Genomic DNA, 72089 nt, shown 5'->3' with positions numbered 1-72089 from the left:
ATGCGGAAGCATATAAAATAATTCCCAAACAATAAAACAATGGGATAGAAAAGTAGGACTCCAAATTTTCACTTTAAAAGCAACCACACTTATATACCTTGCAAACCGTAGTGCAAATATATACAAGTCGGACTATTAAATCAGGTTTTAGACAGCCAGTTCACAAAATGAAGCCTACAAAAAGGAATCGACTTCCATCAAAAGGGGATTGTCCTATGAATAACTAGTCATACAGGATCATCGATACTTCAGGCTTCACCTTCTACACTTCAGGCCTCTAGTCCTTCCTCAATACCATCTATGGACCTGAAAATGCTTATACAATAACCAGTGAGACAATGTCTCAATAAGTTCTACCCCCTAAGACCTAATTAGGAAGCCAATATGCCTTAAGGGCTGCCTAAGCATAACACAGGTTAGAAGACTTACATTGGCCTTTGTTCCTTCCTGCACGTCAGTACAAATCAAATATACACAAATCACATCCATTCACTCAACCAAATCGAACTATCAATCAATCGACCAAGTTGATTACATGTCATTATGACCATGTCTCGGTCACCTTAATCAATACTATCTATAATGTCCTATCAATCAGAACTGCTCGCCCAAAGCTAAAAGAATAGATAGTATAGCTTGCCCAAAGCTGATGATATAGTATACTGTATATATGCTCGCCCAAAGCTGATAGATTAGGGCCCTCAGGCCATCATAGTATACTATGGATGCGTTTGCGAAGACTTTTATGAAAAGTTTTTGGGAAAATGCAAAAACCTTTGAGTTAAAGGTGTTTTTCAAAATGCAAATTGTGTGTTGGTAAATTTTATTGTAAAAGTCCATTGTAAGTATCTTTGAATAAAATGGTGTTTGGGAAAATTATATTTGCAAAGCCATTTGTTATTCAAAAAAAAAAAAAAAAGTTGGCTGACCATAATAGCTAGTCACCGGCGAGGAGCAGGCGATCCAGCGAAGTGGAGGAGGTCGCGCGCCGTGACTTAGGCGACTTGCAGTCACCTCTACGACGAGGTCATGGGTCGCCAGAGGTCGCGACGAGGTGGAGAAGGTCGCGCGCCACGACTTAGGCGACCTTCGCGACCCAAATCTGGGTCGCAGCAAGGTCGTAGGTCGCTGGAGGTCACGATGATAGCTTGCTGTGACCCAAGCGACCTCTGTGACCGCCGCAACCCAAGCGATTTCGGCAAGGTGGAGGAGGTCGCGCGCCGCGACCCAAGCGATTTCGGTGAGGTGGAGGAGGTCGTGCGCCGTGATTCAAGTGACCTCCGCGAACCAAATCTAGGTCGCAACGACGTCTTGGGTCGCCGGAGGTCGCAGCGAGTGTGACCGTCGCGACCTAGAACCCAGATTTGGGTCGCGGCGAGGCGGCGGAGGTCGCGCGCTTGGGTCGTGGGGGTGGTAGAGGTTGATTGGGTCGCGGCGCGCGACCTCCACCACCTCGCCACGCGACCTAGATCTAGGTCATGCGCGACTACTCGGCAATGGTCGTCGGGTGCCGCGACCACGCCGACCCCTCTTTCCCGTTGCCGACCCATCATAGCACCTTGCCAGCCTCTCTAACAAAGAAAAAGATGAACAGTGCCTGGCCATTCCCGAAATACTGAAAGCCCAAAGCAGCCCCTAGGCTGTCTTGGGCTTTCAGCCTTTGGAATGCCAGCATTCCTTCAAAGGGAGTTTCATTGGGTGTTCCCAAACACTCAATATTTGGGTAAATGGACTTTGGACCCCTAAAGGGCTTTCCAAAGTGGTTCCCAAACGGAGCTTATATATGCTCGCCTAAAATTGATAATATGTGTTCACCTAAAGTTGATAATATGGTATACTATTTATATGTTCACCCAAAGCTGATAATTTAGGGCCCCTTGGCCAAGATAGTATACCGCTCCCACAATATCACCAATTCATTATTTTTATCAACTTGATAAAATATGGTGTGTGGGTATAAGGTCGATTTTAGCCAAAATATCATAATTTTACCTTTTAAACATCTCACCAATTTCAACAGCCCATTACATATTTTTGACACTATAAACCGATGCCCGGTAATTTTCCCAATAATTACCAAAATTAATTAATTTAGGAATAAAATCCTAAAATCCTAATTAATTCAATTCAGCAAAATTTAACGCTCAAATAAATAAACAGATCACATCATCACAATCAGTATAAAATTCCGATCGTTGGCTATCCCAGCCTAATTTTTGGAAATAATTAATTAATTAATTAATTAGTGAAATTATTAAATAAATGCAATAAATCCAATTTAGGCCCGTAATGCCTAATTAGATGCCGACACAGACCTAGAAAATTTTCGAGGTTCGTTCAATAAATAATAACACGAGTCTACTTCCGAATATCACTAACCATTTGCCTAATATGCAATAATAAGTCACTAATTTAATTGCTCTACTCTAATCTATCCACCTAATCACACTTAATTAAATCTAAATAACCCATAAGCATCATTAACCGACTAATAGAGGATTAGTGAGCTAAACTCACCCGTTTAACAAACGGTTCGGTGCAAAATGACGGGAATGTCGCGGGGTCGACTTTCCTCAAGGTGGGCCAAGCAACCGAGGCTCAAGACCACCTCAAAACGGCCCTAGAAGTTGCTGGAAACCCACAACTTCTGCTCTCTGTTTGGTGTTGAAATAGAGAGGAACATGCTAGATTAGCATATGAATTGATCGGGAAAATAGTGAAAAGGCTAAACCGGGCCTTGGCGGGGGTTTACCGGTGGAGGAACGGCAAAGCACAGCTCCGGCTGAGCTCGACCAGGGGTTGGGATGCATGAGTAGAAGGTTGGGACACGGTTGGAGGCGGGTGGCACTCGCGGGCAGAGGTGCGCGGAAAAGGCGACGACATACGGTGGCGATGGCGTGGCTGCTTTCGGCGGCTTCTGGCTTGTTGGTGTCACATGGCAGCTTGGATGAGGAGGAGGATGGCTTGGACAACAGCTTGTGGAGGAAGAGAGGGAGAGTTGGGTCCACAAGCCTTCATTTTCCACATCCTTGTCTCCTTTGACCATTCATGGCCATGCAACCTTCCTTGGCTCTCCTTAGGCCACCAATGCTCACTCTTGGACATTTGAAATGGTCCAAAATCATAGGCCAAAGGGGAAGTTACGAATTTGCAACGTTTCCTCATCAATTGGACTTAGTTTCATTCTTGAATCAACACCGATTAGCTTTAATAAATTCAATCAACCCCACATTGGTCAACTTGGCATTTTTTTCCTCACCCATAAATCCATCTTGCATCTCAATTTTGCAATAAAAAACGATCCCACCATTTTTCTAACAAAAACAGTCCTATGTTGACTTTTTCCCAAAAAGTCTCGGGTTGCAGAAAATTCTTCTAAGATTGAGTTGACGTTCTCAGAATTTATTGTGACATGACAAAATCTTCAACTTCTGAAATCGGACTCAAATTCGCGGTTAATTTCTATTCGGCGCTTTTTTAGCGTGACCTAGGCTATCGGGTAGTTTTCAGAGATTTTTATTGCAAATAACCCGTGCTCGATTTTCTTTGAGCCATAATGAACCCACTCAACACATTGGTGACTCTCAATTGTCGTGAAAATCTCAAGGATTCAAATACAAACACAGGGTACCAAAACGACTAAAGAATCAATCTAGGACCGGTCGAAGAGAATTTTCCAATTTAGTTGTGTCACCCACGATTAGCCACACATCTCAGTCGAATAGACGTATCTCTAATCTCAAATCGATTTTAATTGTGCCGTAATGGCCTTTAAGGATGAGCATAGTTAAGAAGCCGATTCTTGGTCGAATTCTCAAGTCTATTGCCTTAAAATTCCTTAATAGCTTCCCTGAATAGTCTAGTTATATTGATCAGCTTTGAGAATAGCCCTATAGGCGCATCAATGAAATGCCCGATTTATTCAGTGGAAAACGAGACTAAAAATTTGAGATGTCATAATGGCCTTCCCAAATTTGGGTGAGGGCCATGACCCTTGCCACAGTGACCGATGAGCACTGTCAACCCTTGCTGGACACAATAAAAAAAGAGGAGAAGCAAAGGGAAGACTTGGCGGTGAAAAAAATGTAGAAGTGGATAAGAAAATAAAAGGGAAGAAGAATAAATGGTACACGAGTAAAATACACTGAGTATTTGCATTTGAGAAATGTAGTATGGAGCATGAAGACGCATATTGAATTTGTCAGTGACAATTTCTTTATGTTGCATTTTGGCCAGACTTTGTTTATGAAACATAATGCTTAGTCCTTATCTAATCTTCAAGGCAATAAATAGGAAAGAAAAGAAAGAAAAATGATTGTCTTTGGATGAAAATGCTCTTTACTGATTAGAAGATTTGGTCAGCCGACGAGATTAGATCTTTTTTTAAACTATTATGGTCACTTCATTTTCTTATTTGACACAAAATCTATTTTGAACCTCTTTTGAGAAAGTAAGATACTTCAAACCCTTATTTAGAATTTTCCTGGTAAATGAATGAAGATTCATTAACCAAAGGGTGTTGATGGTTGGGTGGAACATGTAGGAAGTGGGTAGAAGTCTGCGATCGATTAATCACACCTTAAAAGAGGAAAGCCAACCTTTCTCTCCTCTTGGAGCATAAGGATCTGGTGTTCACTATGTAGTCATGGCCATATAGTTTGTTCATCAACCTGTATTGTTAATTTGCGCTATACCTTGCTTGTTCGTATTCCTCACGCTGTATCTGGTTTCTCGTTGCTCGAAGCAGTTTAATGCCATTGCTAATCCCCGCTCTTAAAACAAAGTTTTCTTATTCTATTACCAAATTTTGGAATGATGCAATCGCTCCAATGTTCAGTCACAGAAATTCAGCAGAAACCAACAGTACGAGCATTGTAGCGACCTCCTGCATTTAAGCTCTACGCACATTGGAACTACAACTCTGCTGAAATTCCAACGACATTGTTATTTTGGCTCCAACTGCAAGAATCACGGATGGGTCGCGTGGACTATAAATCCTAATGGAAGCAGAATGGTCGGGCAGCAAACTTCGATTGCTTACAAGGAAGCAAATGGGTCACAATGGCTGACTTTCAAGGCGGTTTTCATGCAAATTAGCCGGGGAAGGCGAGATTACGTACAAGATCTCCAAGGCAGAAGCCGAGTATAAAAGTAAGATGTTCAAAATGTTCAAGACGGTCAGGCTTCCGGAGGAGGTGAAGGTGTTGAATTAGGTTTGCAATCAAATCCTTATATTAACTCCATCCAACTTAACAAATGGAAATTGCTAACAAGTTTTAGAATTTGATTATAATTTTTGAAAGTTTTAGAATTTAATTATATTTTCATGTGTACTTATCCAATATCCCTTTATTTTCTAACCAAGATCGGCATTTGCAATGGAATGCCTATCTACCAGGGGCGTAATGCAGAAAATAGCTCTTAAAAAGAAAGCAATTCTAAAAATTACTCTAAATCATATCAGGACTAGTTAAGTAATTTTTATATTATTGGCAAGAAAAGCAAGAATTTCCAAAATTGATAAACTTTTTTTTATCTTCCTTTATATAAGGATTTTATCTTTCCGTTTATAATGGCCGCAGCACATGAAAATTATTTTATTGTATTTATTCTAACTAATGTCTGTCTATAAACCATTAAAATAACAATTAAGTGCATCTTGTCCAATTCTTCATACACCACGTTGGTAATGTGCGGCTGCCATATACGTAGGTAACGACTATTTAATCCGTCTAAACATGACGAAAGGACAAACATTACAACAACCGAACATATTTTGACCCAGTTGTTAAAAAAAGGTTTAGAAACGATCATTTACAAATCGAAAAAGCTCAGGAATACCAATGCCATAACCACGTTTTCTTGAGGAAGTGAGCTTTAGTATATGACTTTCATAGATTAATCTTAACATATTAATTTTATCCTAAGGGTGTGTTTGTTTAATGGAAAATGATTAATTTAAAAAATATTTTCCTGAGAATAATCGCTAATATAATTTCAAATAATTAGTTATACGAAATGTTTTCATTGTCGATGACAATTTATGTCCAAATATTTTCGTTCTTTTAAATTTAAAAATGATATAAGCAATCTTTTTTAAGAAAATAATTTTCAAATAATTTATTTTTTACAAAATAAATAGTCTAAAATTAAGTTGATTTTTTTTTATGCCACAATATAATCAAGCTGATATATTCACCATCGACCTTGACTTCCTCTCGTCCTTTCTTTTCATTTCCTTTTCTAAAATTGCTCTTGCATGACCGGGTCATCTCACACCGAAAACAACTCGGAGTAGTTGAAGTGAGAAACAGGTTTAACACTAGCCTCGGACGACCCAATAGAATAGCTCCTGTACGTGCTCGAAGTACGTGAACTCATTCCATCTCAACCATCAAATAATGTTGGCTTTTTGTGGGATCTAAATGATCTGATAATAGGGATGACGTGGACTCCCATGCACCCGATACCCGCAATTCTTGCTCGCAAGTCGCAACCAATTTACTGGTCCTTCATGTGGAATGGACATTTTGGTCCAAAGAGAGGCACGTCAAAGACTCCCATGGTAAAATGAGGAGAGACTTTGGATCCGTTCGTTTCGCAAAAAATATCATGTTTCCGAAAAACATTTTCCTAAAAGTCATTTTCCGAAAAAATGATTATATTTTCCGGGTTCGGCCGAAATCTAAACTTCAAGTGGAAAATATCTTCCATCGTTTGTTAGCTAATTTAATTGTTTAAGAAAAATTATCAAAAATTGAATTTTAATATTTTTAATTGACCAACAAATTAGTTTTATTTTTTATATTTTTAAAAATGAATTTTTAATTATTTGTATTTTTAAAAAAATCAAAATTTTTATCATTCCTTTCTTTTTCTTTTTCTTTTTCCTTTTTCTTTTCCTTCCTCCTTCATCCTCCTTCCTCCCGGCTCCTTCCTCCGCCACCGCCTCCTTCCTCCTCCTTCTTCCTCCTCCTTCCTCCGCCGCTGCATGCCTGACGATGGCTAGCTGCTTGGCGGCCGACCAAGACCCAGTCGCTAGATCCAGCGAGCTCGAGGCTCGGCTGATCTCGCCCGAGCTCGCTAGAGTTTCTTCAAGCTCTGGCAAGCCGCGAGCTCGCCGGATCTGGCGGCGGAACTCGGGCTCGCCTAGATCGGGAGCTCGAGCCCCGGCCAACTCACCGGATCTGGCGAGGCTCGAGCTCGAGCAAGCTCGGCTTCGCCAGATCGGGCTAGGCGGAGCCTCGTCGGCTTGGGGCGAGGCTCGAGCTGGCTCGCAGCCGGTCTCTAGCCACCAAGGAAGAAGATGAAATGGAAAAAAAGAAAAGAAAAATTTAAAACTCAATTTAAAAAAAAAAAAAGCATAAATGTGTTGGTGAAAAGAAATAAGGTGGAAGAAGTTATGGAAAATAGAGGAAAACATTTTCCACAATCTTAGGAGGAAATTTTCCATTGACTGGAAAACATTTTCTTTGACCATCTATTTTCCGCCATCCAAACACCGAAAATTTCGGAAAATATTTTTTCAGAAGTTGTTTTTCGCGAAACGAATGGATCCTTTGTGAGCTCAGTGGCAAGACTTTTGAACCACAATAGACGGCATAACTTAGAAGTCAGGGCAGAGACAAGACTTTTGAACCCCAATACACGGCATGACTTTGACTCCATGTGGTCGACATTGTTATATATAGCACTCTCGTGCCTTCTATGTATAATCGTAAATTCAAAAAGTACATCGTACGACCACACGTCAGTTGGTGAAAGAACGATGCTTCCCAAGGCCTCTCTCGTCTTCATTCTTTTCCTAGTCCTTTCACCTAGTACGATTATCTCTTCAAGAGGCGTCAACGCCCGCCCGATGAGCAACGGTGAGTACTGTCATTATACATGCACACAAAACATGGGTTGATTGGATAACGATTAAGAACAATCGGCTTTGAGAGAAGCGATTAATGGGGATAGAAAACAAATCAATTTCGCATTTTGCAAATGATGTTCTTTTTTAGTTCGAAGTTTGAAGATAGTAATGTCTCAATTGGAGACTAACCAACTAACTGCTCGTTTTCAGAAGGAAGCAATATCGGAAAGATGGCGGTAAGCAAGATTTCTGTTTGTGGAAGTCATCCTCGGCCTGCTCCAATACATCTGCCATGCCGACCGCCACACAGTTGATTCTCAGTTATAAGTTTTTCTGTTCGATTGCTCCTAAAGAATGTTGGTGTTACTAAGAAATGAATAATCCCCTTTCTGTACTCTCCATGGTTAATTAGGGTTTTCCACGTACTTTGTTCATGGAGCTCCTTTGATTTTTTTTTTTAATACCTTGCAAATGAAAGAATGTAAAAAGATTGTTTATCGAATTGATATACCTATGCCTTTTTTGCCGAATCTCAATATCTTTATTTCATGTTCCTGATCACCACCTGCCAAAATTTATCTATATATGTATAAAAACGCAATATTCACAACAATTTGTATATTCTTATTGGGCTTGCACTGATAAGAATAATATATTTTGAAACTACTTAGAAGTTTTCCAAAGAAAGTGGGACATCTCAAATTTGATCTAATTTAGCGTGACCTCTTGTAATTCTCTTGAAAGTAGATAAGGTAATGAAAAAGTATTAACAAACTCACAAACTCCTAGTATAGGTGTATGAACCCATTACCACCGTCCTACTGATGTCTTAGAAGAGAAGTTTAAATAAATGCTCAAGACACAAGCTGGTTAGAGATTCGCTCATGACTTAATTCTAATTTATGATCTCATAAAAACAATATGAATCCTTTATCACTGAGTTACCACGCTCAATGGTTTCAATTTGTTCAATTCATTGCATCACTTAAGAAGCACAATGTCTAGGATAAACAACTCCAACTTGACCTCCCTTGAACAAGAAAACTAAATCTGATGTAAGAGTAAGCCTATGAGAAGCTTGTTAGTGATTTCGAAATGCATAGATGCCCAACCAATCGGCGCACGAATTCCCTTTTCAACAAACAAGCCCCAAATGAACCTCTCAGTGTCGCCAGAGTTAATCCTTATCCATATTAGGAAATTGCCACATTCAATGGGATTTTTTTTTGGGGGGTGAGATAATGGCATGGATGGTTTTTCAACTTTTTAAATTTGTGCGGTGTAGTCCTTGAGACTTCTTTTATGCAACTGAGTCATTGAACTTCGTATTTGTTTGTTCATGCTCGTCCTTCCATTATATACTTGGACGGAAAGGCTGAGGTGACATCCAGATTTGCATTACATAAGAGTTATCGTTTTAGATAAGACATTCGGACTCAGAGAGGATTGGGCAGATGTACTCAGGCAGGTTCGAATTGACATGTAGCTTATCTCCGTCATCGTAGGCGGGTGGCTGAATTCCATGGCCCCGCGCGCCGTTTCTGCCATCCTCCTCGTCATGTCCGCCATCATCGATTGTTGCATTTTTTTTTATTTTTTTTCAATTTTTTTTTCTGTTCAGAAGAATTAGCAAAAATCATAAACCTATTACACTTTTATTAATCTAATTATAAACTTTTTAATTTTACTAATTGAGTCCTAAATCTTTTCATATTTTTCCAGTTGAGTCTATCCAGTCAATTTAGCTAAAAATCACTGATATGGACATTGATTGTTATACATGGTACGGTCGATGCTAACATTAACATTTTTATTACTCTTTTTTTATATTTTATATTTTCTCTTTTCCCTCTTTACTTATTTTTATTGTGGTCGGTAAGGGTCATCGAGCCCTCACCAGCCACAGGCGAGGTCATCATAGCCACGAGCAAGGCTAGCCTCACCCAAAGCTAGGCAAGGTGGCCTTGCCCTTGGCCACCAAGCTGGGTGTATATATATAAGAAAAAGAGAAAATAAAATAAAAATCCAAAAAATTCAAAAAAATTTCTACGTTAGTACTTGGCCATGTCACGTAGAATAATCGGTATTCATGTAAATGATTTCTAATCAAAATTAGTTAGATGAACTCAATTACCAAAACGTAAAAAGATTTAGAACTCAATTGGCAAAATTAAAAAAAAAAAAAAATTATGACTCAATTGATAAAAGTGTAATAAGTTTAAGAATTTTTTGGTAATTTTTCCAAAAGTTAACTTCCTGTTTCTTTTGACTTTCTAAATTTGTAAAAGTCATATTGACAATATGTTGTTGCCGCTTAAGCACTTAATGGTCATTTGACTCCACATCAACACTTCAATCCAAATATCTGGCCGAAGAACAGCAATTGAACATGTCCAAGGGCTCAATTGGAAAAAAAAAAAATGCATGGACGACATCGCACAAATAAAAAATGCTAGGACACCAATGCCATAATCACCTTTTCTTTAAATGTATGAGGGAGCAAGCTTAAATATAGGACCTCCGTAAATTAATCTTAATATATGAAGGTTAACCTATAATTAAGTTGATTTTTTCTATCTAAGCCACAATAAAATTAAGTTGATTTATTTACCGGCTACCTTGACTTCCAACTTTTCATTTTCTTTTCTGAATTTGTTCTTGCAAGACCAAGTCAGCTCACACCAATAACATCGAATTGGTAAGAGCACTCGATCTCCAAAAATTTATATGCTCTCAGAGTATGTTAGGCCCTTTTTTTAATCATTAAATAGTGTGGGCCTTAAGCGAGATCAAAATGATTTGACGTTTAGCATGAATTTGGCTAACATACATCAAATACATGGGATTGTCACTCACAATCAACCTACCGTGTCTGTCACGATGTAATGCACCCTTTAGTCACATAGAGACAGAGAGAGAGAGACAGAGAGAGAGACAGAGAGAGACTTTATATGAACAATGCACTATCTTTCGAAATGATGCCCATCCATGTTTTCAAAGTCAGGTTGGTAGAGAGAGAGAGACTTTATATGACCAATGCACTATCTTTCGAAATGATGCCCATCCATGTTTTCAAAGTCAGGTCGGCGGGGGTGACGTCTGAACCACAATGCACGGCTGATCGTCAACTCCACTGGGTTGACATTGTTACAACTCCACTGGGTTGACATTGTTATATATATAGCACTCTCACTGATTTTATGTATGTACACACGGTAATCGTAGAATCATACATTCCAAGATAGAGAATGATGCTTCACAAGGCCTATCTCGTCTTCCTTCTTTTCCTAGCCCTTTCATCTCACGTGATCATCTCTTCAAAGGTTGCTGCCGCTGCCCGTCCGGTGAGCAACGGTAAGCACTTCAACCTCTATAGATGCATGCGTGAATGAGAAAATGCAATTCACGGGCTGGACAGATAAACAGCCGACATGATGATTAAGATCTGTCTGCTTTCGGGGTACAAAAGAGATCGGTTTCACTGATTTTGAAAGTTATGTTCTTTTATATATCAAAGTTTGAAGACGATAATGTCTGAGTTGGAGACTAAATAGACGCACGTTTTCAGGGGGAAGCAGATCCCCGGTGATGGCGGTGAGCAAGATTCGTGTTGATGGAAGTACATCCCAGCATGCCCCTTCAGGATATACTCCACCGTGAGCTTTCAAATGATCCACGACTATTAAATTTTCTATTCGATTGCTCCTAATTTCCGTTGGTGTTTTATGGAGACAAAGCAAATGTAATTCACTTTCGATCCTATCCATGGTTAAGTAGGGTTTTCCACATACTTCTGTTGATGGAGCTCAAATGAATTCCTTGAATACACTGTCAATGGCAAAAGATTTTAGTTTGGTTTGTTTATTGAATGGATATCGCTATGCCTTATCGCCACATCTCCGAAAAGTACTCCTAATAAAAAGCACAACCTAGTAGTTAAAAAGGCATATTTTACCATGACTTTCTGAATAACTTCCAATGAAAATCAATCAGCTACCGGGAGCCTCAATGTATATATTTCTCGCTCCCAAGTGCTGCATTATCCACCATACAAGCCAATCACCGCTTGCCTAATATTATCTATTTGAGTGAAACTATGATATTCGCTACATTTTGTATATATTTATTTGGCTTGAGCTAACAAAAACAGCATGTTCCAAAAGTATCTACAAAATTTTTCAGAGAAACCGCAAGATCTTGAACTGAATTTTAATTTAGCGTGACTTATTAAAGTCCGAGGACACTAAAGTAAAAATCTTGAAAAATCCACTAATCAATGGTACCGATTGTAGTACAAAAGTATTCGCTCATTAGTCTCCTGGAAAGGGTTATCAGTATATCCAAAAACCTTTTTGGGATAAAATATTTTGATATTTTATTTCATCGTAACTTTGATGTTTTATCGAGAGCACAATGGGTTCCAAATATACATATTCTTGTCAGGTCCAATCATGGGTTGAGGTTAAACTAGAAGACAGAATTTAAATTGATTAAGCTAATTCTATTTAATCCCTTAAGTATGAGGGAAAAGTACCAACAAAGTGTTAAAACTTGGTACTAATTTAGTAATAAACATTTCAATTGGATCAATTTAATCTTAAAACCTTTTTATATTAGTATCAATTAAATTCATTCGACCAATTTAAAATGGAAATTTCTCGTGGAGACACCAACCGTCCTACATGATATAGCTAGTACCATAGTTCTTGCCCATGGCTGACAAGGGCCACCGAGCCTCATCCGATGGCTGATGGCCCCCTACCAACCCTTAATAGTAAAAAAAAAAAAAAAAAAAGAAGAAAAAAGGAAAAGGAAAATATAAAATCAATGAAAAATTATAAAAATAATGACTACTTCAGCATTGACCGTACCACAAAAGATGGTCGGCATTCAAGTTAGTAGTTTTTCGGTCTAAATTGGACAAATCGACTCAACTGAGACCTATACGAAAGGTTTAAAGCTAAATTAATACAATTGAAAATTTTAAAACTGAATTTGTATCAATACATTAAGTTTAGGATTTTTTTGGTATTTTTTCGCTAAAAATGGATAACTAATTGTCATCAGCAAGACACGAGCTTAGTTCGCTGCGTATATGAAGTGGGCGACAGCTCATGCCAACAAAACACGAGCTTCGCAAAACTGGTGGAAGAGAGGCTGGTCAAGTCATAATCTCACATAATGAAACGAGGGACTTTATATGTACAATGCACTGCTTTCAAAGTGGGTTGGCGGGGAAACGTATGGACCCAATACATGGCTCATCTTCAACTCCATGTGGTCAACATTGCTATATATACCACTCATGCCTTCTATATCTGTATAAATTGTACAACCGCACAACAGTAAAGACAACGCGCGATGCTTCCCAAGGCCTCTTTCGTCTTCCTTCTTTTCCTAGTCCTTTCATTTGACACGATCGTCTCTTCAAGAGTTGCCGATGCCCACTTGTTGAGCAACAGTGAGCTCTATCTCTATGCATGCATGCAAAACGAGAAACCACAAAAGGTGGGTTGACTAGATAAACTGCCAACGTGACGATTAAGAACAATCAGTTTTGAGTGCGGCGATTGTAGGGGATACAAAAGGAATCGATTCCACATTTTGCAAATGATATTCTTTTCTAATTCGAACTTTGAAGATAATAATATCTAAAACTAACTAACTAAAAGCACGTTTTCAGGAGGAAGCAATATCGAAAAGATGGTGGGGAGCAAGATCTCTGTCAGTGGAAGTCAATCTAAGCCGGACGGTAAACATTACCCTTAGCATAGCCTTTCGAAACTATTTGGAAAGAATGACACTAGAAGTGTCATAAGTTGTGTACGGCACTCACTTTAGTGCCAAAAGTTTTCGTTGAATCACTTAAATGCCAATTTTTTTGAAAAATGATCTTTTTAGTGGCAATTTTGATATGTTTGGCCGGAAATCTAATGTAGCCTTTTAACAATAGCTAACATGACTTGCCGGAGATTTGAATCAGCATAAAAAGCACAAAACAACGTTGTTTAAGTAGTTTCATATATCGGTACAATCCAAAACAACGGCATTCGCAAGGAAAACGAGGCAAAATTTTGTGCTAATCGACATTGTTTGCAATAGAAGTCCTAAAACTTGTTACAAAAATGCAATTGAGTCTTAAAACTTGCAAAAAGTGCAATCAAATCCTAAAACTTATCAAATTAGTTTAATTAAGTCCTAAAGTTAACACCGTCAAACTTATTAATAGAAAATGCTGACATGGTGCGGACGTGGCATTTTAAATAAATTTTCATTTTTCACATGGCTTTTTTAATTATTTTTAATTCAAAATTAGATTTAAAAATTAAAAAAGAAAATCAAAATTTTATTTTAAAAAACTTTAAAAAAAACAAACAAAATGGCACCTCCTCCGCCATCATCGCCCATTGCTGGAGGGGCCGGCAACGGTCGCCGACCTTGGGCAGAGGTCGTCGGCCATCACCCGACCAAGGCAAGGGCGCCCAAATCTGGGCACGCCGGCCCTCATAGGGGTCCGGTGTGACGGCCCAAGCGCGGGGGTGCGTCTCCAATCCCACATCACTTAAGGGGGAGTCCTGGGGCTAGTTTATAATGTTTAGGTCCCTCTAATCTGTGTGACGGGTTTCATGTACGCTTTCGCTGCACTGAAAACAAACCCATGAGGAGGAGGTTGCTGCGTGCATGCCTCCAAAGTGAACAATATTGGGTTGGGGGAAGGTGGCCGTGGGCCGAGGCCTTTACCCCAGATGACGCGTTTTAAAGCCATAAGAACTCAGTGTCCAAAGTTGACAATATTATATAGTGAGGCCTGGGTCGTTACAAATGGTATCAGAGTCAACTCGCGACCACATGTGGGGCCACAGCAAGGACGCTGTGCTCCCAAGGGGGGGGGAAGAGTGTGACGGCCCAAGCGCAAGGGCACATCTCCTATCCCACGATCGCATGTGGGGCCAAGGACGCTGTGCTCCCAAGGGGGAGAGAGAGTGTGACGGCCCAAGCGCGAGGACGCGTCTCCTATCACACATCACTTAGGAGGGAGTCCTAGAGCTAGTTTATAAGGCTTAGGTCTCTCTAATCTATGTAACGCATTTCACGTACACTTCCGCTGCGCTGAAAACAAACCAGTGAGGAGGAGGTTGCCGCATGCATGTCTCCAAAGCGGACAATATTGGGTGGGGGAAGGTGGCCATGGGCCGAGGCCTTTACCCCAGACGATGCATTTTAAAGCCATGAGGACTTAGTGTCCAAAGCAGACAATATTACACAATAGGGCCCGGGTCATTATAGCCGACGTGCCCAGATCTAGGCGCCCTCACCTGTGCCTAGCGAGGGTCGTCGGCCCTTGCTTGGGGCTAGCAAGGCCTCGCCCTGGTCGGGCGATGGCCAGCGACCTCCGCCTAGTGATGGGCAACGGCAAAGGCAGCCGGCAACAGAGGAGCTGCCATTTTCTCTCTTTTTTTAATAGTTTTTAAAAAATAAATTTTAGTTTTTAAATCTAATTTTAAAAAAATGAATAAAAATAATTTTAAGAAGCCACGTGGAAAATAAAACATAATTTAAAATGCCACATCCGCGCCACGTCAGTATTTTCGATTAGTAAGTTTGACGGTGTTAATTTTAGGATTCAATTAAACTAATTTGACAAGTTTTAGAACTTAATTGCACTTTTTGCAAGTTTTAGGACTCAATTGCATTTTCGTAATAAGTTTTAGTCCCTAGCAAAAACTCTACCATGTATCATTAGAAAGTTAGGATCCATGGAGCTGGTTGACGATTTTCAAGAGAATTGCTGAATTTTGACTTTGATTTGTCACCAAGAATTAACTGTGAATCTCGTTAATTCACTTTCAAATTAGCGCGTCAAATCTTTTGGTTCCTTATTAGCTTTTACTTCTTGTGCGAACGTGTCCAAATTCACTCATCTCCATTCACAATTCCACGGCTGGCTTGATTCTTTCCCTTAATTTCCCGTCCAATCCCATCAATTTCCTCTCACAATTTCATGGCCAGCTCATTAATTTCCTTTTGTAAATTCCGGCGACCCACATTTTCCACAAATGCTTTGATTTCCTCCATTTTGTCTGTCTTGTTTCTGAATTGCCGCACTTTCTCTTGCCTTCAGCAGTGAGCTCATAATTCATCCCACGAATTCCTCCATTAGCTGGGCGAAATATATTGGTAAGAAGATTTCTGTGATTGGTTGGTTTCCTCCCGGTGAAAATTGCGACCCCAAGTGTCCAATTGATTTCCTTCCGAATTTCCTATCCTCACGTGTACAATTTATCTGTTCCCTTCCTCATATGATGGGCGAGGTTCATGGTCCCTCATTAGGCTGAATATATTTTAAGGATTTTTGCTATAACATCGACAGAAGGTATTCCCCTTGCTGAGCATGATAATGTTAACTCAGATGAAAATTATTGGATGTGGACATGAATAAATGCGATGTAAAATTATGCAATGCCAATTTTACTTAGGGTTTGGATCAATCCCTAAAATTTTAATGCAAATAAATGATTATATATTGAGCTAAAATTTAGGTGTCAACAATCTCTAACACCATGTGATCAATATATAATCATATATTCAAAGAGTACGACATACAACCACGCATTGATTAGATAAAGATTGATGCTTCCCAAGGCGCCTCTCATCTTCCTTCTTTTCCTAGTCCTTCTTTCTCACATGACCATCTCTTCAAAAGTCACTGCTCGCCCGCCCGGCCAACGAGTGACCGCGATGGGACCTCGATGATCTCCGTGGATGCATGCAAATGAGAAAAACATAAATAATGGGTTGGCCAAATAAACCGCCCACCGTAACGATTAAGAACAATCACTCTCAAGGAAATGCACGTTTTTAGGAGGAAGCAGTTCCGGAGAGATGGGGGTGGGCAAGATTAAAGCTTACGGGAGTACACCCTGGCGTGACCTTACATGATATAAAGAAATAAACAATTCACCCTCTATTCTCTCCATGGTTAATTAGGTTTTTTCATCGAAAAAATTATCAAAAAAATCATAAAATTATTACATTTGTATCAATTGAATCCTAAACCTTTAAATTTAACATGTTTGATATTAAACATTTTGACAATTTATCAATTCTGATCAATTTTGGGTGGAAATCACTAATGTGGACACTGCCCATCCTAGATGGCATGATTAGCACCGATATAGATAATTTTTTTCTTTTATTTCTTTTCTCTTTAAAAAAAAAAAAAAAAATTGTGCCAGAAAGGCTAGCCTTCATGACCCCACCAATTGATGGTAAGGGCTCGAAGGCCTTCGCTAGATCTAGGGGTGGGCTGCCTCACCCGCGGCCAACAAGGCCACCCAGGGCCTTTGCACCCAGCAAGGCCTCGCTAGACATACCCTCGCTGGCCCCAAAGAAAAAGAGAGCAAAGAAAATAGAAAACAATCCAAAAAATTTTAAAAATTACAAAAATTATCTACATTAGCTATTTTTAGCCAAAAATTAGCTGAAAAGACTCAATTGACGAATTACCAAAAAGTTTATGACTAAATTGACTAAATTGAAAAGTTTATGAGTAAATTGACATAAATGTAATAGATTTAAAAAAAATTGGTAATTTTTCTGTTTTCCACGTACTTCTTGCCATGGAGCTCAAATAATTTCCTTGAATACATAGCCAATGGCAAAAGAATTTAGATCAATTGTATGTTGAATTGATATCCCTATGCCTTTTAAATCGAACCTCCGAGACGTACTTCTAATAAAAAGCTCAACCTATTATATGAAAAGGCATAATATATCATGACTTTCTAAATAGGTTACCAATGAAGATGGCTTAGCTATTACCGACCTCAATCTATATATTTCATGCTCCCAAAGTGCAACATCATCCAGCATGCAAGCCACTCCCCGCGTGCTGAGTCTTCTTTAAATGAGTGAAAAAAAGATATTCACAAAATTAGGCTGAAGATCACTAAAAATAAATGACAAAAGTTGTATACAACGCTCATTTTAGTCACAAATGTTTTTCGTTGGATCAATTAAGTGTTAAATCGGAAAAACAACAATCAATTAAGTACCAACGGTGAAAAATTCCAGCGAAAATAATAAGTGGCTTTTATAATTATAAATTTTATATGACTTGGCATTTTATTTAAAATATTCAATCCACCTAGCATTTTCACATGAATTCTTGGCACTAAAGTGATTAATTCTTAACAATGACTGCCATTGAAATGAAAATTTAAACAAAATTTGACACTTGAACAATCATTATATTACAACTTTTAGATGACATCATTTAGGGGTTATAAGCTGATAGGATATGCCAGTGAGTTATGTAGAACTAAGAAATTAATAAAATATGATCACATCAGATTCTGACAACCTAATCAGAGGTGGCACTTAAGTGATCTGAAAAAAAAAATAGCACTAAAATGAGTGTCGTATATAACTTTTGACACTTTTATTGTCATTCTCCCTACAAAATTATGTCTATTCTGATTTGGCTTGAGCTGATAGGAACGATAGGTTTTAAAAGTACCGAAAATTCAGATGACAAGAAATTAAAAATCTTGAAAAGTCCAATATCCCATGGTACTAATGGTAATACCAAATAAAAAGCATTTTTTTATATGTAAATGCCACAAAAAAAACTTCAAAACTATACTACTTAGAAGTTTTCCGGGGACACTAATACTAATTTAGTGTGACCTCAAACTTTATTTTGAAACTACTTAGAAGTTTTCCAAAGCTGGTTAAGTGGGACATCTCAAATTTGATCTAATTTAGTGTGACCTCTTGTAATTCTCTTGAAAGCAGATAAAGATAGTGAAAAAATCTTTATCCATATTAGCAAAATTACATTCAATGGGATTTTTTTTTCTTGGGAACCCACAAACTCATGAACTTCGTATAGGTGGACGGAAAGGTTGAGATGAACCCATTACCATTGTCCTCAGAGAGGATTGGGCGATGTCATGTAGCTTATCTCCGTCATCGTAGGCGGGTGGCTGAATTCAAATGATGTCCGCCATCATCGATTGTTGCATTTTTAATTTGTTTTCAATTTTTTCTGTTCAGAAGAATTAGCAAAAATTATCAAAAAAACCCTAAACCTATTACACTTTTGTTAATTTAGTTATAAATTTTTAATTTTACCAATATTAACATTGACTATCATATGTGATACGATCGACGCGACATTGACATTTTTATTACTTTTTTATATTTTATGTTTTTCTCTTTTCCCTCTTTACTTATTTTTACTGTGGTCAGCAAGGGTCGTCAAACCCTCACCAGCCATAGGCGAGGTCATCACAGCCACGAGCAAGCTAGCCTCACCCAAAGCTAGGCAAGGTGGCCTTGCCCCCGCCACCAAGCTGGGCACAATAAAAAAATATAATAATAATAATAATAATAATAATAATAATAATAATAAGGAAAATTCAAAATAAAAATTTCAAAATAAAAATTTTAAAAATCCAAAGAAATATTTATGTTAGTACTAGCAAAGTCACGTAGAATAATTGGTACAATGATTTCCAATCAAAATTATTTATATAAACTCAATTACTAAAAAAAAAAAAAAAAAGATTTAGAACTCAATTGACAAAACTAAATAAGTTTATGACTCAATAGATAAAAGTGCAATAATTTTAAGACTTTTTTTGGTAATTTTCCTGAAAAGTTAACTTCATGTTTCTTTTAACTTTCTAAATTTGTAAAGTCATATTGACAATATGTTGTTGCCGCCTAAGCACTTAATGGTCATTTGACACCACATCATCACTTCAATCCAAACATCTGGCCGAAGACAGCAATTGAACATGTCAAGGGCTCAATTGGGAAAAGAAATACATGGACAACATCGCACAAATAAAAATGCTAGGACACCAATGCCATAATCACCTTTTCTTTAAATGTATGAGGGAGCAAACTTAAATATAGGACCTCCGTAAATTAATCTTAATATATGAAGGTTAACCTATAATTAAGTTGATTTTTTTTCTATTTATGCCACAATAAAAATAAGTTGATTTATTTACCGGCTACCTTGACTTCCAACTTTTCATTTTCTTTTCTGAATTTGTTCTTGCAAGACCAAGTCAGCTCACACCAATAACATCTAATTGGTTAGAGCACTCGATGGAAAAAATTTATATGCTCTCAGGGTATGTTAGGCCCTTTTTTTAATTATTAATAGTGTGGGCCTTATGAAGTTGGCTCACATATATCAAATACATGTGATTGTCGCTCACAATCAATCTACCGTGTCCGTCACGACGGAATGCACCCTTTAGTCAGAGAGAGAGAGAGAGAGAGAGAGAGAGAGAGAGAGACTTATATGAACGATGCACTATCTTCCGAAATGATGCCCATCCATGTTTTCAAAGTCAGGTTGGCAGAGAGAGAGAAAGACTTTATATGACCAATACACTATCTTTCGAAATGATGCCCATCCATGTTTTCAAAGTCAGGTTGGCAGAGAGAGAGGAAGACTTTATATGACCAATACACTATCTTTCGAAATGATGCCCATCCATGTTTTCAAAGTCAGGTTGGCGGGGTAACGTCTGAACCACAATGCACGGCTGATCTGGATTTCTTGTCGATTCAGTCCAGATTTAAATAATATATATTTTTAATTTTTTTTGAAATTTTTTTGAATTCTTTTTCTGTTCTTTTCCTTTTTTTTTTTTTCTTTTGGCTTTTTCCTTGGCCTTTTCCGTGGCCGCCACCGGTCATAGGCACGCCACTGGCCACCGGCCACAGCCCGGCCGGGCGACTGTCCTCGCCTGCCACAGGTGAGGCCTAGCTAGGCAAGGAGGAGCACTGGCGAGGGGAGCCCTTGCCCAAGCCCGCCTTTTGCGAGGGAGCCCTGCCCAAGCCCGGCTGCAAGGGTTGCTCAAGGCCGACCCTCCCCCAGTCGTTGATGGAGCCTAAATAGACGCATGTTTTCAGGAGGAAGCAGATCCGGGGTGATGGCGGTGAGCAAGATTGGTCTTGTAAAAAGGAGACCCCCGACTGACGATTCAGGATGTACTCCACAGTGAGCTTTCAAATGATCCACGACTATTAAATTTTCTGTTCGATTGCTCCTAATTTTCGTTGGTGTGTTATGGAGACAATGCCAATGTAATTCACTTTCGATCCTCTCCATGGTCCCACATTTTCCTGTTGATGAGCCTCAAATGATTTCCTTGAATACACTGCCAATAGCAAAAGAATTTAGATCAATTGTTTGTTGAATCGATATCGCTATGCCTTTTCGCCACGTCTCCAAAAGTACTCCTAATGAAAAGCTCAACGTAGTAGTTAAAAAGGCATCATATATCATGACTTTCTGTATTAACTGCCGGTGAAGATCCATAAGCTAATGCGAGCCTCAATATTTCTATTTCCCGCTCCCCAAGTGCTGCACTATCCACCATGCAAGCCAGCCACCGCATGCCGAGTCTTATCCATTTGAGTGAAAGTATGGTATTCGCAACAATTTGTATATTTTTATTTGGCTTGAGCTGAGAGGAACAGCATGTTGCGAAAGGACCTAAAAGTTTTCTTAGAGAAACCGTAAGATCTCGAATTTGTTTTCTATTTAGCGTGACTTCTTAAAGTCCGAGGACACGAAAGTAAAAATCTTGAAAAATCCACTAATCAACGGCGCTGATTGTAATGCAAAAGTATTGGTTGATTAATCTCCTGGAAAGGGGCCTTAGTATATCCAAAAACCTGTCTGAATTAAATATTTTGATATTTTATTTCATCGTAACTTTGATGTTTTATCAAGAGCACAATCCGATCATAGGTTGAGGTTAAACTGGAAGATAGAATTTGAATTGATCAAGCTAATTCTACTCGATCCCTTAAGTATCAGGGAAAAGTACCAGAATAGTGTTAAATTTGGTACCAATTCAGTTCTAAAGATTTTAATTAGACCAATTTAATCATAAACTATTTTCATATCGGTACTAATTGAGTCCCGACAATTTAGATTTGAAATTACTAACATGGACACGGACTGTTTTATGTGGCACGGTTAGTGCCACAATCCTTGCCCAAAGTCAAAAAAACAAAAGAAGCAAACGAGAAGAAAAAAAATGGGAAACGAAAAGTGAAAATCAATGAAAAATTCAAAAAAAAAAAAAAAATTAAGAAATTATAAAAATAAGGTCCACTTCAGCATCGACCGTACCATGAAATATTGTTGACATCCAAATCAACAGTTTTTGACCTAAATTGGACTAATGGACTCAATTGGTACTAACGTGAAAATGTTTAAACTAAATTAAATACAATTGATAAGTTTAGAATAGAATTTGTATCGATATATTAAGTTTAGGGCTTTTTTGATAGTTTTCTAAGGGTGATCAATTCCTAGTTCAATCCGGTTCAATTTCGATTCAGTCCAATGGAACTGCTTTTTTCCCCGCCACTTTTTCTCATTACTTTTTTCCCATTACTTGGAATCGGACCAAGATAATGTTTAGTTCATATTTAATTAATTTTTTTGAAGAAACAATAAAATAAAAAATATATTTAGTTGATCCAGTTTGGTCGATCCGGTTCCCCTTTGGAACCGGGAACTGACCGCTCTAACACTGATTTCACTTTTAGAAATTGGGAACCGGATTGAAAATCACAGAAATAGGACCAAATTGGCTAATCCGGTCCGATCTGGTCCAGGCGGTTCCTAGTTCGGACGGTCCATTTGCACGCCTATAGTTTTCCCCAAATAGACAACTAATTGTCATCAACAATACACGAGCTTAGTGCGTTGTACAAATGAAGCGGGCGACAACTCATGCCAACAAAACACGACCTTCGCAGAAACGGTGGAAGAGAGGCTCTAGTCAAAATCTTACATAATGAAACGAGGGACTTCATATGTACAGTGCACTGCTTTCAAAGTGGGTTGGCGGGGAAACGTATGGACCCAATACATGGCTCATCCTCAACTCAATGTGGTCGACATTGTTATATACAGCACTATCGTTCCTTCTATATCTGTATACATTGTGCAACCACCCAACAGTTAAGAGAACGCATGATGCTTCCCAAGGCCTCTCTCGTCTTCCTTCTTTTCCTGGGCCTATCATTTGATACGATCATCTCTTCAAGAGACGCCGATGCCCACTTGATGATCAACGGTGAGCGCTATCTCTATACGTGCATGCAAAATGAGAAGACGCAAAAGGTGGGTTGACCAGATAAACCACCAACATAGCGATTAAGAACAATCACTTTTGAGAGAAGCGATTATAGGGGATACAAAAGGAATCGATTTCACATTTTCTAAGTGATGGTTCTTTAGATTTCGAAGTTTGAAGATAATAATGTCTAAATTGGAGACTAACTAACTAAATGCACGTTTTCAGGAGCAAGCAATATCGAAAAGATGACGGCGAGCAAGATTTCTGTTCAAGGAAGTCTATCTAGGCCGGGCGGTAAACATACTCCTTCTGGTCCATAGGGAATCTTTCAAGTTATTCTCGATCATTAATTTCTCTGTTCGGTTGCTCTAATATTTGTTGGTGCTATTAAGAAGCGCTAAAACTACCAAAAAAAAAAAAATCCAAATTATGCCTATTGTGACATAAATACCTCGAATTTTTTTTTTTTTTTACATTACTAAAAATCTTAAACTTACTCATTGTGACACAAATACCCAAAAAAATTTGTCATAAAAACTTCAAACTTATACTCGTGTGACAAATATACCTAAAATGAAACTAAAATAGAGTTTATATATGTCACACATATATAAGTTTGGGATTTTTCGTGACACAAAAAATAATAATAATAAGAGTATTTGTAGTTTATGGTTTTTTGTGACGTAAAAAAAAAAATTGGGGTATTTGTATCATAGTGGGTATAGTTTGGAGTTTTTTTTTTATAATATTTGCCCTATTAAGAAATGAATAATTCACTTTCAATTCTCTCCATGGTTAATTAGGGTTCTCAGCATACTTTTGTTCATCAAGCTCAAATGATTTCTTTGACTACCCTGCAAATGGAAAGAATGTAATATGGTTGTTTATCGAATTGATATCCCTATGCTTCTTCGCTGATCTGAATATCTTCATTTCATGCTCCCGATCACAGCATGCCAAGTCTTATCTATTTAAGTAAAAATTTGATAATCCCAACATCTTGTATATTTTTATTTGGCTTAAATTGATAGGGACGTGTACAGGTACTTTGAAAGTACCTAAAAAAATTTCCAGAGAAAGCGTGAGATCACAAATTTGACCAAATTTAGTGTGACCTATTGTAATTCTCCTAAAATCAAATAACAAGAAAGTGAAAATCACCGATATAAACCCCCAACCCATGGTATAGGTGTATGAACCCATTACCGCAGTCTTACTAGCATCTTAGAAGCAAAGAAGTTTCTCTGTTTAAATAATAAATGCCCAAAGCACAAGCTAACCGGTGATTCTCCCACAACATAACTTGAATTTGTAACCTCATGAAAAACGATATGGCTCTTTTATTACTGGACTAACCCCACTCGATTATTCAAATTTGCTAGATGTATCTCAACATAGTCTAGGATAAACAACTCCAACTTAATCGCCAATCAACAAGAAAACTAAATCCGATGTAAGAGTAGACCTATGAGAAGCTTGTCAGCGATTTCGAAATGCATAGATGCCCAGCCAGTTGGCGCACAAATTCCCTCTTCAGCAAACACGCCACAAACGGGCCTATCACTGTCATGAGTAAATCCTTATTTATGTTCAGCAAATTGTCAATCTTTAAGTTTTTCTTTGAGTTAATGGTATTGGAGGGTTCTTGAACTTTTTTCACTTTGTGCAGTGTTGTCCCAAGACGTTTTTAAGGCAATCGGCTCATTGAACTTCATATTTGTTTGTTCATGCTAGTCTTTCTAGAAAATACTCGGGTGAAAATGCTGAGATAACGTCCATGTCTTCGTTACATAAGTGCTATTGCTTCAAATAGTTGCCCGTATGGAATAAAAAACTAGAAAAATGAAGACCTAGAAACATAAAGAGGAAACTTAACGGCTATGCCATATCAGCACTTCCGTCTACGCGACGAAAGGATTAAAATTGTAACAACCGGTGAAAAAAAATTATGATTGATACTACACAGATTGGAAAAGTTCAAATTACCAATGCCATAATCACATTTACTTGAGGAAGCGAGCTTTAACATATGGCTTTTGTAAATTAATCTTAATATATCAATTCTATCCTAAAATTAACTCGTTTCATTTATTTATGCCACAATTAAATCAAGTTGATTTATCTGTCATTGACCTTGACTTCCTTCCTGTCCTTTCTTTTCTTTGTTCTTTCTAAACCGGTTCTTGCAAGACCGGATCAGTTCCCCCAGAAACAACTCAGATTGGTTAAAGTGAAAAGCAAGTTTAACACGAGGCTCAGAGAACCCGATCCGAAAACTTTTGTACGCATCCGGAGTAATTCCATCTCAGCCATTGAACAGTATGGGTCTTGCATAGATCCAAATGATAAGATAATTGAAATGAAGGGGGTTCGCAGTGACCCGGTTCTTGCAATTCTTGCTCGCGACCAATCGACCGGTTGGCGGCGTGAAGTGCACCCTTTAGCCCAACCAATAAAGCGATTCTTTCAGAAAAAGAGATGCTCATCCGTGTTTCAAAGTCGGTCCGCAGCGAAACTTTTGAACCGCAATACCCGGCAAATCCCAAACTCCATGTGGTCCGACATTTGTTTTGTAAAATATATAGCACTCTCATTCCTTCCATGTATAATGATATATTCAAAGAGTACAACGCATGATCACACGTTGGTTAGATAAAGATTGATGCTTCCCAAGGCGCCTCTCGGCTTCCTTCTTTTCTTAGTGCTCCTTTCTCGCATGATCATCTCTTCGAAAGTCACCAGCCGCCCGCCGGCAGATGAGTAACGGCTGGTAAGCACCTCAATGATCTCCGTGGATGCATGCAAAATGAGAAAAACACAAATCATGGGTTGGCCAAATAAACGACCGACCGTAACGATTAAGAGCAGTCACTTTCGAGGAAATGCACGTTTTTAGGAGGAAGCAGTTCTCGAGAGATGGTGGTGAGCAAGATTAAAGCTTATGGGAGCACACCCTGGCGTGACCTTACATGCTATAAAGAAATAAAGAATTCATCGTCTATTCTCTCCATGGTTAATTAGGGTTTTTCATTGAAAAAATTACCAAAAAAGTCATAAACCTATTGAACTTGTGTCAATTAAGTTTTAAACTTTTCATTTTGACATGTTTAATATTGAACATTTTGACAATTTGCCAAGTCAAATCAATTTTGGGTAAAAATCGCTGACATGGACACTAACTGTCTTACATGGCACGGCCAGCACTGATGTGGACAATTTTTTTTATAATTTTTTTATATTTTTTATTTCTCTTTTCTCTGTTTTTTTTTTTTTTTTTTTCCATTATGCCGGCAAGGCCAGCCTACACAACCCTACCAGTTGATGGTAAGGGCGTGAAGGCCCTCACTAGATGTAGGGAGGGCCGCCTCCCCCATGGCCAACAAGGCCACCTAGGGCCTCTACAGTCAGTGAGGCCCTTGCTAGCCATATCCTCACCAGCCCCAAAGAAAAAGAAAGCAAAGAAAATAAAAAACGATCCAAAAAAAATTATAAATTATAAAAATTGTCTATGCCAGCGATTTACAAAAAAAAAAAAAAAATCAGCCAAAATGACTAAATTAGGCATCTTGCCAAAACGTTTATGACTAAATTGACTAAATTGAAAAGTTTGAGAATAAATTAAAATAAATGTAAATGATTTAAGATTTTATTTTTTTTTGTAATTTTCCCATTTTCTGCATACTTCTTGTCATGGAGCTCAAATAATTTATTTGAATACATTGCCAATGGCAAAAGAATTTAGATCAATGGTATGTTAAATTGATATCCTATGCCTTTTCGCAGAACCTCCGAGACGTACTCCTAATAAAAAGCTCAACCTATTAAATGAAAAGGCAAAATTTATCATGACTTTCTGAATAGATTAACCGTGAAGACGGGTAAGCTATCACCGACCTCAATCTATATATATTTCATGCTCCTAAAGTACAAAATTATCCAGCATGCAAGCCAATCCCCGCATGCCAAGTCTTCTTTATATGATTGCAAATACAATATTCACAAAATTAGGTAAAAGAATACCAAAAGTGTCAAAAATTGTGTACGACGCTCACTTTAGTGCCAAATGATATTTGCTGGATCACTTAAATGCCAAATCGGAGAAAAAGCAATCATTCAATTACCAATGGTGAGAAATTCTAGCAAAAAATAATATGTGGCTTTTATAATTATAAATTTTATATGACTTGGCATTTTATTTAAAATATCCAGTTCACGTGACATCTTCACATGGCGTACTTGGCACTAAAGTGATTGCTTTTTAACAATGACCGACATATAAATGATCAATTTAAATAAAATTTGGCACTCAAACATCAATATTTACAACTTTTAGACAACGTCCTATAGGGTTTATATGCTGACTAGACACGTCGGTGAGCCACTAGAACTAAGAAATTAATAAAATATGGTCACGTCAAATTTCCGGCAACCCAATTAGAGTTGGCACTTAAGTAATGTGAAAAAAAAAAAAAAAAAAAACTTTTGACACTAAAGTGAGTGCTATATAAAACTTTTGGTACTTTTAGTGTCCTTCTTCCCACAAAATTATGTCTATTCTGATTTGGATTGAGCCGATAGGAACGACCTGTTATGAAAGTACCTAAAATTCAGATGAAAAGAAATTAGTAATCTTGACGAATCCAATATACCATGGTATTGATGGTAATACCAAAGAAAAAGCATTAGTTATTTGTAAATACCACAAAAAATTAAAAATTATTCACAATGGGACACTAAATCCCCTAAACTTTACTTTGTGTTGTCAAAAATCCTAATACAAATACTCCCAACTTTTGTTGGTGTCACGAAAAAAAAATCCAAACTTTCACATATGTGACATATATATTTTCTATTCCAGTTCTATTCGAGGTATATTTGTCATACTGGTATAAATTTGGGGTTTTTATAACATGACAAAAAAGTTTGGAGTTTTTTCATCATAATGGGCAAGTTTAGGGTTTTTTGTGATACAACATGTTACAACGAACATAATTTTAAGTTTTCCGTTGGTATTAACATTTACTAATTTGTTGCTTAGTCTCTTGGAAAGGTGTATTATCATACCCAAAGATGTCTCTAGATAAAGACTTTTTATCTTTAATTTCATCGGAACGCTCCAAACAGGGACATCATTTTCGGGTCCCATCGTGGGTTGAGGTTACTCGTTTTTCTCGTTTCGATGAAAACTACAACCGTACACCTTAAAAAATAAATTTTGACACACATAATTTCGAGAAAAAGGGGCGAACAAAATGTTGGATGTCGAGATTTTCGCCCCCGAGCGTTCATTGGCGTCGTTTCTCGAATTCCGGTCATAAAACCAATTATAAACAGCAACAACAATCGGGAAATAACAACATTACGTTTTGATACTAATGACAGAAACGAATTCCTAAAAACGAACAGATACTCAAAAGATCAAATACCAAAAATAAACATGGAAATGGGCTCAAGGATACATGTAACACCGATCAAAAGTCACATCACCAAGACAGACATACCTTATTTGTCAAGAATTAAGTACTTGTTGCAGTCTCGAGAGAAATGGATCGAAGCCTTTGAGTTCCATTCTTGAGAGAGAATTCACTGTCGTTAAAAGACCAGAAGAACGTACGTATTGTTTTATGTTTTCAACATTCCTCTTTTTTTGTTTTTATACAGTAGTTTATTTTACTTAAAATATAACTATCCTCTATCTTATGGGCCTTTTTTTCTCACAAGTCGGGTTTGGCCTAACATGGGCGAACAGGCCTGGCTTGGCCCAACAAGTTTTATAGAAACCCATCACATGGGTTGATCGGATAAATTGCCAACGTAACGATTAAGAAAAATCACTTTTGAGAGAAGTGATGATAAGGGATACAAAAGAAACCGATTTTGCATTATACAAGTGATGTTCTTTATGTATTCGAAGTTTGAAGATAATAATGTCTGAATGGGAGACTAACTAAATAGCAAATGCACAATTTCAGGAGGAAGCAACAAAGATAGCGGTGAGCCAAATTTTTGTTCGTGGAGGTCGATCTAAGTTGGATAGTAAACATCACCCTCATCGTAGCATTTCGAAGCTCCCTCCTTAGAGGCCGTACCTGCCGTGGGAATCTTTCAAGTTATTCTCGATTATTAGTTTTTCTGTGCGGTTGTGCTATTACGAAATGAATAATTCGCTTTCTATACTCTCCAGGTTAATTAGGATTTCCCACGAACTTTTGTTTATGGAGCTCAAATGATTTCTTTGAAAACCCTGCGAATGGAAGGAATGTAAATTGATTGTTTATCAAATTGATATCCCTATGCCTTTTTGACGAATCTGAATATCTTTATTTCAGGCTCCAGATCACAGCATGCCAAGTCTTATCTATTTAAGTAAAAATGTGATATTCACAGCAATTTGTATATTCTTATGTGGCTTAAACTGACAGGAACGATATATTTTGAAAGTATTTAAATGTTTTTCGAAGAAAGCGGAGATCTCCAATTTACTCTAATTTACCGTTAACTATTGTAGTTCTCCTGAAATCAAATAAGATAGTGAAAAAAAAACTAACAAACCCACTAACTCATGGTATAGGTGCATGAACCCATTACCACAGTCCTACTGATGTCTTAGAAGGGAAGAAGTTTAAATAACTAATGCCCATGACACAAGTCTTGGGCCTCCCACCCCAAAAGTTAGCTCAAGAGGTGAGGCTTTCCTTACAATTGTAAGTTAATCACCAGCCCCTTCCATAACTGATGTAAGATAAATCTCAACAATCTTCCCCTCACACATGAGGCTTAGGTCGAAAGCCACAACAATGCTCTCCAAGTGACTGTTGAGTTCAAACTTGTTGGTAACCTGAGTTTTAATATCAGTGTTGGGTAGTCTTAGGCCTCTCTCACCACAAAAGGTAGCTAAAGAGGTGAGGCTCTCCCTCACACTTATAAACTGACCACCTAGGTTTATCTCACATCGATTGTGGAAGGGGTAGGTGGTCAATTTATAAATATGAGGGAAAGCCTCACCTTTTGAGCTAACTTTTGAGATGAGAGAGGCTCCCAACACAAGACACAAGTTAGCTAGAAATCTGCTCGTCACATAACTCAAATTTGTGATCTTGTGAAAAATAATGACTCCTTTATCAGTGGGTTACCACGCTCAATGGTTCCAATTTGTTCGATTCATCGCATCTCTTAAGAAGCACATTGTCTAGGATAAACAACTCCAAATTGACCTTCCCTAAACAAGAAAACTAAATCCGATGTAAGAGTAGACCTTTGAGAAGCTTGTCAGCAATTTCAAAATGCAAAAATGCCCAACCAGTCGGCGTACGTTTTCAACAAACATGCTGCTAATGGACCTCTCACTGTCACTAGTGTTAATCCTTATCTATATTAGCGAATTGTCACATTCAATGAATTTCTTTTCGGGGATAATGGCATGCAGGTTTCTTGAACTTTTCATTTTGTGCATTGTAGTCCTTAGACCTTTTTTATGCAACGGGATCATTGCTTTGTATTTGTTTGTTCGTGCTCGTGCTCGTCCTTCCATTATATACTTTGATGGAAATGCTGAGATGACATCCAGATTTGCGTTACATAAGTGTTATCGCTTTAGATAGTTGCCATCGCCTCAAATCACCCCGAAATGAATATCCTCGGTCTGAGGATTGGACAGAGATAGGCAGGTTCGAATTGACCTAGCTTATCTTCGTCCTTGTAGGTGGGTGGGTGGCTGAACCTCGTGGCCCTCTGCGCCATTTCTGCCATCCTCCTCGCCACGTCCGCCATCATCGATTGTTGAAGGTTCTTTGTTATATTGTGTTTTCAATTCTTTTCTGTTCAGTAATATTAACTTCATGTATCTTTTAATTTGCTAAAGTGGTAAAAGCCACATTGCCAATATGTAGCTGCCACGTAAGCACTCAACAGCCATTTGACAGGTGAATATTCCTGTATTACCTCTTGTTTGTCCAGAGGACAGAAGAGGAACTAATTCAGAAATAACATTTTCATCCAAGCATGTGACTAAAGGACAACAATCGAACATGTTTAAGGACCTGATTGTAAATAAATATATATATATGTATATAATTGCACAAATAAAAAATGCATGGAACACCAATGCCATAATCACTCTTTCTTTCAATGTACGAGGAAGCGAGCTTTAATATAGGACTTTTGTAAAGTAATCTTAATATATCAATGTTATCCTTAAATTAAGTTGATTCTTTAATTTATACCACGATAAAATTAAGTTGATTTAAAATTAAGTTGATTTATTCACCGTCTACCTTTTTTTTTTTTTAACAAACCGTCTACCTTGACTTCCACCTCATCCTTTATTTTCATTGTTCTTTTATGAGTTCGTTCTTGCAAGACCAAGTCAGCTCACAACAATAACAACGCGGGTCGATCAAAACACCCAATCAAAAAAAAAAAAAAAAAAATGTACGCACTTGGAGTATATGAGCCCTTTTCTTCTTAGTCATTGAATAGCGTGGGCATCAAACGAGATCCAAATGATTTAACGGTTAGTGTGAAATTGGTTCACATACGTGGAATACACGCAGTTGTCGCTCACAATCAACCCACCGGGTCCGTCGCGGTGTAATGGACCCTCTAGTCTAAAGAGAGGGAGAGACTTTTATGCGTACGATGCCCTCTTTTCGACGTCAGGTTGGGGGCGACACGTCTGAACCACAATACACGGCTGATCGTCAACTCCATTGCGTCGACATTGTTATATATAGCAGTCTCATTGATTCCCTGCATCTACACGCGGTTATCGTAGAACCATACATTCCAAGAGAGAGAATAATGTTTGGCAAGGCCCATCTCGTCTTCCTTCTTTTCCTAGCCCTTTCATCTGACGTGATCATCTCTTCGAAGGTCGCCGTCGCTGCCCGCCTGGTGAGCAACGGTAAGCACTTCAACCTCTATAGATGCATGCACAAACGAGAAAATGCGAATCGCGGGCTGGAGGGATAAACAGCCGATGTGATGATTAAGAATGGTCTGCTTTCGGGGTACAAAAGAGATCGGTTTCACATTTTGAAAGTTATATTCCTTTAGAATTGAAAGTTTGGAGACGATAATGTCTGAGTTGGAGACTAAATAGACGCTTGTTTTCAGGAGGAAGCAGATCCGGGGTGATGGCGGTGAGCAAGATTGGTGTTGGCGATAGGATGATCCCGACTGCCGGTATACAAAATGCTCCACCGTCACCTTCCAAATGATCCACGACTATCAAATTTTCTGAACGATTGCTCCTAAATTTCGTTGGTGTTTTATGGAGACAATACAAATGTAATTCACTTTCGATCCTATCCATGGTTAAGTAGGGTTTTCCACATACTTCTGTTGACGGAACTCAAATGATTTCCTTGAATACACTGCCAATGGCAAAAGATTTTAGTTTGGTTTGTTTATTGAATGGATATCGCTATGCCTTTCAGCCACATCTCCGAAAAGTACTCCTAACAAAAAGCACAACCTAGTAGTTAAAAAGGCATAATTTACCATGACCTTCTGAATAACTTCCAGTGAGAATCAATAAGCTACCGGGAGCCTCAATGTATATATTTCTCGCTCCCAAGTGCTCCATTATCCACAATGCAAGCCAATCACCGCTTGCTGAATATTATCTATTTGAGTGAAAGTATGATATTCACTACATTTTGTATATATTTATTTGGCTTGAGCTGACAAAAACAGCATGCTCCAAAAGTATCTACAAAAATTTTCAAAGAAACCGCAAGATCTTGAACTGAATTTTAATTTAGCGTGACTTATTAAAGTCCGAGGACACTAAAGTAAAAATCTTGAAAAATCCACTAATCAATGGTACCGATTGTAATACAAAAGTATCCGCTCATTAGTCTCCTGGAAAGGGTTATCAGTATATCCAAAAACCTTTTTGGGATAAAATATTTGATCTTTTATTTCATCGTAACTTTGATGTTTTATCGAGAGCACAATGGGTTCCAAATATACATATTCTTGTCAGGTCCAATCATGGGTTGGGGTTAAACTAGAAGACAGAATTTAAATTGATTAAGCTAATTCTACTTAATCCCTTAAGTATGAGGGAAAAGTACCAAAAAAGTGTTAAAATTTGGTACTAATTTAGTAATAAATATTTCAATTGGATCAATTTAATCTTAAAACATTTTTATATTAGTATCAATTAAATTTATTCGACCAATTTAGAATGGAAATTTCTCGTGGGGACACCAACCGTCCTACATGACATGGCTAGTACCATAGTTCTTGCCCATGGCTGACAAGGGCCACTGAGCCTCATCTGATGGCTGATGGCCCCCTACCAACCCTCAATAGCAAAAAAAAAAAAAAAAAAAAGAGAAGAAAAACGGAAAATGAAAATATAAAACCGATTAAAAATTATAAAAATAATGACTACTTCAACATTGACCTTACCACGAAAGATGGTCGGCATCCAAGTCAGTAGTTTTTCGGTCTAAATTGGACGAATCGACTCAACCGAGACCTATACGAAAGGTTTAAAGCTAAATTAATACAATTGAAAAATTTAAAACCGAAGTTGTATCAATACATTAAGTTTATATTCTTACCTTTCAAAAAAAAAAATACATTAAGTTTAGGATTTTGTTTGGGCATTTTTTCCCTAAAAATGGACAACTAATTGTCATCAGCAAGACACGAGCTTAGTTCGCTGTGTATATGAAGTGGGCGACAGCTCATGCCAACAAAACACGAGCGTCGCAAAAATGGTGGAAGAGAGGCTGGTCACGTCATAATCTCACATAAATGAAACAAGGGACTTTATATGTACAATGCACTGCTTTCAAAGAGGGTTGGCGGGGAAACGTATGGACCCAATACATGGCTCATCTTCAACTCCATGTGGTCAACATTGCAATATATACCACTCATGCCTTCTATATCTGTATAAATTGTACAACCGCACAACAGTAAAGACAACGCACGATGCTTCCCAAGGCCTCTCTCGTCTTCCTTCTTTTCCTGGTCCCTTCATCTGACACGTTCGTGCCACGTCAACATTTTCCATTAGTAAGTTTGACGGTGTTAATTTTAGGATTCAATTAAACTAATTTGACAAATTTAAGAACTTGATTGCACTTTTTACAAGTTTTAGGACTCAATTGCATTTTCATAACAAGTTTTAGGACTTTTATTGCACTTATCCCTAGCAAAAACTCTACCACGTATCATTGGAAAGTTAGGATCCGTGGAGCTGATTGATGATTCTCAGAGAATTGCTGAATTTTGACTTTGATTTATCACGAAGAATTAACTGTGAATCTTGCTAATTCACTTTCAAATTAGCGCGTCAAATCTTTTGGTTCCTTATTAGCTTTTACTTCTTGTGCGAACGTGTCCAAATTCACTCATCTCCATTCACAATTCCACGGCTGGCTTGATTCTTTCCCTTAATTTCCCGTCCAATCCCATCAATTTCCTCTCACAATTCAATGGCCAGCTCATTAATTTCCTTTTGTAAATTCCGGCAACCCACATTTTCCACAAATGCTTTGATTTCCTCCATTTTGTCTGTCTTGTTTCTGAATTGCCGCACTTTCTCTTGCCTTCAGCAGTGAGCTCATAATTCATCCCACGAATTCCTCCATTAGCTGGGCGAAATATATTGGTAAGAAGATTTCTGTGATTGGTTGGTTTCCTCCCGGTGAAAATTGCGATCCCAAGTGTCCAATTGATTTCCTTCCGAATTTCCTATCCTCACGTGTGCAATTTATCTGTTCCCTTCCTCATATGATGGGCGAGGTTCATGGTCCCTCATTAGGCTGAATATATTTTAAGGATTTTTGCTATAACATCGACAGAAGGTATTCCCCTTGCTGAGCATGATAATGTTAACTCAGATGAAAATTATTGGATGTGGACATGAATAAATGCGATGTAAAATTATGCAATGCCAATTTTACTTAGGGTTTGGATCAATCCCTAAAATTTTAATGCAAATAAATGATTATATATTGAGCTAAAATTTAGGTGTCAACAATCTCTAACACCATGTGATCAATATATAATCATATATTCAAAGAGTACGACATACAACCACGCATTGATTAGATAAAGATTGATGCTTCCCAAGGCGCCTCTCATCTTCCTTCTTTTCCTAGTCCTTCTTTCTCACATGACCATCTCTTCAAAAGTCACTGCTCGCCCGCCCGGCCAACGAGTGACCGCCAGTAAGGACCTCGATGATCTCCGTGGATGCATGCAAATGAGAAAAACATAAATAATGGGTTGGCCAAATAAACCGCCCACCGCAACGATTAAGAACAATCACTCTCAAGGAAATGCACGTTTTTAGGAGGAAGCAGTTCCGGAGAGATGGGGGTGGGCAAGATTAAAGCTTACGGGAGTACACCCTGGCGTGACCTTACATGATATAAAGAAATAAACAATTCACCCTCTATTCTCTCCATGGTTAATTAGGTTTTTCATCGAAAAATTATCAAAAAAATCATAAAATTATTACATTTGTATCAATTGAATCCTAAACCTTTAAATTTAACATGTTTGATATTAAACATTTTGACAATTTATCAATTCTGATCAATTTTGGGTGGAAATCACTAATATGGACACTGGCCATCCTAGGTGGCATGATTAGCACTAATATAGATAATTTTTTCTTTTATTTCTTTTCTCTTTAAAAAAAAAAAATTGTGCCAGAAAGGCTAGCCTTCATGACCCCACCAATTGATGGTAAGGGCTCGAAGGCCTTCGCTAGATCTAGGGGTGGGCTGCCTCACCCGCGGCCAACAAGGCCACCCAGGGCCTTTGCACCCAGCAAGGCCTCGCTAGACATACCCTCACTGGCCCCAAAGAAAAAGAGAGCAAAGAAAATAGAAAACAATCCAAAAAATTTTAAAAATTATAAAAATTATCTACATTAGCTATTTTTAGCCAAAAATTAGCTGAAAAGACTCAATTGACGAATTACCAAAAAGTTTATGACTAAATTGACATAAATGTAATAGATTTAAAAAAAAATTGGTAATTTTTCTGTTTTCCACGTACTTCTTGCCATGGAGCTCAAATAATTTCCTTGAATACATAGCCAATGGCAAAAGAATTTAGATCAATTGTATGTTGAATTGATATCCCTATGCCTTTTCATCGAACCTCCGAGACGTACTTCTAATAAAAAGCTCAACCTATTATATGAAAAGGCATAATATATCATGACTTTCTAAATAGGTTACCAATGAAGATGGCTTAGCTATTACCGACCTCAATCTATATATTTCATGCTCCCAAAATGCAACATCATCCAGCATGCAAGCCACTCCCCGCGTGCTGAGTCTTCTTTAAATGAGTGAAAAAAGATATTCACAAAATTAGGCTGAAGATCACTAAAAATAAATGACAAAAGTTGTATACAACGCTCATTTTAGTCACAAATGTTTTTCGTTGGATCAATTAAGTGTTAAATCGGAAAAACAACAATCAATTAAGTACCAACAGTGAAAAATTCCAGCGAAAATAATAGGTGGCTTTTATAATTATAAATTTTATATGACTTGGCATTTTATTTAAAATATTCAATCCACCTAGCATTTTCACATGAATTCTTGGCACTAAAGTGATTAATTCTTAACAATGACTGCCATTGAAATGAAAATTTAAACAAAATTTGACACTTGAACAATCATTATATTACAACTTTTAGATGACATCATTTAGGGGTTATAAGCTGATAGGATATGCCAGTGAGTTATGTAGAACTGAGAAATTAATAAAATATGATCACATCAGATTCTGACAACCTAATCAGAGGTGGCACTTAAGTGATCTGAAAAAAAAAATAGCACTAAAATGAGTGTCGTATATAACTTTTGACACTTTTATTGTCATTCTCCCTACAAAATTATGTCTATTCTAATTTGGCTTGAGCCGATAGGAACGATAGGTTTTAAAAGTACCGAAAATTCAGATGACAAGAAATTAAAAATCTTGAAAAGTCCAATATCCCATGGTACTAATGGTAATACCAAATAAAAAGCATTTTTTTATATGTAAATGCCACAAAAAATTCAAAACTATACTCACCGGGACACTAATACCCCAAACTTTATTTTGAAACTACTTAGAAGTTTTCCAAAGAAGTGGGACATCTCAAATTTGATCTAATTTAGTGTGACCTCTTGTAATTCTCTTGAAAGCAGATAAAGATAGTGAAAAAGTATTAACGAACCCACAAACTCATGGTATAGGTGTATGAACCCATTACCATTGTCCTACTGATGTCTTAGAAGAGAAGTTTAAATAATAAATGCCCAAGACACAAGCTGGTTAGAGATTCGCTCGTGACTTGACTCTAATTTATGATCTCATTAAAACAATATGTATCCTTTATCACTGAGTTACCACACTCGTTGGTTCCAATTTGTTCAATTCATCGCACATCACTTAAGAAGCACAATGTCTAGGATAAACAACTCCAAGTTGACCTCCCCCCTGAACAAGAAAACTAAATTCGATGTAAGAGTAAGCCTATGAGAAGCTTGTTAGCGATTTCGAAATGCATAGATGCCCAACCAGTCGACGCACGAATTCCCTTTTCAACAAACAAGCCACAAATGAACCTCTCACTGTCGCCAGAGTTAATCTTTATCCATATTAGCAAAATTGCCAAATTCAATGGGATTTTTTTTTCTTGGGATAATGGCATGGAGGGTTCTTGAACTTTTTTAATTTGTACTAGTCCTTGAGACTTCTTTTATGCAACTGGGTCATTGAACTTCGTATTTGTTTGTTCATGCTCGTCCTTCCATTATATACTTGGACGGAAAGGTTGAGATGACATCCAGATTTGCATTACATAAGTGTTATCGCTTTAGATAGTTGCCAAATGAAGACATTCGGACTCAGAGAGGATTGCGCAGATGTACTCAGGCAGGTTCGAATTGGCATGTAGCTTATCTCCGTCATCGTAGGCGGGTGGCTGAATTCCATGGCCCACCGCGCCGTTTCTGCCATCCTCCTCGTCATGTCCGCCATCATCGATTGTTGCATTTTTTAATTTGTTTTCAATTTTTTTTCTGTTCAGAAGAATTAGCAAAAATTATCAAAAAAAAAACCCTAAACCTATTACACTTTTGTTAATTTAGTTATAAATTTTTTAATTTTACCAATCGAGTCCTAAATCTTTTCATATTTTTCCAGTCGAGTTTATCCAGTCAATTTTAGTTAAAAAAATCACCGATATGAACATTGACTGTCATATGTGATACGATCGACGCTGACATTGACATTTTTATTACTTTTTTTATATTTTATGTTTTTCTCTTTTCCCTCTTTACTTATTTTTACTGTGGTCGGCAAGGGTCGTCAAACCCTCACCAGCCATAGGCGAGGTCATCACAGCCACGAGCAAGGCTAGCCTCACCCAAAGCTAGGCAAGGTGGCCTTGCCCCCTGCCACCAAGCTGGGCACAATAAAAAAATATATAATAATAATAATAATAATAATAATAATAATAATAATAATAATAATAATAAGGAAAAATTCAAAATAAAAATTTTAAAAATCCAAAAAATATTTATGTTAGTACTAGCAGTGTCACGTAGAATAATTGGCATCCATTTCAATGATTTCCAATCAAAATTATTTATATAAACTCAATTACCAAAAAAAAAAAAAAAAAAAGATTTAGAACTCAATTGACAAAACTAAATAAGTTTATGACTCAATAGATAAAAGTGCAATAATTTTAAGACTTTTTTGGTAATTTTCCTGAAAAGTTAACTTCATGTTTCTTTTAACTTTCTAAATTTGTAAAAGTCATATTGACAATATGTTGTTGCCGCCTAAGCACTTAATGGTCATTTGACACCACATCATCACTTCAATCCAAACATCTGGCCGAAGACAGCAATTGAACATGTCCAAGGGCTCAATTGGGAAAAAGAAATACATGGACAACATCGCACAAATAAAAAATGCTAGGACACCAATGCCATAATCACCTTTTCTTTAAATGTATGAGGGAGCAAACTTAAATATAGGACCTCCGTAAATTAATCTTAATATATGAAGGTTAACCTATAATTAAGTTGATTTTTTTCTATTTATGCCACAATAAAATTAAGTTGATTTATTTACCGGCTACCTTGACTTCCAACTTTTCATTTTCTTTTCTGAATTTGTTCTTGCAAGACCAAGTCAGCTCACACCAATAACATCTAATTGGTTAGAGCACTCGATGGAAAAAAATTTATATGCTCTCAGGGTATGTTAGGCCCTTTTTTTTAATTATTAATAGTGTGGGCCTTAAGCGAGATCAAAATGATTTGACGTTTAGCATGAATTTGGCTAACATACATCAAATACATGGGATTGTCACTCACAATCAACCTACCGTGTCTGTCACGATGTAATGCACCCTTTAGTCACAGAGAGAGAGAGAGAGAGAGAGAGAGAGAGAGAGAGAGAGAGAGAGACTTATATGAACGATGCACTATCTTCCGAAATGATGCCCATCCATGTTTTAAAAGTCAGGTTGGCAGAGAGAGAGAAAGACTTTATATGACCAATGCACTATCTTTCGAAATGATGCCCATCCATGTTTTCAAAGTCAGGTTGGCGGGGGTAACGTCTGAACCACAATGCACGGCTGATCGTCAACTCCACTGGGTCGACATTGTTATATATACCACTCTCACTGATTTTATGAGGAAAATTGTCCAAAAAATCCTAAACCTAGTACACTTTTGCCAATTTAGTCATAAGCATTTTAACTTTGCCAATTAAGTCCTAAACATTTTCATTTCTTGCCGATTCAGTCCATCCGGCCAATTTTGGCCAGAAAATGCTGACGTGGACGTCGGCGGTGCCACGTAGGACTGCCGGCGCTGACGTTGACAATTTATAATAATATATATTTTTAATTTTTTTTATTTTTTTTTTTGAATTCTTTTTCTGTTCTTTTCCTTTTTTTTTTCTTTTTGGCTTTTTCCTTGGCCTTTTCCCGTGGCCGGCCACCGGTCATAGGCCACGACTAGCCACTGGCCACCGGCCACAGCCGGCCGGTTGTCCTCGCCTGCCACAGGTGAGGCCCAGCTAGGCAAGGAGGAGCACTGGTGAGGGGAGCCCTTGCCCAAGCCCGGCCTGGCAAGGGTTGCCTGGGCAAGGCCGACCCTCCCCCAGCCAAGGCAGCCTCGTTGAGCGTCGGCCAGGCGAGGCCGCCCTAGCCTCGGCGAGGGCCGGCCTCGCCAGATCTGGCGAGGGTAGCCCTCGCCGGGGCTCGCCCTCGCCCAGGTGAGCGTCGGCCTCGCCCTTAGCCGGGCAGGTGACGGCCGACCACCAGCCACGGGCCAACGCTCGCTTGAGCGAGGACGAGCCCCGGCGAGGACTCCCCCCACCAGATCTGGCTAGGCCGACCCTCACTGGGGGCAGGGCGGCCTCACCCGACCAATGCCCGGTGAGGCTGCCTTGGCCCTAGTGAGGGCCGGCCTCGCCCAAGTGACCCTTGCCAAGCCGCGCCTGGGCAAGGATTCCCCTTGCCGGTGCTCCTCCTTGCCCGGCTAAGCCTCGTCTGTGGCGAGTGAGGCTAGCCAACCGACTGTGGCTAGTGGCCAACCACTGGAAAAGGCCAAGGAAAAATCCCAAAAAAAAAAAAAAAATTCAAAAAAAATTAAAATTTTATTAAAAATTATCCACGTCGGCGCCAGTAGTCCTATGTGGCATCGCCAATGTCCACGTTAGCATTTTTCAACCAAAATTGGCCGAATGGACTGAATCGGCAAGAAATGAAAAGGTTTAGGACTCAATTGGCAAAATTAAAAGGTTTAAAACTAAATTAGCAAAAGTGCAATAGGTTTAGAACTTTTTGGATAATTCTCCCGATTTTATGTATGTACACACGGTAATCGTAGAATCATACATTCCAAGAGAGAGAATGATGCTTCACAAGGCCTATCTCGTCTTCCTTCTTTTCCTAGCCCTTTCATCTCACGTGATCATCTCTTCAAAGGTCGCTGCCGCTGCCCGTCCGGTGAGCAACGGTAAGCACTTCAACCTCCATAGATGCATGCGCAAATGAGGAAATGCAAATCATGGACTGGACAGATAAACAGCCGACGTGAAGACTAAGAACTGTCTGCTTTCGGGGTACAAAAGAGACCAGTTTCAAAAGTTATGTTTTTTAGATATCAAAGTTTGAAGACGATAATGTCTGAGTTGGAGCCTAAATAGACGCATGTTTTCAGGAGGAAGCAGATCCGGGGTGATGGCGGTGAGCAAGATTGGTCTTGTAAAACGGAGACCCCCGACTGACGATTCAGGATGTACTCCACAGTGAGCTTTCAAATGATCCACGACTATTAAATTTTCTGTTCGATTGCTCCTAATTTTCGTTGGTGTGTTATGGAGACAATGCCAATGTAATTCACTTTCGATCCTCTCCATGGTCCCACATTTTCCTGTTGATGAGCCTCAAATGATTTCCTTGAATACACTGCCAATAGCAAAAGAATTTAGATCAATTGTTTGTTGAATCGATATCGCTATGCCTTTTCGCCACGTCTCCAAAAAGTACTCCTAATGAAAAGCTCAACGTAGTAGTTAAAAAGGCATCATATATCATGACTTTCTGTATTAACTGCCGGTGAAGATCCATAAGCTAATGCGAGCCTCAATATTTCTATTTCCCGCTCCCCAAGTGCTGCACTATCCACCATGCAAGCCAGCCACCGCATGCCGAGTCTTATCCATTTGAGTGAAAGTATGGTATTCGCAACAATTTGTATATTTTTATTTGGCTTGAGCTGAGAGGAACAGCATGTTGCGAAAGGACCTAAAAGTTTTCTTAGAGAAACCGTAAGATCTCGAATTTGTTTTCTATTTAGCGTGACTTCTTAAAGTCCGAGGACACGAAAGTAAAAATCTTGAAAAATCCACTAATCAACGGCGCTGATTGTAATGCAAAAGTATTGGTTGATTAATCTCCTGGAAAGGGGCCTTAGTATATCCAAAAACCTGTCTGAATTAAATATTTTGATATTTTATTTCATCGTAACTTTGATGTTTTATCAAGAGCACAATCCGATCATAGGTTGAGGTTAAACTGGAAGATAGAATTTGAATTGATCAAGCTAATTCTACTCGATCCCTTAAGTATCAGGGAAAAGTACCAGAATAGTGTTAAATTTGGTACCAATTCAGTTCTAAAGATTTTAATTAGACCAATTTAATCATAAACTATTTTCATATCGGTACTAATTGAGTCCCGACAATTTAGATTTGAAATTACTAACATGGACACGGAATGTTTTATGTGGCACGGTTAGTGCCACAATCCTTGCCCAAAGTCAAAAAAACAAAAGAAGCAAACAAGAAGAAAAAATGGGAAACGAAAAGTGAAAATCAATGAAAAATTCAAAAAAAAAATTAAGAAATTATAAAAATAAGGTCCACTTCAGCATCGACCGTACCATGAAATATTGTTGACATCCAAATCAACAGTTTTTGACCTAAATTGGACTAATGGACTCAATTGGTACTAACGTGAAAATGTTTAAACTAAATTAAATACAATTGATAAGTTTAGAATAGAATTTGTATCGATATATTAAGTTTAGGACTTTTTTGATAGTTTTCTAAAGGTGATCAGTTCCTAGTTCAATCCGGTTCCGATTTCGATTCAGTCCAATGGAACTGCTTTTTTCCCCGCCACTTTTTTCTCATTACTTTTTTTCCCATTACTTGGAATCGGACCAAGATAATGTTTAGTTCATATTTAATTAATTTTTTTGAAGAAACAATAAAATAAAAAATATATTTAGTTGATCCAGTTTGGTCCGATCCGGTTCCCCTTTGGAACCGGGAACTGGACCGCTCTAACACTGATTTCACTTTTAGAAATTGGGAACCGGATTGAAAATCACAGAAATAGGACCAAATTGGCTAATCCGGTCCGATCTGGTCCAGGCGGTTCCTAGTTCGGACGGTCCATTTTGCACGCCTATAGTTTTCCCCAAATAGACAACTAATTGTCATCAACAATACACGAGCTTAGTGCGTTGTACAAATGAAGCGGGCGACAACTCATGCCAACAAAACACGACCTTCGCAGAAACGGTGGAAGAGAGGCTCTAGTCAAAATCTTACATAATGAAACGAGGGACTTCATATGTACAGTGCACTGCTTTCAAAGTGGGTTGGCGGGGAAACGTATGGACCCAATACATGGCTCATCCTCAACTCAATGTGGTCGACATTGTTATATACAGCACTATCGTTCCTTCTATATCTGTATACATTGTGCAACCACCCAACAGTTAAGAGAACGCATGATGCTTCCCAAGGCCTCTCTCGTCTTCCTTCTTTTCCTGGGCCTATCATTTGATACGATCATCTCTTCAAGAGACGCCGATGCCCACTTGATGATCAACGGTGAGCGCTATCTCTATACGTGCATGCAAAATGAGAAGACGCAAAGGTGGGTTGACCAGATAAACCACCAACATAACGATTAAGAACAATCACTTTTGAGAGAAGCGATTATAGGGGATACAAAAGGAATCGATTTCACATTTTCTAAGTGATGGTTCTTTAGATTTCGAAGTTTGAAGATAATAATGTCTAAATTGGAGACTAACTAACTAAATGCACGTTTTCAGGAGCAAGCAATATCGAAAAGATGACGGTGAGCAAGATTTCTGTTCAAGGAAGTCTATCTAGGCCGGGCGGTAAACATACTCCTTCTGGTCCATAGGGAATCTTTCAAGTTATTCTCGATCATTAATTTCTCTGTTCGGTTGCTCCTAATATTTGTTGGTGTTATTAAGAAGCGCTAAAACTACCAAAAAAAAAAAAAAAAATCCAAATTATGCCTATTGTGACATAAATACCTCGAATTTTTTTTTTTTTTACATTACTAAAAATCTTAAACTTACTCATTGTGACACAAATACCCAAAAAAATTTGTCATAAAAACTTCAAACTTATACTCGTGTGACAAATATACCTAAAATGAAACTAAAATAGAGTTTATATATGTCACACATATATAAGTTTGGGATTTTTCGTGACACAAAAAATAATAATAATAAGAGTATTTGTAGTTTATGGTTTTTTGTGACGTAAAAAAAAATGGGGGTATTTGTATCATAGTGGGTATAGTTTGGAGTTTTTTTTATAATATTTGCCCTATTAAGAAATGAATAATTCACTTTCAATTCTCTCCATGGTTAATTAGGGTTCTCAGCATACTTTTGTTCATCAAGCTCAAATGATTTCTTTGACTACCCTGCAAATGGAAAGAATGTAATATGGTTGTTTATCGAATTGATATCCCTATGCTTCTTCGCTGATCTGAATATCTTCATTTCATGCTCCCGATCACAGCATGCCAAGTCTTATCTATTTAAGTAAAAATTTGATAATCCCAACATCTTGTATATTTTTATTTGGCTTAAATTGATAGGGACGTGTACAGGTACTTTGAAAGTACCTAAAAAAATTTCCAGAGAAAGCGTGAGATCACAAATTTGACCAAATTTAGTGACCTATTGTAATTCTCCTAAAATCAAATCACAAGAAAGTGAAAAAGAACAAACAAATCCACTAACCCATGGTATAGGTGTATGAACCCATTACCGCAGTCTTACTAGCATCTTAGAAGCAAAGAAGTTTCTCTGTTTAAATAATAAATGCCCAAAGCACAAGCTAACCGGTGATTCTCCCACAACATAACTTGAATTTGTAACCTCATGAAAAACGATATGGCTCTTTTATTACTGGACTAACCCCACTCGATTATTCAAATTTGCTAGATGTATCTCAACATAGTCTAGGATAAACAACTCCAACTTAATCGCCAATCAACAAGAAAACTAAATCCGATGTAAGAGTAGACCTATGAGAAGCTTGTCAGCGATTTCAAATGCATAGATGCCCAGCCAGTTGGCGCACAAATTCCCTCTTCAGCAAACACGCCACAAACGGGCCTATCACTGTCATGAGTAAATCCTTATTTATGTTCAGCAAATTGTCACCCTTTGAGTTTTTCTTTGAGATAATGGTATTGGAGGGTTCTTGAACTTTTTTCACTTTGTGCAGTGTCGTCCCAAGACGTTTTTAAGGCAATCGGCTCATTGAACTTCATATTTGTTTGTTCACGCTAGTCTTTCTAGAAAATACTTGGGTGAAAATGCTGAAATAACGTCCATGTCTTCGTTACGTAAGTGCTATTGCTTCAAATAGATGCCGATATGGAATAAAAAATTAGAAAAACGAAGACCTAAAAACATAAAGCGGGGACTTAATGGCTATGCCATATCAACACTTCCGTCTACGCGACGAAAGGATTAAAATTGTAACAACCGGTAAAAAAAAAATTATGATTGATACTACATAGATTGGAAATGTTCAAAATTACCAATGCCATAATAACATTTACTTGAGGAAGCGAGCTTTAACATATGGCTTTTGTAAATTAATCTTAATATATCAATTTTATCCTAAAATTAACTCGTTTCATTTATTTATGCCACAATTAAATCAAGTTGATTTATCTGTCATTGACCTTGACTTCCTTCCTGTCCTTTCTTTTCTTTGTTCTTTCTAAACCGGTTCTTGCAAGACCGGATCAGTTCCCAGAAACAACTCAGATTGGTTAAAGTGAAAAGCAAGTTTAACACGAGGCTCAGAGAACCCGATCCGAAAACTTTTGTACGCATCCGGAGTAATTCCATCTCAGCCATTGAACAGTATGGGTCTTGCATAGATCCAAATGATAAGATAATTGAAATGAAGGGGGTTCGCAGTGACCGGGTTCTTGCAATTCTTGCTCGCGACCAATCTACCGGTTGGCTGCGTGTAATGCACCCTTTAGCCCAACCAATAAAGCGATTCTTTCAAAAAAAGAGATGCTCATCCGTGTTTCAAAGTCGGTTCGCAGCGAAACTTTTGAACCGCAATACCCGGCAAATCCCCAACTCCATGTGGTCCGACATTTGTTTTGTATAATATATAGCACTCTCATTCCTTCCATGTATAATCATATATTCAAAGAGAACAACGCATGATCACACGTTGGTTAGATAAAGATTGATGCTTCCCAAGGCGCCTCTCGGCTTCCTTCTTTTCTTAGTGCTCCTTTCTCGCATGATCATCTCTTCGAAAGTCACCAGCCGCCCGCCGGCAGATGAGTAACGGCTGGTAAGCACCTCAATGATCTCCGTGGATGCATGCAAAATGAGAAAAACACAAATCATGGGTTGGCCAAATAAACGACCGACCGTAACGATTAAGAACAGTCACTTTCGAGGAAATGCACGTTTTAGGAGGAAGCAGTTCTCGAGAGATGGTGGTGAGCAAGATTAAAGCTTATGGGAGCACACCCTGGCGTGACCTTACATGCTATAAAGAAATAAAGAATTCATCGTCTATTCTCTCCATGGTTAATTAGGGTTTTTCATTGAAAAAATTACCAAAAAAGTCATAAACCTGTTGAATTTGTGTCAATTAAGTTTTAAACTTTTCAATTTGACATGTTTAATATTGAACATTTTGACAATTTGCCAATTCAAATCAATTTTGGGTGAAAATCGCTGACGTGGACACTAACTATCCTACATGGCATGGCCAAAGACCGATGTGGACAATTTTTTTATAATTTTTTTTATTTTTTATTTCTCTTTTCTCTTTGCTTTTTTTTTCATTATGCCGGCAAGGCCAGCCTACACAACCCTACCAGTTGATGGTAAGGGCGTGAAGGCCCTCACTAGATGTAGGGAGGGCTGCCTCCCCCATGGCCAACAAGGCCACCTAGGGCCTTTGCAGTCAGTGAGGCCCTTGCTAGCCATATCCTCACCAGCCCCAAAGAAAAAGAAAGCAAAGAAAATAAAAAAGATCCAAAAAAAATCAAAAATTATAAAAATTGTCTATGCCAATGATTTACAAAAAAAAAAAAATCAGCCAAAATGACTGAATTAGGCATCTTGCCAAAACGTTTATGACTAAATTGACTAAATTGAAATGTTTGAGAATAAATTAAAATAAATGTAAATGATTTAAGATTTTTTTTTTTTTTTGGTAATTTTCCCGTTTTCTGCATGCTTCTTGTCATGGAGCTCAAATAATTTCTTTGAATACATTGCCAATGGCAAAAGAATTTAGATCAACGGTATGTTAAATTGATATCCTATGCCTTTTCGCGGAACCTCCGAGACGTACTCCTAATAAAAAGCTCAACCTATTTAATGAAAAGGCAAAATTTATCATGACTTTCTTAATAGATTAACCGTGAAGACGGGTAAGCTATCACCGACCTCAATCTATATATATTTCATGCTCCTAAAGTACAAAATTATCCAGCATGCAAGCCAATCCCCGCATGCCAAGTCTTCTTTATATGATTGAAAATACAATATTCACAAAATTAGGTAAAAGAATACTAAAAGTGTCAAAAATTGTGTACGACGCTCACTTTAGTGCCAAATGATATTTGCTGGATCACTTAAATGCCAAATCGGAGAAAAAGCGATCACTCAATTGCCAATGGTGAGAAATTCTAGCAAAAAATAATATGTGGCTTTTATAATTATAAATTTTATATGACTTGGCATTTTATTTAAAATATCCAGTTCACGTGACATCTTCACATGGCGTACTTGGCACTAAAGTGATTGCTTTTTAACAATGACCGACATAGAAATGATCAATTTAAATAAAATTTGGCACTCAAACATCAATATTTACAACTTTTAGACAACGTCCTATAGGATTTATATGCTGACTAGACACGTCGGTGAGCCACTAGAACTAAGAAATTAATAAAATATGGCCACATCAAATTTCCAGCAACCCAATTAGAGTTGGCACTTAAGTAATGTGAAAAAAAAAAAAAAAACTTTTGACACTAAAGTGAGTGCTATATAAAACTTTTGGTACTTTTAGTGTCCTTCTTCCCACAAAATTATGTCTATTCTAATTTGGATTGAGCCGATAGAAACGACGTGTTTTGAAAGTACCTAAAATTCAGATGAAAAGAAATTAGTAATCTTGACGAATCCAATATACCATGGTATTGATGGTAATACCAAAGAAAAAGCATTTGTTATTTGTAAATACCACAAAAAATTAAAAATTATTCACAATGGGACACTAAATCCCCTAAACTTTACTTTGTGTTATCAAAAATCCTAATACAAATACTCCCAACTTTTGTTGGTGTCACGAAAAAAAATCCAAACTTTCACATATGTGACATATATACTTTCTATTCCAGTTCTATTCGAGGTATATTTGTCATACTGGTATAAATTTGGGGTTTTTATAACATGACAAAAAGTTTGGAGTTTTTTCATCATAATGGGCAAGTTTAGGGTTTTTGTGATACAACGTGTTACAACGAACATAATTTGAAGTTTTCCGTTGGTATTAACATTTAGTAATTTGTTGCTTAGTCTCCTGGAAAGGTGTATTATCATACCCAAAGATGTCTCTAGATACAGACTTTTTATCTTTAATTTCATCGCAACGCTCCAAACAGGGACATCATTTTCGGGTCCCATCGTGGGTTGAGGTTACTCGTTTTTCTCGTCTCGATGAAAACTACAACCCTGCACCTTAAAAAATAAATTTTGAGGCACATAATTTCGAGAAAAAGGGTCGAACAAAATGTTAGATGTCGAGATTTTCGCCCCCGAGCGTTCGTTGGCGCCGTTTCTCGAATTCCGGTCATAAAACCAATTATAAACAGCAACAACAATCGGGAAATAACAACATTACGTTTTGATACTAATGACAGAAACGAATTCCTAAAAACGAACAGATACTCAAAAGATCAAATACCAAAAATAAACATGGAAATGGGCTCGAGGATACATGTAACACCGATCGATAGTCACATCACCAAGACGGACATACTTTATTTGCCATGGATTAAGTACTTGTTGCAATCTCGAGAGAAATGGATCGAAGCCTTTGAGTTCCATTCTTGAGAGAGAATTCACTGTCGTTAAAAGACCAGAAGAACGTACGTACTGTTTTATGTTTTCAACGTTCCTCTTTTTTTGTTTTTATACAGTAGTTTATTTTACTTAAAAAATAACTATCCTCTCTCTTATGGGCCTTTTTTCTCACGAGTCGAGTTTGGCCTAACATGGGCGAACAGGCCTGGCTTGGCCCAACAAGTTTTATAAAAATCCATCACATGGGTTGACCGGATAAATTGCCAACGTAACGATTAAGAAAAATCACTTTTGAGAGAAGTGATGATAGGGATACAAAAGAAACCGATTTCGCATTATACAAGTGATGTTCTTTATGTATTCGAAGTTTGAAGATAATAATGTCTGAATGGGAGACTAACAAAATAGTAAATGCACAATTTCAGGAGGAAGCAACAAAGATAGCGGTGAGCCAAATTTTTGTTCGTGGAAGTCGATCTAAGTTGGATAGTAAGCATCACCCTCATCGTAGCATTTCGAAGCTCCTTCCTTAGAGGCCGTACCTGCCGTGGGAATCTTTCAAGTTATTCTCGATTATTAGTTTTTCTGTTCGGTTGTGCTATTACGAAATGAATAATTCGCTTTCTATACTCTCCAGGTTAATTAGGATTTCCCACAAACTTTTGTTTATGGAGCTCAAATGATTTCTTTGAAAACCCTGCGAATGGAAGGAATGTAAATTGATTGTTTATCAAATTGATATCCCTATGCCTTTTTTACGAATCTGAATATCTTTATTTCAGGCTCCAGATCACAGCATGCCAAGTCTTATCTATTTAAGTAAAAATGTGATATTCACAGCAATTTGTATATTCTTATGTGGCTTAAACTGATAGGAACGATATATTTTGAAAGTATTTAAATGTTTTTCAAAGAAAGCGGGAGATCTCAAATTTAATCTAATTTATCGTTAACTATTGTAGTTCTCCTGAAATCAGATAAGATAGTGAAAAAAAAACTAACAAACCCACTAACTCATGGTATAGGTGCATGAACCCATTACCACAGTCCTGCTGATGTGTTAGAAGGGAAGAAGTTTAAATAACTAATGCACATGACACAAGTCTTGGGCCTCCCACCCCAAAAGTTAGCTCAAGAGGTGAGGCTTTCCTTACACTTGTAAGTTAATCACCAACCCCTTCCATAACTGGTGTAAGATAAACCTCAACAATCTCCTCCTCACACATGAGGCTTAGGTCGAAAGCCACAACAATGCTCTCCAAGTGACTGTTGAGTTCAGACTTGTTGCTAACCTGAGCTCTAATATCAGTGTTGGGTAGTCTTAGGCCTCTCTCACCACAAAAGCTAGCTAAAGAGGTGAGGCTTTCCCTCATACTTATAAAATGACCACCTAGGTTTATCTCACATCAATTGTGGAAGGGGCAGGTGGTCAATTTATAAATATGAGGGAAAGCCTCACCTTTGGAGCTAACTTTTGGGATGAGAGAGGCTCCCAACACAAGACACAAGTTAGCTAGAAATCTGCTCATCACATTACTCAAATTTGTGATCTTGTGAAAAATAATGACTCCTTTATCAGTGGGTTACCACGCTCGATGGTTCCAATTTGTTCGATTCATCGCATCTCTTAAGAAGCACATTGTCTAGGATAAACAACTCCAAATTGACCTTCCCTAAACAAGAAACTAAATCCGATGTAAGAGTAGACCTTTGAGAAGCTTGTCAGCAATTTTAAAATGCATAAATGCCCAACCAGTCAGCGTACGTTTTCCACAAACATGCTGCTAATGGACCTCTCACTGTCACTAGTGTTAATCCTTATCTATATTAGCGAATTGTCACATTCAATGGATTTCTTTTCGGGGATAATGGCATGCAGGTTTCTTGAACTTTTTCAATTTGTGCAATGTAGTCCTTAGACCTTTTTTATGCAACGGGATCATTGAACTTTGTATTTGTTTGTTGGTGCTCGTGCTCGTCCTTCCATTATATACTTTGATGGAAATGCCGAGATGACATCCAGATTTGCGTTACATAAGTGTTATCGCTTTAGATAGTTGCCATCGCCTCTAATCACCCCGAAATGAATATCCTCGGTCTGAGGGAGGATTGGACAGAGATAGGCAGGTTCGAATTGACCTAGCTTTCTTCGTCCTTGTAGGTGGGTGGGTGGCTGAACCTCGTGGCCCTCTGCGCCATTTCTGCCATCCTCCTCCCCACGTCCGCCATCATCGATTGTTGAAGGTTCTTTGTTATATTGTGTTTTCAATTCTTTTCTGTTCAGTAATATTAACTTCATGTATCTTTTAATTTGCTAAAGTTGTAAAAGCCACATTGACAATATGTGGCTGCCACGCAAGCACTCAACGGCCATTGACATGTGAATATTCCTATATTACCCCTTGTTTGTCCAGAGGAACAGAGGAGGAACTAATTCAGGAATAACATTTTCGTCCAAGCATGTGACTAAAGGACAACAATCAAACATGTTTAAGGACCCGATTGTAAATAAATAAATAAATATATATATGTATATAATTGCACAAATAAAAAATGCATGGAACACCAATGCCATAATCACCTTTTCTTTCAATGTACGAGGAAGCGAGCTTTAATATAGGACTTTTGTAAAGTAATCTTAATATATCGATGTTATCCTTAAATTAAGTTGATTCTTTATTTTATACCACAATAAAATTAAGTTGATTTATTCACCGTCTACCTTGACTTCCACCTCATCCTTTCTTTTCATTGTTCTTTTATGAGTTCGTTCTTGCAAGACCAAGTCAGCTCACAACAATAACAACGCGGGTCGGTCAAAACATCCAATCAAAAAAAAAAAAAAAAAAAAAAAAAACGCACTTGGAGTATATGAGCCCATTTCTTCTTAGTCATTGAATAGCGTGGGCATCAAGTGTGAAATTGGCTTGCATACGTGGAATACACGCAGTTGTCGCTCACAGTCAACCCACCGGTCCCTCACGATGTAATGGAGCCTTTAGTCAAAAGAGAGGGAGAGACTTTATGCGTACGATGCACTATTTTCAACGTCGGGGGCGACACGTCTGAACCACAATACACGGCTGATCGTCAACTCCATTGCGTCGACATTGTTATATATAGCAGTCTCATTGATTCCCTGCATCTACACACGGTTATCGTAGAAGCATACATTCCAAGAGAGAGAATGATGTTTCACAAGGCCCATCTCGTCTTCCTTCTTTTCCTAGCCCTTTCATCTCACGCAATCGTCTCTTCGAAGGTCGCCGTCGCCGCCCGCCTGGTGAGCAACAGTAAGCACTTCAACCTCTATAGATGCATGCGTGAATGAGAAAATGCAATTCACGGGCTGGACAGATAAACAGCCGACGTGATGATTAAGAACTGTCTGCTTTCGGGGTACAAAAGAGATCGGTTTCACTGATTTCGAAAGTTATGTTCTTTTAGATATCAAAGTTTGAAGACGATAATGTCTGAGTTGGAGACTAAATAGACGCACGTTTTCAGGGGGAAGCAGATCCGGGGTGATGGCGGTGAGCAAGATTGGTGTTGATCCAAGTAAACCACGGCATTCCCCTTCAGGATATACTCCACCGTGAGCTTTCAAATGATCCACGATTATTAAATTTTCTGTTCCATTGCTCCTAATTTCCGTTGGTGTTTTATGGAGACAAAGCAAATGTAATTCACTTTCCATCCTATCCATGGTTAAGTAGGGTTTTCCACATACTTCTGTTGATGGAGCTCAAATGAATTCCTTGAATACACTGTCAATGGCAAAAGATTTTAGTTTGGTTTGTTTATTGAATGGATATCGCTATGCCTTTTCGCCACATCTCCGAAAAGTACTCCTAATAAAAAGCACAACCTAGTAGTTAAAAAGGCATATTTTACCATGACTTTCTGAATAACTTCCAATGAAAATCAATAAGCTACCGGGAGCCTCAATGTATATATTTCTCGCTCCCAAGTGCAGCATTATCCACCATGCAAGCCAATCACCGCTTGCCGAATCTTATCTATTTGAGTGAAAGTATGATATTCGCTACATTTTGTATATATTTATTTGGCTTGAGCTGACAAAAACAGCATGTTCCAAAAGTATCTACAAAAATTTTCAGAGAAACCGCAAGATCTTGAACTGAATTTTAATTTAGCGTGACTTATTAAAGTCCGAGGACACTAAAGTAAAAATCTTGAAAAATCCACTAATCAATGGTGCCGATTGTAATACAAAAGTATTCGCTCATTAGTCTCCTGGAAAGGGTTATCAGTATATCCAAAAACCTTTTCGGGATAAAATATTTTGATCTTTTATTTCATCGTAACTTTGATGTTTTATCGAGAGCACAATGGGTTCCAAATATACATATTCTTGTCAGGTCCAATCATGGGTTGAGGTTAAACTAGAAGACAGAATTTAATTGATTAAGCTAATTCTATTTAATCCCTTAAGTATGAGGGAAAAGTACCAACAAAGTGTTAAAACTTGGTACTAATTTAGTAATAAACATTTCAATTGGATCAATTTAATCTTAAAACCTTTTTATAATAGTATCAATTAAATTCATTCGACCAATTTAAAATGGAAATTTCTCATGGGGACACCAACCGTCCTACATGACATAGCTAGTACCATAGTTCTTGCCCATGGCCGACGAGGGCCACCAAGCCTCATCCGATGGCTGATGGCCCCCTACCAACCCTTAATAGCAAAAAAAAAAAAAAAAAAAAAAAAGGAGAAGAGAAGAAAAAAGGAAAATCAAAATATAAAATCAATGAAAAATTATAAAAATAAGGACTACTTCAACATTGACCGTACCACAAAAGATGGTCGGCATTCAAGTCAATAGTTTTTGGGTCTAAATTGGACTAATCGACTCAACTTAGACCTATACGAAAGGTTTAAAGCTAAATTAATACAATTGAAAATTTTAAAACCGAATTTGTATCAATACATTAAGTTTAGGATTTTTTTTGGTATTTTTTCCCTAAAAATGGACAACTAATTGTCATCAGCAAGACACGAGCTTAGTTCGCTGTGTATATGAAGTGGGCGACAGCTCATGCCAACAAAACACGAGCTTCGCAAAAATGGTGGAAGAGAGGCTGGTCACGTCATAATCTCACATAATGAAACGAGGGACTTTATATGTACAATGCACAGCTTTCAAAGTGGGTTGGCGGGGAAACGTATGGACCCAATACATGGCTCATCTTCAACTCCATGTGGTCAACATTGCTATATATACCACTCATGCCTTCTATATCTGTATAAATTGTAACCGCACAACAGTAAAGACAACGCACGATGCTTCTCAAGGCCTCTCTCGTCTTCCTTCTTTTTCTGGTCCTTTCATCTGACACGATCATCTCTTCAAGAGTTGCCGATGCCCGCTTTTTGATCAACAATGAGCTCTATCTCTATACATGCATGCAAAACGAGAAACCACAAAAGGTGGGTTGACTAGATAAACTGCCAACATGACGATTAAGAACAATCAGTTTTGAGTGCGGCGATTGTAGGGGATACAAAAGGAATCGATTTCACATTTTGCAAGTGATATTCTTTTATAATTCGAACTTTGAAGATAATAATATCTAAAACTAACTAACTAAAAGCACGTTTTCACGAGGAACCAATATCGAAAAGATGGTGGGGAGCAAGATCTCTGTTAGTGGAAGTCAATCTAAGCCAGACGGTAAACATTACCCTTAGCATAGCCTTTCGAAACTCTTTGGAAAGAATGACACAAGAAGTGTCATAAGTTGTGTATGGCACTTACTTTAGTGCCAAAAGTTTTCGTTAGATCGCTTAAGTGCCAAATTTTTTTAAAAATGATCTTTTCAGTGCCAATTTTGATCTGTTTGGCTAGAAATCTAATGTAGCCTTTTTTTTATTAATATTTTTAGCTGACGTGACTTGCCAAAGATTTGAATCAGCATAAAAAGCACAAAACGACGTTGTTTAAGTAGTTTCATATACCGGTACAATCCAAAACGACGTCGTTCGCAAGAAAAACAAGGCAAAATTTTGTGCTGAACGACGTTGTTTGCAATAGAAGTCCTAAAACTTGTTACGAAAATGCAATTAAGTCTTAAAACTTGCAAAAATTGTATTTAAATCCTAAAACTTGTCAAATTGGTTCAATTGAGTCATAAAGTTAACACCGTCAAACTTATTAACAAAAATGCTGACATGGCACGGACGTGACATTTTAAATAAATTTTTTCATTCACATAGCTTTTTTAATTATTTTTTATTCAAAATTAGATTTAAAAACTAAAAAGAAAATCTAAAATTTATTTTAAAAAAGTATTAAAAAACAGACAAAATGGCAGCTCCTTTGCCGTCGCCGCCCATTGTCGAAGGCGCCGGCGACGCCGCGGCCTTGGGCGGAGGTCGCCAGCCGCCACCGACCGGGGCAAGGGCGCCCGATCTAGGCGCCCTCACCCGCACCTAGCAAGGGTTGCCGACCCTCGCCCGGGGCCGGCAAGGCCTCGCCCGGTCAAGCGGCGGCCGGCGACCTCTGCCCAAGGTTAGCAATCATCGCCAACCCCTCCAACGATGGGCAGCGGCAGCGGCAACAGAGGAGCTACCATTTTCTCTTTTTTTTTAATAGTTTTTAAAAATTAAATTTTAGTTTTTAAATCTAATTTTAAAAAATGAATAAAAAATAATTTTAAGAAGCCACATGGAAAATTTAAAAAAATCATTTAAAATGCCACGTCCACGCCACGTTAGCATTTTCCGTTAGTAAGTTTGACGATGTTAATTTTAGGATTCAATTAAACTAATTTAACAAATTTTAAAACTTGATTGCACTTTTTGCAAGTTTTAGGACTTCTATTGCACTTCTCCCTAGCAAAAACTCTACCACGTATCATTGGAAAGTTAGGATCCGTGGAGCTGATTGATGATTCTTAGAGAATTGCTGAATTTTGACTTTGATTTGTCACCAAGAATTAACTGTGAATCTCGCTAATTCACTTTCAAATTAGCGCGTCAAATCTTTTGGTTCCTTATGAGCTTTTACTTCTTGTGCGAACGTGTCCAAATTCACTCATCTCCATTCACAATTCCACGGCTGGCTTGATTCTTTCCCTTAATTTCCCGTCCAATCCCATCAATTTCCTCTCACAATTCCATGGCCAGCTCATTAATTTCCTTTTGAAAATTCCGGCGACCCACATTTTCCTCAAATGCTTTGATTTCCTCCATTTTGTCTGTCTTGTTTCTGAATTGCCGCACTTTCTCTTGCCTTCAGCAGTGAGCTCATAATTCATCCCACGAATTCCTCCATTAGCTGGGCGAAATATATTGGTAAGAAGATTTCTGTGATTGGTTGGTTTCCTCCCGGTGAAAATTGCGACCCCAAGTGTCCAATTGATTTCCTTCCGAATTTCCTATCCTCACGTGTGCAATTTATCTGTTCCCTTCCTCATATGATGGGCGAGGTTCATGGTCCCTCATTAGGCAGATTATATTTTAAGGATTTTTGCTATAACATCGATCGAAGGTATTCCCCTTGCTGAGCATGATGATGTTAACTCAGATGAAAATTATTGGATGTGGACATGAATAAATGCGATGTAAAATTATGCAATGCCAATTTTGCTTAGGGTTTGGATCAATCCCTAAATTTTTAGTGCAAATAAATGATTATATGTGGGGCTAAAATTTACGTGTCAACAATCTCCAACACCATGTGATCAAAGAATAATCATATATTCAAAGAGTACAACGCACGACCAGGCATTGATTAGATAAAGATTGATGCTTCCCAAGGCGCCTCTCATCTTCCTTCTGATCCTTGTCCTTCTTTCTCACATGACCATCTCTTCAAAAGTCACTGCTTGCCCGCCCGGCCAATGAGTGACCGCCGGTAAGCACCTCGATGATCTCCGTGGATGCATGCAAATGAGAAAAACATAAATCATGGGTTGGCCAAATAAACCGCCGACCGTAACGATTAAGAACAATCACTCTCAAGAAAATGCACGTTTTTAGGAGGAAGCCGTTCCGGAGAGATGGGGGTGAACAAGATTAAAGCTTACGGGAGTACACCCTCCGTGACCTTACACGCTATAATGAAATAAACAATTCACCGTCTATTCTCTCCATGGTTAATTAGGGTTTTTTGTCAAAAAAATTAGCAAAAAAAATCATAAAACTATTATATTTGTATCAATTGAATCCTAAACCTTTAAATTTGACATGTTTGATATTAAACATTTTGACAATTTACCAAACATGATCAATTTTGGGTGGAAATCACTAATGTGAACACTAACCATCCTACGTGGTATGATTAGCGTTAATGTGAATAATTTTTTTTTTTTTTTTTATTTCTCTTCTCTTTGTTTTTTTTTTTTTTTAAATTGTGCCGGAAAGGCTAGCCTTCATGACCCCACCAATTGATGGTAAGGGTGCGAAGGCCTTCGCTAGATCTAGGGGTGGGCTGCCTCAACCGCGGCCAACAAGGCCACCCAGGGCCTTTGTAGCCAGCAAGGCCTCGCTAGACATACCCTCACTAGCCCCATAGAAAAACAGAGCAAAGAAAATAGAAAACAATCCAAAAAAAATTACAAATTACAAAAATTATCTACGCCAGCTATTTTCAGCCAAAAATTAGCTGAAAAGACTCAATTGGCGAATTACCAAAAATTTTATGACTAAATTAACTAAATTGACATAAATGTAATAGATTTAAGATTTTTTTTGGTAATTTTTCCATTTTCCATGTACTTTGTCATGGAGCTCAAATAATTTCCTTGAATACATTGCCAATGCCAAAAGAATTTAGATCAATTGTATGTTGAATTGATATCCCTATGCCTTTTCATCGAACCTCCGGGACGTACTTCTAATAAAAAGCTCAACCTATTAAATGAAAGGGCATAATTTACCATGACTTTCTAAATAGGTTACCAATGAAGATGGCCTAGCTATTACCGACCTCAGTCTATATATTTCATGCTCCTAAAGTACAACATCATCCGGCATGCAAGCCACTCCCCGTGTGCTGAGTCTTCTTTAAATGAGTGAAAAAAAGTTATTCACAAAATTAGGCTGAAGAACACTAAAAATGACAAAAGTAGTGTACATCGTTCATTTTATTCACAAATGTTTTTCGCTGGATCAGTTAAGTGCCAAATCGGAAAAATAACGATCAATTAAGTGCCAACGGTGAGAAATTCCAACGAAAATAGTACGTGGCTTTTATAATTATAAATTTTATATGACTTGGCATTTTATTTAAAATATTCAATCCACGTGGCATTTCCACATGGAATTCTTGGCACTAAAGCGATTAATTCTTAACAATGACTAGCATTGAAATGAAAAGTTTAAACAAAATTTGACACTTGAACAATCATTATATTTCAACTTTTAGATGACGTCATTTAAGGGTTATAAGCTGACTGGATATGCCAGTGAGCTATGTAGAACTAAGAAATTAATAAAATATGATCACGTCAGATTCCGGCAACCTAATTAGAGGTGGCACTTAAGTGATCTGAAAAAAACTTTTTGCACTAAAATGAATGGCGTACATAACTTTTGACACTTTTAGTATCATTATTCCTACAAAATTATGTCTATTATGATTTGGCTAGAGCCAGTAGGAACAATAGGTTTTAAAAGTACCAAAAATTCAGATGACAAGAAATTAAAAATCTTGAAAAATCCAATATCCCATGGTACTAATGGTAATACCAAATAAAAAGCATTTGTTATATGTAAATGCCACAAAAAATTCAAAACTATATACACCAGGACACTAATACCCCAAACTTTATTTTGTGTCACCAAAATTCATAAACATGTCACTGTAATATAAATACTCCGAACTTTTTTTTGTGCCACGGAAAAATCCAAACTTATACATGTATGACATATATACTTTCTATTTTAGTTTTATCTGAGATATATTTGTCATACTTGTATAAATTCGAAGTTTTTGTGACACAACAAAAAGGTTTAAAGTATTTTTGTCGTAACAGGCAAGTTTAGGGTTTTTAGTGATATAAATTAAATTCAGGGTATTTATATTATAGTGAACATAATTTGAAATTTTCCACTGGTATTAAAGTTTAGTAATTTTTTGATTAGTCTCCTGGAAAGGTGCAATATCATACCCAAAAGATCTCTCTAGATACATACCTTTTATCTTTAATTTCATCGCAACGCTCCAAACAGGGACATCATGTTCGGGTCCCATCGTGGGTTGAGGTTACTAGAAGACTGAACCTGAATTTACCAAACTAGTTCTATCTAATCCCTGAAGAATCTAGTGTTCTGCTGAGTTACGATGCTGAAGAAGCGATTGACGATTGGTAGGTCGACACTCTCTCTTTTGTCACCAGGACTCTTCCAATCTTGACTTGCAATGAACAAAGAGATGGTAATTGAAATCAAGATTCTTTAACCAAAGGGTGTCGATAGTTTGGTGGGACGTTGATGAAGTAGGTAACTGTGAAGTCTGTGATTGATCAATCGCACCTTGAAAGAGGCAAGCCAAGCTTCCTCTTCTATTGGAGCTTCTGCATCTAGTTCACACTATATAAGCATGGCCATGTTGTTTGTTCATCAACCTTTATTTGCTAAACCAGCGCCCGCTTTCATCTTCCTCGCCCTATTTCCGGTGTCTTGCTGCCTTGTAGCAGATTAATGGCATCCCTAATACCCTCCCTCACACTGAGTTTACTCATTCTATTACTAAATTTTAGACTGATACAGTCGCTTCAGTGTTCCTCGCAGAAATTCAGTGGGAATCGATACTACCAGCATTGTACCGACCTCCCGCATTTAAGTGCTTACTTGCATTGGAACTACAACCCTGCTGAATCTTCTATCAACATTGCGTTCTTGGCTCCACCCGCAAGACCCGACGGATGGGTCGCGTGGGGCATAAATCCTAATGGAAGCGGAATGATTGGCGCCCAAGCTTTGATTGCTCACAAGGAAGCGAATGGGTCTATGGCTGTGAGGACTTTCAAGTTGGTTTCGTACAAGAAGGTTGAGGAAGGAGAGATTGCATACAAGGTCTCGAAGGTGGAAGCCGAGTATAAAAATGGTGTAGTCACAATGTTCGCAACTGTCAGGCTTCCGAAGGAGACGGTTGTCTTGAGTCAGGTTTGGCAGGTCGGGAGCTCGGTGGTTGACGGAATGCCGGTAATGCATGAGCTCGGGGCTGCAAACTTGAACTCTAAGGGCAAGCTTGATTTGCCACAAGGGCAGAGCAGCAGCAACAGTGGAGAGAACTCTAATCTGCAACGTAAAAGAGTACGAGTCTCTCTTAACTCTTTTTCTTGTTCTATTTTACACATTGTTGGCGAATAAATTACGCTCAAACGTTATGACATAACCTTAAAATTAGTATATATGGTGATTGATAAGCAGATCCACGGACTCCTGAATGCGATCAGCTGGGGAATTCTGTTCCCGGTAGGCGCGATCATCGCGAGATACTTGAGGTCTCTGAGGTTCGCCGATCCATTCTGGTTCTATCTTCACGTCATCTGTCAATTTTCTTCATACGTCATCGGGGTGACCGGCTGGGCAATAGGCCTCGATCTCGGGGCCAAGTCTAAAGGCATCGAGTACACGTCACACCGGATAATCGGGATAGTACTTTTCTGTATCGCGACACTGCAGGTACCACTTCGAATTTTGCTCTTCATACACAGTCATTAATACCAGTTAGAGGTTATTGTGTACTATATCAAATGATAATGTGGTAACAAATTTTCTCCGTGATGTTCGGAGGGCAGATGTTCGCCTTTTTCCTGAGGCCGAAAAAGGATCACAAGTACCGGGTCTACTGGAACGTATACCACCACGGAATTGGGTATGCCATCATCGTTCTCGGCATCATTAATGTGTTCAAAGGGCTGGAGATGTTGCGCCCTGCCAAGGCATGGAAACTCGGCTACGTTCTCTTTCTCTCCGGGCTAGGCGCAATCACCTTGTGCTTAGAAACCATCACTTGGGCATTGGTCCTAAAGAAAAAATTCCACAAATCCAAGAAACCATACAACGGATTCGATCGCAGCGAGAAGCAGCAGCCTCTTGCCTCCTAGTATGAGTCCTGAATTGGATCCGATCTTTGCTAGCTGTCGTCTTGGCTGATTCATGTGAGGTCCCTTAGAAAAAATTGTTGATGCTCGCATAAATTGTAGGTGGATAATAGTACAAATGGCTACAAATAGAAGCTACGTATTGCATACTTCTATCTGTTTCGATCGGAAAGATATATGGATTTGAATAGTGTATGCTTATATAGAAAGGCTTAAGCAGTGAAGGCTGATGTTGCTGCTGAGTGATTTCAATCGATTGTAAGTCCTAAGTTGATGCACATGAGGTTTCTTGAATAAACGAGATTATTTACTTCATTGACTGAGTTCTTTCCGGGCTGAAACTTTTTCCCTTTTCCAGATCTTTTTGGTGGAAACATCCTATACAAGAAAAAGGAAATGATTTTCAATGCATGTTTAGACGTGATCTATCCATTACACACTTCTTAACTAGGATATAAACACGTTAAAATAGATAACGGGAACGTGCGTATGGAAAATCATAAACAGACAGTACCACAATAAGAAGTGTCTTAGCATGCCAGAGAAGCTAACTTTTCAGGAACGCAAGCTTTTAAGAAATGGACCCGACGATGCATACATTTCATACTTCTTTGCGCTCCAATTCGCGACACTCGAGCGGATTTAGGAAGTTATCGAACTCTCGAGAATGCCTCGACAGAAGGCACGTTGGAATAAGTAGATTCCACGCAAAAGAGAAGAAAGCCTTGACATAATGAGAGTCTCGTACCTCATTCAATCAATAATACTACCCTAATGAATGAAGACAGTTTTTGTTCTTGGTGAGGATGACAACTGCTCAACTTGCGTATATGTTTAACTTGCTTGTTTCTTCGACAAGGACGTGAAGTAATTACGTTTTAGGACCGAAACAGCAACTTTGACCAATAATTCGCCTGTTGGGTTACAAGACATCTGATCTACAATTAGCATAAGATTCGAATAGAAAACGATAAGAAGTGTCAAGACTCGAACTTTTGATTAATATCGTCATAGCATGCCAGATGATCTAACTTTTGAAGAACTTAAACTCTTATGAATTGGATCGACGATGCATACATTTCCCGCTCCTTTTCCCCCTAAGTTGCAACACCCGGGCGGAGTTAGGAAGCTATCATACTCTTGAGAATGCCTGGACAGAAAGCACGTTGGAAGAAGTAGATTCCACGCGAAAGAGAAGGAAGCCTTGACATGATGTGAGTTTCGTCCATCATTCAATCAATCTTACCGCACTAATGAAGACAATTTTGGGTCTTGATGAAGACAATTTTTGCTCCTGGTAAAAGATGACAACTGCACAACTTACCTCCATGGGAACTTTGCTTATTCCTTAGTCAAGGACGTGAAGTAAATAGGTTTTAGGACAGAAACGGCGACTTTAACCGATGCTTTCGCTTGTTGGGTTAAAAGACATCTCATCTGCAACTAATATATGACTCGAGCATATGTCATCATAATTGTCCTAGGATGTGTCTTTCGCATTCGGATAATGACTCGACACTTGACGCTTGAATTGAGACTAGACAGAGTGAACTTAGCATTCACAACAATGAAATTAGACCATTCAAATCACTTGTTGATAATCAAGTTTTATCATCCGAATTTCTCTTAACACGTCGTGATCCCGTGCGTAAGCACGCCGCATGTACAGTTCCTCCGTCTCTTGATCCTTCATCATAGTTAAATAGTCTAGTTTCTTGAATTTAATTCGTGATTCATTTCTCGATTAGAAGACGATTTCAGATTTTTCAGTCCTTTTTCTCCCCCAAGCACTGTGGCTTTAGAACCTGTGCTCAAGGAGAATTAGTTAGAATGGATAATTATTTTAATGGTCTTCACAATTGCCGATCCCCAATCACTTTAGAGGCTTCAATCTGATCTCTTGAATTGGCGACACTTTCAACTAAGCCTTCACATCCCAAATTCTACTAATGGTGGACTGGGCCAGGCGAGCCGAAACCTCACGATTAGGTTCAGCCCCGTGTCCGAATTTCTTCTATTCCTTCGATCATTTATTAAGAAAAGAAAGGCCAACAACCCAGAGCAGATGGCCAACCGATGCCGGCAGAATACGGTGCATCGTACCGCTTACAAGACATCATCGTGTCACAAGTTCAAAATGTGGATGCAAGCCAACCACAAAGCAATATCTCATTTATATACCACGGCGAGGGTATACATATGTGAATTACCAATAGCTGCTCGTAGTGTCATCCATAAGTAAACAAACCCGACAAGAACATTGCACCGCCATTTCTAGCGAATGAATGTGTTGTGGCAACGTCTCAATCAGAAGAGTTCTGATGTTTCTCAGGCATTTGCATTTCTCGAGTGGAGCAAGTCTAGTGCAAGATGATGAAAACACAGGAAAGGTCTAATATCATGATCGGAAGCAGAGTGAGCAATTAGAATAATGTGACCTTGTGCAATCCTCTAATGTAACCAAGTATACAACGTCGATTAAAGATTACAACAAGCCAATGGATACGAAAAATGTAGTCCTTCATCACAGCTTAAAACAGGAAGGTGAGAAATATCAGCAATGGCGTGAAAAGGAGACCAACAAAAGGAGAGATAAAAACTGACTTCACAGCCCAAGTATCTTTCTACATCTCTTTTCTTCCTTTTCCCTTTTCTCCAGCACTACTTATCTACATCTTAGTCTCAAACAAGGAGAAAGGTAACTACATCTATGTCCAACAAAGGAAAACCAAAAGACGTATGTTTTGGTCAAATCAGTATAGGAGAAAATTTGGTAACCATAGTATAGAATCACTTTAACACGAACTCACCGACTCGCTGATTGAGAGGGTAAGGGTGAGGTATTTAGCCATACCAATGCCTTGTAATAGTCTAGACTGAACAGCATGAGTACTTGCTCCATGCTTTTCTCGAGCCGTTCCCATCCACGAGGCTTACCCCATTCGACTCCAAATTGACTTTGTAAGAATCGGAGTTCAACACTTTTCTGCTGACATTATCATAGATTTCCCGGATAACGATCTCGAAAGCTTTGTGAACATTCGTAGAATCCAAAGCAGATGTCTCAATGAAAAAGAGACCTTCTGCCTCTGCCAATTTCTTGCCTTCTTCCACGCTCACATCCCTGATGTTCTCCAAATCGCATTTGTTCCCCACCAACATCTTCGCCACAGTTGTGTCTGAATGAGCTGCAAATTGCACAGGAGTGTCAATATCTTGACCAAGCAATCTTATGGAGAGAACTGATGTTAATTAAGCAGCAGAACCTACAATCCTATTCCAACAACCAACATGCATTGAGAAGGAAGGCGATCAATTTCATTATAAACATCAAGTAAAATGCATTGCGACCATAGAGATAAGAATTTTCTTCAAGAAGGTGTATCGTGTAATCAAGATTCAAGATGGGAGTGCCCTGAAACTTCCCAATCACCCACTTAGGACAAAAAATCCTACTTCCTGTCGAAATGGCTATCTGCGAACTAGGTTGATGATGGCCAGATAAGCAGTCACGATGCCCTATTCTCTCAAGCCATGTCCAACCTCGTTCGTACCATCAACAATGTCCCACAATAAAAACAGAGGAAGAGATCGAGCAAAAAGGAAGGATACCCTGTTTGGCTCCCATTAAATCACAGAATTCTGCACAGTTGCTGATGTTCCCAGTATCCGGTAACTAAATTCAGTATCGGAAGCACAAACGAGACCACATACCAAGTCCTAGTAGTACCAAACAACGTAACAAAAAGAAAAATCCGATTCATGAATCAGATGAGATACTTCAAGTGACTGGCATCCGCACAACCAGATTCAAAACCATCATCCATCATCGATTTCGTGAACCCGACAACTCAGGAACGACAACACTTTCCTAAAAGCAGAATGCATATACATTAATCCTCTTTAGCTTTTACCTAGCAAAGAGATCACGGGGGAACATCGTCGCATTTCCCCGTAAATCTTTTTGCAAACAAAAAGGGAGAACCTTTGTCATAAGCAGAGAGAAAAGAATTCCTACAGAAGCCAATACATACATCCGAATCCTCTCGAAGCAATTTGCGCATTTTTGCTCTCACACTCACCGCAGTTCATTTCAATTTCCCTTCACTAATCGAATCATCATCCACGAAAGTCAATCCATTCCTCCCAGATTCCACTTCCAGCTAAAGCGATCGCTCTCATTCCATAACCAACCACAAACGCCAAAGAACAAGAACCGGAAACAGAGAGCGAAAAAAAATCCCAACTTTCGAAGTAAAGAAAACAGAGAGAGAGAGAGAGAGAGAGAGATTACAATTGAGCTCGTCGAGCCAACGGGAGACGCTGTCGAAGGTGGAGCGGCGGGTGACGTCGTAGACGAGGAGGGCGCCGAAAGCGCCGCGGTAGTAGGCGGAGGTGACGGCGCGGAACCGCTCCTGGCCGGCGGTGTCCCAAATCTGGGCCTTCACCTCCTTGCCGTCGATCTGGAGGCACTGGGTCTGGAACTCGACCCCGACGGTGGCCTTGGAGGCGTGGTCGAACTCCCCGCGCGCGTACCGGGACAGCAGGTTCGACTTCCCCACCGCCGAGTCCCCCACGATCACTATCTTGAACAGGTACTCCTGCTGCGAGTCCCCCCTCCCCCCGTCGCCGCCCCTCATCGGAAGCTCTCGACTTATGGCCACAGCGAGCGAGCGAGCGAGCGAGCTGCTGCTTCCGCGAGAGGAGGAGAGAAGGTGCAGAAGAAGTTGCAGAAGAAGGTGCAGAAGAAGAAGAAAGACCAGACGAAGAAGAAGACGACAGGGGGGAAGGGAGGTGGGGACCACTTTTTTTTAACGGTTGGAGTTCGATAGATCGGCGTGCGACTTTTCGCGCCGACGCGCGCCTTTTCTACGCGCTAACCCCCAACTTCCTCTCCCTCTGTCTCTCAATAACACCAAAAAAAAAAAAATCTAAATTAATATATTTATGACAAATTTATTTTAAATTAATTTTTTAATCACTAAAAAAAATATACCGGTACATCTTTGATGAATTTATCTAAACTGATATACTTGTGATGAATTTATAATTTGTTAATTTTTATTAAATTTTACTATCAAATTATTGACTTAGATAACATGTGACAATTAACTAATATATTAATTTGGGATTTTACTCTTTATTTATTATAGTTGTACCAATTTTCTTCTTTTATATTAATTTAATTTATTTATCATTAATGTATCACTTTAGAATTTTTTGTAGTCAAAAAATTAATTTCGAGTAAATTTATCTAAGTATACTAGTTTATGATTTTTGTGGTCATTTCGGATAAATATATCATGAATGTACTAGTTTAAGATTTTTCATGATATTAACTCTATTAAAAATGGGAGACTAATTTTACTCAATAATTGATTTTGTTATTATTGAGAACTTTTTGAATGAATTACTTATTCTTTTTTTTGCGTACATAAATTACTTGTGAAATTATAAAGTAGTTTTGTCAATTGGGTCTGAATGTCAATTTCAAATTATATTCGTATAAGTTAGTAATGTCACTAGATACAAGATTGAACATAGTAAAGAAAAAATATAGCTTAAATTTTTTTCAATTTCTAATTTTTTTTTTTTATTATTATTATTTTTTTGGTAACCAAGGATCCGCCTAATCCCCCTTTTCACTTAGGCTATTTGAGGTCACAAGGCCCTCGTGGGCCAACGATTATATCTAGGGGGAGACTAGCACAGAACCCCACCACCATGTCGCTCACTTAAGACATGATAGCAATGCGAGAGTTTGAACTTGCGACCTCTCGATGAGGAATCGAGCTACCCACCAATGAGTCTAATTTTTTAATGTTTAGTTTGCACATACATGCGAAAGATATGAAAACAAATCGATACCCTTCTTCTGTTAAAAAAAAATAAAAATGGATACCCTTCTTTACATCCAAAGTTTTATGATGGGACCCATATAAGGGTCAGCCCCATGTGAGACTATGGTGTGTGGCTTTTCATTAGTTGGGCAATAGGATTCAACTAGACATTTGATTCTATTGTATAATAAATATTCGACATTTCTATTGTTCTAGTTATTATTTCAATATAGCAACCTCGGATCGAGGCCATGGCCTCAATCCTAGGTCCCCCACAGCCATGGCGACCCTCATCAAGGCTAGCCTCAACCGTTAGGTAAGAGATAGGGAGATAGTTGTAGACAGAGGAGATGGAGGTCGATAGAGAAAGTAATCACAAGAGAGAGATGTGGAGGGGACTTCACCTCGGTGGTCAAGAGAGGAGAATGGTCGGGCCGGGGCTGAGATGGCAATGGGCGGCAGCTTCGATCAAGTGTCGAGACAGCAAGGTTGTGGCCATTGGCCATTGCCCCAGGGCCGGTGCAAGTGGGATTTTCTTATTTTAGATAGATTAAGCTAGGTAATTTATAGTATTGAAAAATAAAGTAGGTATTTATTTTTTGTCACGAGGCAAAAATCCATTAATGCATGCTTTTAAATATCACAAAAACCCCAAACTAATATACTTGTAATAAATTCACCTCAAACTAATTTTTTGACCACCACCAAAAATCATAAATGGATATATTTGTGACAAATTTATCCGAAATGACTATAAAAAAAATCATATATTAGTATACTTGTGATAAATGTATGCAAAACTTTTTTTTTGTTACTACCGAAAATGCAAAACTAATGCATTTTTCACAAATATGCTATCCATTAAATTGGACTGATACCATAAAAAATTACAAAACCGGTATAAGTATGGCAAACAGAAAGTAAAATCTCAAACTAACACATCATTCAATTGTCACGTGTCATTTAACTTAGTAATTTAATAATAAAATTGGATAGAAATTAATATAAAGTAAATTGGTCACAAGTATATCGGTTCGGGATAAATTTATCAAAAATGTATAAATTTATATTTTTTGTAGTTAAAAAAATTAATTTAAGATAAATCTGTTATAGGTATATCAGTTTGGGATTTTTTATAGTATTATTTCTTTAAATATTTTATCGGAAAAGGGAAGGGCCCACAAAATTTGCCGGGCCGGTTCCATCTATTGGAGCGTGCGTTGTGGGCGGCGAGGGTGAGGTGGGAGTAGGAAGGGGGAAAGTGAGGAATGATGGGGACGTGGGGGAACGGCGAAAGCACGCGGACGCACTCTCCCATGCATGCCTAGCGGGGACTGAGTTGAAATAATTGCATGGCTTCCAACTCCAGCAGGCTGCGTAACGACAACAGCCAATTTTCTGTTAATTAGTTGGTCGTATTAATCTACTTGCTTCCATGGCCAGCATAATCAAGAATTTATTAATGTAACGATGAAGTCATGCCGATTTATTATGGGGGAAAAGAGTAGATAAGGGCTCCGTTAATTTCACAAGAGCGACGTAGCCTCGTCCACCTCTTTATTTTATGCTGGGAATCCGGAAACCTCCTTGTCCTGTTTCCAATGAATTTGTCAATTTTGTTTGTGATTACATGTGTACGTTGTAGCTGCCTCTCCGACCGGTGGACCACCTTTTCACGAAACGAAATGTGCTTGCACCATTATTATGAAAAAGCAACGACGCGGTTATCCCAACATTGCTCATTGATCGACGCATTCGAAAGGTTATCCATCCACCATTTGTAGATGCTTTACTAATGATTTAAACGATTCGCCAATAAAGTTTCCGCTTCATGACGAGAGTACTCCCGATCCATGCCGAGCATCCCTAATTTGGGTTATAGGAAGGGCTTTATTGATTAAGGGTGAGCAAAAAAATCAAGAACCACCCAAACAAGATCGAATTAGCTAATTCTAAGCAGTTTCTATAAGAACCAGTCCAGTTCTCAAGTTCTAGTAAATGGAACTGATGAATATTGGTCCGGTTTCCGATTCCAAGCATGAAATCACTCATCCGGACCAAACCGGTATATTTTTTTCAAAATAACATAATTAGCAAACAAATAATGTGCCATAGAAGTGCACAAGAAGCAAAACAAGCTGGAGAGCAGTGGAGACCCATTTAGATTCCTAATGCAGTTTGGTTCAGACTCCCAAGCATTCACTAAATATGCCAGCATTTGTTATTGAGATTCGAACTACAGTAAAAATCCTTCCTCACTCATCTTTATTTTAGATCAATCTCATCTTCTTCTTTTGCTTCTAGATTAGCCAACACTAAACCACGAGAACAAACAAGATTTCCTTAAACTGAAATGCAAATCGAAAATACATATTCACCTCAAGTGAGGACACGGTCGGTTCCATGAACCCACTTGAAAACCGGACGGGACTAGTGATCCAATTCTCAAGTGAGTCCAGAAACCAATAAGCAGTTCTCAATTCTTATTTTGTGGATCTAGTCCTAAGTGGGCAGTTCTCGATTCTAAAGTGGGAATTCGCTCGCCTTGAAATCAATCACCCCTACTATTGATATATATCTCTCTTACTTTTGTTATACTCATAGATCCGGTTGCCGTAAAATAGCAGGGAACGCAACTTTTTATGTTGAGAGATGTGAGGTATTAAAAGATTCGTGAAATTATAGTGCGGCGAAGTGAGATTAGGAAATCCAATAATAAATTTCAGTTTGTGATCTATGAGATAGTCTTTGGTCATTGTTTTAACACTAGTGCGGCCATTTAGCTTATATTGGCAGCCGAGGTTAACCTCTCGAACTCGAAGCCCATTTAGGGATGTCAAACGGGCCGTCGTTCCATTTCTTTCAATTTGTATGTATCATCGTGCTTTGAATTAGGTTTGGAACGTCTCCATCTCGAAAATCTTATTTTAAGACGAGGAACCCGTAGTAAGTAAGTAAACCTGAGATCTAAAGCCATGGAAACCTGAGATCTAAAGTCTTATGGTTTTGTTCTCTAACGTTTGAGATAACCCATCATAGTGCCCTATGCTTAACTTTAGAATTCTAAAGCTAAGCATTAATTTCACGTCAAAAGGGTTTCCATGAGTTAATAGTAATTTCCACATATACATCCCAAGCACACTCTCCCCCTATTTGGTGTACAATTCGATTCATTCATGTCCCACTTGTTATAAAAGAAAAATCACATTTCTATATGGTTCATCCTTAAACCACACATCTACAAGAAGGGGTCCCATGTCTCATCAAGTTATTGTCTATTTTGGCCCATTCATTTTTTTATCATTTTGCATACAGATGGGCTTCCCGGTAGTGCTCCCTCTTGAGCACTAAGCATAGCCGTTACATCAAATAATGCCTTCATGAATTAATTTCCACCAGCACGCACCATTCATGTCTCATTTACCATTCTATAAGCTTATCAAGAGTCACTCCTTGACACCTTTTGGCTCCTACGACCAATCCCTACACCTTCATCAAATCAGGTCGTTCAATGATACCCCCATCAAATACCTTGCTAACTTCGCAAACCAGGAAAGACGTGAGTTTAAACCAGCTTGTGGAGCAAATATGGAATTCTTTGCATTTGAAAGTGCAGGAAATCGTACTTACGTAGTGCATCTGATCCACACGCAAGTCGGAGAAGACAACCCCACAGGGGTGATAAAAGTCAGACCATCGGCATTGAATAAGTGGTCGCGTGCATATTGATACAATTACACAGATGAATTCTGTCGTGTCTATCATTTTCCAGCGATCCTATGAATTAATCTTCTCACGGCCTTAATAATTTTTTTTTTTTATAGCTTAACCAGATGTTGAAACAGGAAAACTATCACAATCTAAAGGGCACGGAACATGGAAATGAGGAGGAACAAGAGGAAAAAATGGAGGCAATTAGCGGCAGACTCAATACTCTTGAGTTCTCCACGCCCTAATCAACTAAGCAAATCTGGCTAAAACCTCCTAATATATCTGATAACTAGAAGACAAAGACTGGCAAATCATTGATCGAAATCTAAACCAAGCAAAGTGACAAAGATAATAATAACTTAATGCTGGATGTACTTTGAAAAGTAAATGCTAGATGTCTAACTCAAACATCATCGCCAGCCACAATCTCCTTTGGACCAATCCCGCTACCGCCACAAAAAGCCAGAAACCCCTCTGTAAACCACGTGAAACTCCGTCGGCAACTTAAATGCCATGATTTCGTAGATGCACGTCGTCGGTGGACTCAAGAAGAAGTACATAAGGCCATGGCCCGAGGAGGACACGCACATGATCCCCATGAATGGTTTGACGAAGGGGAAAGTTCTTGTTCGTTGCGGGATCTGAAATGTTGCGTGGCTAGAGGGAGACCTAGTGTACGTATACAAATAAAGATATCGTATAGACTTGTTCTATGAATTATATCTAACGCATGATGCATTTCGTAAAAGTTATGGTAAGAGAGATGGATACTTTAGTAGAACAACAATGCCCTCCATATATTTTATAGTGCGCAAATGCTAAAAACCCCCATTAGCTTCCCTTGAAGATTGTCAAACCATGACATGCCAACCATGACAAAAGCAATGTCGTCCAATCAAAAAAATGAAAATAGCTACACGCCAAAACCCTTGAGGTTGGCGCTGTTGGTTGAGACATTGAGAGATTTTCAGCTTAGAATTCAAAAGATTTTCTTTTGAATCTTAACAATTACATTAAAACTGGTTCGAGTCAAACCCATCAGCTTGTATTTAATTGGTTCATGAGACTTACAAAGTATTTCATAAGCTTTCAGATAACTGAATCCGCATGCCTGTGCTCTTGGATTATATAAAGAAAAATTAAAGAAAAAGAAGAAGAAGGTACATGCAAGATTGGTGACTCTTGATATCCCAGGGTAGATAAGTTGCGGTACTAATACAAGCCAGAAAAATAGGGGAAACTTGAGACCATGAATTACAATATGCTCCTACCTCTTGGTCCCTAAAGAACAACCCTTCATTGGCCATCTTAAGATTTGAATTGGTGCATTATTTTCTTGATACCCACATTAAGATTGTGAGTTTGAAGATTAGAACTAGAACGTTGTGTCTTGGAGACATATTTTCTAAGTAGCCGAGTGTAAATTATGAATTACCAATCCATTCGAGAAAATCATTGTCTCTAGAAAAATATCATACATAGACTTGCCCATATTGGCTTCGGTTTACCTTGATTTTTTGCAACAATCTTAAAG

The 72089-nt window shown here is 38.3% G+C and overlaps 2 protein-coding genes and 2 long non-coding RNA genes across 4 annotated transcripts; 3 read left to right on the top strand and 1 right to left on the bottom strand.

The window, feature by feature from the left end:
* The first annotated feature begins 11079 nt into the window (after positions 1 to 11079).
* LOC104456336 lies at positions 11080 to 11722 on the top strand. The gene is made up of 2 exons (XR_727320.3): positions 11080 to 11212; positions 11427 to 11722. It is a non-coding gene; the product is annotated as an uncharacterized LOC104456336 (long non-coding RNA).
* A 20001-nt stretch (positions 11723 to 31723) lies between these two features.
* On the top strand, positions 31724 to 32391 carry LOC104456335. The gene is made up of 2 exons (XR_727319.3): positions 31724 to 31888; positions 32101 to 32391. It is a non-coding gene; the product is annotated as an uncharacterized LOC104456335 (long non-coding RNA).
* Positions 32392 to 59512: 27121 nt separating this feature from the next.
* LOC104456334 (cytochrome b561 and DOMON domain-containing protein At4g12980) lies at positions 59513 to 61319 on the top strand. The gene is made up of 3 exons (XM_010071108.3): positions 59513 to 60210; positions 60328 to 60582; positions 60699 to 61319. The coding sequence occupies exons 1-3, from the start codon at positions 59596 to 59598 to the stop codon at positions 61005 to 61007; spliced, it is 1179 nt and encodes a 392-aa protein (XP_010069410.1). The 5' UTR covers positions 59513 to 59595; the 3' UTR covers positions 61008 to 61319.
* A 2101-nt stretch (positions 61320 to 63420) lies between these two features.
* LOC104456333 (ras-related protein RABA5e) lies at positions 63421 to 65723 on the bottom strand. Its single transcript, XM_010071107.3, has 2 exons — positions 65299 to 65723; positions 63421 to 64192 (listed from the first exon to the last, which is right to left on the bottom strand). The coding sequence occupies exons 1-2, from the start codon at positions 65642 to 65644 to the stop codon at positions 63876 to 63878; spliced, it is 663 nt and encodes a 220-aa protein (XP_010069409.2). The 5' UTR covers positions 65645 to 65723; the 3' UTR covers positions 63421 to 63875.
* Between the last annotated feature and the right edge of the window lie 6366 nt (positions 65724 to 72089).

Source organism: Eucalyptus grandis, chromosome 8, assembly GCF_016545825.1.
Source record: "Eucalyptus grandis isolate ANBG69807.140 chromosome 8, ASM1654582v1, whole genome shotgun sequence".
Lineage (NCBI taxonomy): Eukaryota > Viridiplantae > Streptophyta > Magnoliopsida > Myrtales > Myrtaceae > Eucalyptus > Eucalyptus grandis.
This window is presented reverse-complemented; position numbering and strand designations above follow the sequence as displayed.

Coding starts and splice junctions, on each gene's coding strand:
- LOC104456334 (XM_010071108.3), top strand. CDS start 59,596: ATGGCATCCCTAATACCCTCCCTCACACTGAGTTTACTCATTCTATTA. Junction 60,211..60,327: donor CTAATCTGCAACGTAAAAGA/GTACGAGTCTCT, acceptor ATTGATAAGCAG/ATCCACGGACTCCTGAATGC. Junction 60,583..60,698: donor TCTGTATCGCGACACTGCAG/GTACCACTTCGA, acceptor TTCGGAGGGCAG/ATGTTCGCCTTTTTCCTGAG.
- LOC104456333 (XM_010071107.3), bottom strand. CDS start 65,644: ATGAGGGGCGGCGACGGGGGGAGGGGGGACTCGCAGCAGGAGTACCTG. Junction 64,193..65,298: donor TTGGCTCGACGAGCTCAATT/GTAATCTCTCTC, acceptor TGCAATTTGCAG/CTCATTCAGACACAACTGTG.